We start from the raw sequence: 72,089 nt of genomic DNA, 5'->3' as shown, positions 1-72,089 counted from the left end.
TAGAAACAATAAAAAGCATACCCTCCCATCCTCATATTAATTTTTTATTCTCATAGAATAATGTTTAAATGTTCTTTCTTGATCTAGCCATATTTTTTCCTTTTATAATAAATAACTATCTGTACAGCATTCCATTAGTTTAAAGAAAATTTCCTTTAACCATGCAGTTCAGCACTTATGTAACTACCTTACTTGGGGTCATACCACATCTATCACCCAAAAAGCACAGGAGAAGTTTTCCTTTTAGCGGACCTCCACTCACTGGAAAAAAAAAAAAAGAAAAAAAAAAAAAGAAGAATGTGTCAGGAAATTATCAGTCTTTTGATTATAAGCTTTCCTTCACCCGTGCAGAAGAGAGCTGATAAAATGTTCTGCTGTGCTATTCTGACTCCCATTTTTTGCCGTTTACTGCAGTTGTGTTCTGCATATGGACATATTTCATTTTGTTCCAAGCTGTGCAGAAGGGAAACTTGTCATGGCATCCCTTTCAAACCTGATGAGAGCTATGCAAATGCTGGCCTTCATTCAAGGCTGCATCTGATGCTCCTGGCTGCAAGTGGAGCAAATAACACACATGGAGGAAGCAGGGAGGAGCACGAGGGAAGGCTGGCTTCTGAGACATCACAGCATTGGGGAAAAACTCAGTTTAGAAGCCTCCCATGTAACAGAAATAATAATAATAATAAAGGAAATTTGTTTGGATCTTTGTTTTCAGAAACTGGTGCTGTTAGGGGAACGAGACTGGCCCAACTCCAGTTCCTAGCAGGACCGACTGCCAGAAGAGATTTGAGAAGGCTCAGTTCTGTGCAGCAGATACTCCTCTTCTATCAATGACCAAGAATAAAAAAGTCAGTTGAAAACAGCTCACCTGAAAAAACAAAACCCCTTTTCTGCAAGGAAGCTGAACTGGCAGCACATTAACATGCTCACTGGTCTCCATAATGCCAAGGAATAAGGTTTGGCACTCAAATGCAAAATACGCAGTTTTGCATGCCTTCTATTTGAGGCAGAAAGACAGTTTAGAGGGGGAAGGAAAAAAAAAAAGGAAAAAAAGCTTCCTAAAAGGCAAGATCCATTTGACTGTGGAATAGTTTTCAAAGGGAAATGAAAATGTCATCACCTGACATTTCTGAAGCTGAGCTTTCAACTCCTGAGACAGTGTGCAGGCAGGAGTGTTAAATAGAAGAGCTGGTCACAGACCAGTACACTCTCCATATGTTTCCCTGGGGCAATTAGCGTCACTTCCCCTTATCAAGGGGCTCACTGTGCTTACCAGTGAATATGTCAAGTCTGGTTGCTCGTGAGCCTCTGAAAATAAACAGTAAAAAGTCACTGACAGGACCTTTAGGTTGAAAAATGAATCCTTCTAACTCATACAGTCTCAAAAAAGAAACTTTAATCGAACAGTCCTTTGAAAGAGAGGGCTCGGCGCTCCCATGTGACATCCCCAGGGAAGCAGAACACGTTCAACCAAACCCGTTTCCAGCCAGCTTTTGGGCTGCTTTAAGCTCATTTTTCCCTGCCCTCCTTTCCTGTTGCACTGCTGGATTCACATGGCAGGGGCAGAAGCTTTCCCCTTCCTCCAAACAGGTGGCACTACGCTGCAGGGGAGCCCCTGAGGAACCTGGACCACCACCCCAGTGCCGGGATGCCCTGAGCCAGCAGGATGCCGGGAGCATGCCCTGTCCTCCCCACAGCCCCCAGCACAACCGGGGACCACGGCAGGCTGCCTGGAGGCGCCTTTAGCTAGCACAGCACTGCACAAACATGCTGCTATATGGCCTCAAAGGTCTTCACATTCTCAGCAATCCGCTGAGCTATTTTAAATTATTTTTATTTAGGAATCCCTCTGTGACCAATGAAAAGCATCACCTCTGAGGGGCTGTGTAGACAGCAACACTAAAAAAACCTGTTAGCAAGGGGAGTCAGAGCTGAAGGCATCTCCCACACACAAGCAATCACAACCACCTCCTCCTTCCCCTTCCATCCCTCCTCCCGAGATGCAAATGGCGGGGAAAAGAAAGCAACTTCTTGCCTTAAAGCCTGATACTGATGGTCAGGTAACTCCCCTTTGAGGAAGAGGGAAGCAGCAGCAAGGCCAAGCCAGGCTTCCTTCCACGCGCATCATCCTGGACCTGCCCTTGGCAAAATTTGCTTATACAAAGTGAGGACCAGCCAAGTTTTGTCTGGGGGCGATGACGGGGGAAGCAGTCTGAGCCTCAGCACGCACATGGCTCTCTGGCACATCAAACCACCCAGGGAGGTGGTGCTGGCCCTGCAGCACGGGGCTGCCAGCATCTGGGGGCCACTGTCCAGGGCCACCGATGCCACACTGCCCTGTAGCTGGATTCTTGCAGCGGGGAAGGGATTCCTGAATAAAAGTCTTGGTTAAAAGAAAAAAAGTAAAAAACAAACAAACAAACTCCAAACCAGAATATAACAAAAAGGCAAAAAGCTTTAGTTTTCACTTTAGCAATTTATCTGCAGGAACAGAATACAACCACTCTGTGGAAGAGATACAATTTACACTTCAAAGCCATTTGTACCCATCTGTGGCAAGCTCAGTGATGCTGACCACTCCACAGCAAATGGGACTGACCATGAGCAGCGAGCCTCGTGTCCTTCACGAGCTTTATAGAATTAAGTTGTCTTTCAGGCAACAGTTTGCTAGGCTTTTTTTTTTTTTTTTTTTTACCCCTTTTTTTTATTCTTTTAACTCTGGGTAGCGAGGTCTTAATGCAATATCTGTTTACTACAATTCTCCAAGAGGCAAGATGTTCCTTGGCTTTTATCCAAACCATTTAGTTCACATACATATTGGAAAAAGCTGTCGTGTCAGCAGCTAAGGTTGATATCAAGAGAGACAATAAGAGGATTAAGAGGTGGAAAGCTTTAGAAGGCAAGCTACTGAATATTTCACAAGAAATGAAGCTGAGAGTGCTACTGATGCAAGGGGAAGGTCAGAAAGCTTAAACTCCTCAGGGACAGTTAAGCAATAATAAAATAGCCATTAGGCATTCCAGATGTTGATCTGCAGCTTTTAGAATCCCAAGATTTCAATCTGAGTTTTGTACCAAGGCGAGCGCTTGGGTGAATGTGCATCAGTTACATACAGCACTTGCCCAGGGAGAGTGCAGGGACGCATCTGCAGCACCACAGGAGCATCTGACATTTGAGAGTGCCTCCAAGGGCTCGTACTTTGTCATTTTATTGCTCATTTTTATTAACACCTGAATGCTACTGATGTGGATGGAGTTCTACATCTCCAGCTGTGAGGGTCTGGTGAGATCCAAACGGGTGAGAAATCTCACAAAGACCAACTCCTTGTCACAGTTACCCCTTCCTACCTGGTCCTCTGATGATGGGGTTAAACAGACCTTCTCCGTTACATCTCACATCCATCAAGACCACATAGTCTGGGGGGAAAAGCGGACAGTAGAAGAATTTCACAAGGCATTACAAGTATTTGGCAGCAAAGGGACCAGGTGGAGGTAAGCCCAGGGGTTTTCTGTAGCCTTGCCAATGACGAGAGACAAGGCACAGCAGGAATCTGTGCTGTTGCTTCATTCTACACTACAATAATCTCACCTATAAACTTCAAGACACAGCCTGCCAGTGGGCAACCCAAAGGACATTACTTTCTTGCAAAGCGGAGAGGGGCTTAAGTTTTAAATTACCTTACATTACCCTCTATCTCACAAGTACATCTGAAACAGCCCTTCCTTCCCTTCTCTGTCTCCAGGCTACCAGGAAGGCATTAACAAACTCAGATAATGTATTTTATATCTTTACATCTTTGAGCTCATGGAGCACACCAATGAATTAACACCTTGTCAATATACCATTTCTGTTATACCCTGGTTTTGTGGCACGTTTTACTTAATGACTTTCTGGAAATCCTCAGTAATAAGAAATGTCTCTCCCACCTCCTTTTTAAGTACAGCTATTCTACTGCAAATGTTGAGAAATGCTCACCATTTCCTTTTATCGTGACATACTATTTCAGCGTTGCATCCAAGCCCTTTGCACTTTAAAAATGCTTGAATTATAAATAGTAACTTTCTAGCCCTGTGACTTTACAAAACATTGTTTTATTTCTTAGAAAAGGTAACTTGGCTTTTGATTAAAAAGGAAATTCCTAGAATTAAATTGGGAACTACTTTTTGTTGTTTTTTTTACTTACATTAAAAATTGTTACATGCAAAAATCTTTTCCCCATGTACTACTACTGAGCTATTGTGTTTTCACTCCGACTAGCAACTTGCCCACTGTATGATTTCTCTTTTATTCTTAGTAAGTAGTTATTTTAAAGTATTTGTCCCATTAAAGAAGAAACTGGAGGAAAAGCTGCATGCACAATAAAGGGGTTTTAGAGGTGTATACTGTCTGGTCATGGGAGGTGGTAAATGCAGTCAGCCACAACTGCTGCTTTGAGGTTGTGCTAAAAGGACAAGTCAAGTAGCAACTAAAAACTGAATCTTCTCTACACTAGCAGAAATGACTGGTGGGAATTTTTTTAGTGAAATAGTTAATTGCAACAGATTAAAGGATGCTTTTTTCCCCAGAGAAACATGCCAGTTTCAACCCAAGGTTTTGCACGTAGAGGTGTTGACTCTAGACTAGATAACATGGTACATTACTTAACGAGACAGAGAAACCTTAACTCCCTACACCTGCAATAAACAGGAACGTGGACATCGAGACCTATGGCTCCATTGTGCCAATGCAGGATTAGATAGCTTACCTGATTTAGCTTGGATAAGTACTGTGATTTTTTTCAAGCAATCAGACAAACCCTTGTAACATCGTCGCAGTTGCTTTTCCAAGCTGTTTTCCTATGAGATACAGTGAATGTCTCCAGTATTTTCTTGAGATGGAGTAGCCCCAGACACCAGTCACTGTTGCAACAGCCCATGCATACCCATTAGCAAACAATGAAAAATTAAAAATTAAAAAAGCTCCAACCCCCAAAACATTTGATTAGCATTACTTCATGCAGATCACATCATTTACCATTTTCTGTACCACTTTGTACAGCACGGTTTATTTTGTTAAAGCTTCTACTAACCAGCTGACAGAGAACATCTTCATCAGGCAGCCACTCTAGATTCCACAATAAAAAAGTATTTCGTCCTTAAAAACACAATATTTGCTAGGCATTATCAAACATCTCTGCAGTCACTCTGAAAAGGAAGCAACGAATGGAGCTAGAAGAAATTTCAATGTTTTAGAGAATTAGAAGTAATCAGCAGTAATAAATCAAATAACTGTGTTGTGCTAATGATCAGGAGCGGTGATCTGGTGATTGAAATGTATAATTGCAAAGGATTCTGTTAAGGATTTCTAAACAGCAAAATGCTGACCAAGACATGCAACCCGCTTTCTCAAACTGTGTTTTAATCTTTTTTTAATATTGTATTCTGCACATTCATTTACAACATTTTAAGTGGTGATGCAATTACCAGCGTTGTTCTCTACCGAGCTGTAAGGCTAATATGTATTTTTTTGAATCCAATACAAAAAAAATCCCCTTTCATGACAGTGTGATGGATGACCTAGGAAGAGCTAGAGCTATACAGACATGTATTTCTGTAGTCAGAAAGATCAAACCAGGTTCCATACCTGTGTAGCTCCATTCCTAGTGGATCTATTCCTGTTTTACCACAGTAATGAGATTTAAAACCAGGCCTTATCTTCCAAGTGCACAGAAGGATCAGTTCATCCCACATTCAGCAGCAGCAGGTGACAGGGGGATCGAAGCCAGATTAACAGACGGACTTCACAGAACAGGGATTTAACTTGACTGTGTTAAATACACCTGTGGCAGAAGTCACACCAATAGCAGTTAATTCCCACTGCAGCCCGTGATAGCCCTGAAAACGCTCCTCATGTTGCTCTAGTTATAGAATTTTTCATATTTCTCATCGGGACACTAATTTTCCCAGTTTTATGACAGGACTACGAGAATGCAGGCTGTGGTTTGATGCGCAGTTCTATACGTCAAAGTCAATTCTTTTGGCTGTATATTATTCAGCTTTTAAGAACCAGTAATAAAAATTGACTTTACAACAAGCTGAAACATTTGTTTGTTTATAGATGTTAGAAACTGCTTCACTACGTAAATAGAAAGGGGGTGACAGCACAAGATGCTGCCAACAGCTTTGTTGTTTTAGCTGAGAAATGGCACCCACATGCCCTCCCTCCAAGGGCTGATGTTAGAGGGAGCAGGATCACCAGGTCCTGTCCTGGATGGATCAGTCTGACCGCATAAACACTGCCCCAGGTCTGTGCAGGGGCAGCAATACATATTAATTTCCAGATGAGAGGGGATTTAACATTAATTCTGCATTTAAAATTGCTTCAAGTTGCACCTTCCATTGTTCCTACATCACTGCTGGCAGAAAGGCAAGGAAAACATGTGGAAGATTCTGGATGTGGCCTTATACTACATCAAGAGAAACATGGTGCATGGGTTTTTTATTCTCTGCAAGCCACTGTTGCTCTGTTGTGGATCAGGATTGATGGATTAGAATCGCTCCAAGAGCTGTCAGCTAATATCTAAACCACAGCAAGATCAGACAGCAGCAACCTGTCTGGAATGCTGTGACAATTTCTGGCTGCCACCATGAGAACTGCAGGTCATGCTACCATAGGGTATCTTAAAGTAGAAACCTGAAGTTAAAAAAAAAAAAAAAGAAAAAAGTAGTCATGGAGACTGCATAATCCAAAGAATAGGAAGTAAGCTTTCAGAAGAGAGTACTGACAGTCTCTTGAAGATTTTTCACGTTGCTCCAGCTTCTTGTGCAGTCTGATGCCACCGTATTTTCTCATTATACTGGGGCAGCTGCGTTCTATGACCAGCATCATAGTTATCAGTGGGGCCACTCAGTTACATCCTTGGACCTGCACTTGAGTTCAATGATTAAAAAAAAATAATTAAAGAAATATCTAGACAATCTAGATGCTTGTATCTCCCCTAACTCCTATGTGCATTGAAGACACCCATTATCCCATGAAATAAGACACTTAATAGGTACAAAATCAGAATTAACATTAAGGATAACGAAGTCAAGGAAAATGTAGGAAGACACTGTACACACCGCAGTAAATGCTCTGCAAAGGATGCCAGAAGTTCAGTCATTACGATCTCAGCAACAAGAGATGTATTTCTCAGACGTTACAGTCATCTAAGAAGGTCATGACTTTGCAAACAAGATGATCGTTCAAAGCAACGATTACTTAACTTTCTAGGCCACTTACCTGAATGTTGGCATCCTTTCTTACACTTTGTGCTGATCAGACAGAAGGAAACCACAGTCACTGGTTGTGTTGTTCATTTCTTAACACCAAGTGTTAAGAAAAGGGCTACGAGGTTTGAGCCTGTGGGTGATGCTTGCAGGGGACTTGATGAGAATGGCTGGGGACATGGAAGGAACAAACCTGCTGACTGCTGTCTACACACCAGAAACCCAGCCAGAAGGAAGGCAAACCAGCGTGGTGACTCTGCTGGAGACACGGCCATGCTGCCCACATAGCAGGACACAGACGCCCACCCTTGTGGCATCCCAGTGCAGGTACAACAACTCCAGTGCATGGCGAGGTGCCACGGCCAACCAAAGGGAGGTGGATGCCACCAGATGCTCCCAGACCCTGGACTTGAGTCACTCACAAATTGAGAGGCTTACACAGGTGGCTCCTGTCCCTGCTCCTGGCTGTTCCTCTTGCCCTGCAGGAGCTTCCCTGGAGCAGCCCCTGCCGCAGACAGCAGCCTGGGGGTGCTGAGGTGTGAGCTGAGGACCACGTCTAGTGCCCACTCCTGGAACTGGAAAACCGAGGAGTATGTGCCATCAAAAGGGGAGAGGTTTATACAGTGCAGTTCCGGGAAAACATGGCAAGTTGAAGTTTTCATGCCTTCTCCCCCCATGGAGAGAGAGAGACTTACTCGTGCCCTTGGGACTTACAAAGCTGAAAAGAACAAAAGTGCTTAAGCACAAGAGCAGCAGGATGGGACTGGTGAGGCCGGTTGGCACAGGCGAAAGTGGACTTATCAAGGGCTGTAGCTGGTTGGAATAAAAAACTGAGCTAAAACACACCTCCAAGCCAGAAGGTGTAAAATGCACAATCCTTCTGTGCTAAATACCTCCTTGTGTGCCAGCTTCAGGCTTACTTCAAGACACACTAAGCATTTGAGGTGGCAGCCAGTAAAAGACCTGTTAACTTGCTCACATTAGAACTCCCAGTAGGTCTCAGCTCAGTTCCAGTGCACACAGATTTATACAAACTGCCTTTACACCGCCACCTTGGAAACGTAGGGGACAATGAATTCCTAAAAGGAGGAAAATTTTATGAAGGCAGGTTGGTCAACAGAACGCACTTACTTACCCATCCTAGGGCATTGGTGGTGACTCTGGGGAGCCATCCTCCCCGGCACTGCTTGGAGTGGCTGGAACCAGAGCGCTGCCCCTACGTCAGGTGTGGATGCACATCCTCAGTGCCAGACTGATGGCCACAGTCTTCCAAGACTTGCAGCACTCTGAAGCAGAATATAGAAATCGATAACTGGAATCAGTGACTGACCCAAATCACCAAAAATACCCCAGTACTTTCCAAAAACACCTGCAGGGATTGTCTTTTCTATTGAACTGCAGCAGCACCCACACTGCAAACAGTCCTGACGTTAGCCTTGCTGCCCTTCCACCAGGCCAGAAACGGCATGCCAAATTATCTAGTCGGGCTCTCCCTGTGAGACAAAAGTAACAGAAAAAATTTTGCCCAAACAACTGTCAGGTGCAGGGTTCAACACAGCACCTATCACAGCCATGGATTTCAAAATCAATTACAAAATGAAGGTAATGAGAATCTATAAACACTGAACACTGCGCTACTGCCTCTGACTTCCAAGTCCTCACCCACAAGGTGCTGGTGGCACAGGAGGTAAGCTGGTGCAAACAGTGGTCGCTGTTTTCTTAGCTCCCTCCCTTAGACCTCAGCTGTTGGCCACAGTCAGGCATGGGTTGCCAGGCTTCCAGTTTAACCCAGTACAACATGTCTCGTGCTGAGCTCCTAAGGTGTAGCTGCTGGAAGAGGTCTGCTTTGCGTAACTGGCTCGAGTCTCCCCTTCCACCGCCTCCTTGCTCACTTTACCTAGACTTAAACCAGGCAAAGAACACCAAACATAACAAAACAAGTAAAAGAAGGTAAAAGAAGAACTTTATGCTGCTAATACACACCCTATTTTGAGTCCTTAGAGTAGGTTGTTCCCCATGTACAACTTTTGGGACATGTTTCCTCTGTTTAGAGAGAGGTTTTTCACGTCCTGCATATGTTTTATGTTCCTTTAAATATTACCTTGCACTTGCCTCACCTCTACTCCAAAAAGATACCACAGCAACACAACAGGCATTTTCAGGTCCTTAAAAAATAAAGTTCAACGCTGGTGTAGGCACATCCACTTAAGTCAAAGATGTCTTAGAGATGAACAAACAGAACTGGTAAATGTTAGACAAGCTTGAAACAAATGAGGAATTTGATATTAAATACACCAGAAGAAGATGACATTTTCAACAGTTACATAGCGGTTTACAAAGTCTGAGAGATCAGCATTACACTTAGGTAGCAAAATTGGAACAAAAGAATTAAGCTTTCTGCTGCGAGACACATGTGCAGGTGTGAAGCAGGTGCCAAGGAAGAAGAAAGTGGATTTTCCAGCTCAAATTGTTCAATTTTATCTTCCTTTTTGTTCCTTAACCCAAGATATGTATATGATTTCCCACCTGTTTGCTCCTTCCCAATAACTTCATATTACCTGATTTCAACAAACTTGAAGCAACAAGTGATCTTAAGGATATTCAGCTCCCCTGTCTCTCAGATATTTTACAAATTAGCCGTTTTATAAGTGCTTCACTAGTGAAAAATACATTGAAAAAGTATTCAAGGAGACAAGCCAAGGGTCATCATCTTCCTCAGGATGTTTTTAAGATGAGCCCAAACTCTTTCCTTCCTTAAACTGTTTCAACTATAATCAGCTACAGGTTAGGGGGTTTTACTTTTTCCTGAAAGAAAAAAAACGTACCTAACTAGTTTCCCTAGACTAGTAGGGAAAAAATATAGATCTTTCCCCTGAAATAGTGACTTACTGTCTAAGTTTATGACGCGCAAAAGGAAGAATGTTCTGATCTTTCCCTAACTTACGAGTTGTGCTGCTTGCAGCCTACCTTACACCTTATCGATAAGGCTGGTACCATTGAAGATTGGCTGAAACATCCATTCATATAATCCTACTTTCACTTCCCTATAACTCAGCTAAACTTTTATCATTTGGTCTGATTTTTTAATTTTTTTTTTTCAAATATGTCAGGTGGCTGCCTCAGACTGAAATTTTTTTTGGAAGAATTTCAGCCAATATCTTAGCTATTTCTGCAAATAAGACAAGGATGTGCAGAGGAGGGGGAAGTTTAACTTGCATTGAGTATTCTGATGACAACTCCTTTGAATAAGCTTTCTGTGATTTAAAGTAGGGAATAGAAAATTGACATGAGAGGGAGGGCATCATATGAAAATGATACGATGATTCATTCCTCCATATGAAAATTTGAGCCATTGGGCCAAGTTCTCAAATCTTCCAGAAAATTGCAGCCTGTCTCTCTGTTAGTGATTAACAGCTAAAATTCTACATTCAATGAACACATTCATGCTTTTCATGGGTTTTTAGTGGTATCCAGATTGCATATATAATGCCCACAAAGAACAGCTAAGAACACATCTGTCTCCTTAAAGTTTTTGTATGTGAGCCAGCTGGGCATATGCAACCCCCAGGCTAAATATACATCCCAGGGCTTCAGGAAGAGCAGCGGCTGCTGTGAGCAGAGGTGAGCCTGGGCAAGAGCAGGACTGGGGCAGGAGGTGGGAGAGAGCGAACCTGACGGCTCCACACCGCGTGGAGGTAGGTAGCAGGACATGTATGAGAGGAGGAAAGAGAAATCACACTGGAAAGCCACTCTCCTTATAAAAGACTTCTAAATTTTTCAATCTAAAGAAGCTGGGTTTTACAGACATAGCATCTTTTTATGTGAAATTGCAGAGTGTGCAATGAGAGGCAAGACGAGTCTCGGGGGAAGAAGGCAGAGCTGGGCAGGCTAGGCAGGAAAGAGCCGGGGCCAGGAGCAAGACCAAAATCAGACAAGGAATCGAGGGAGGCAGGATAGGGGATGAAGCAAAGAAAAGCAGGATGAGTGCTCAGGGGTAGTGGATCTGCATGTCCAAGAGGACGTGCTGCCTGCAGTTTTGCTGCTCCCCAGATCTCACATCGCCACCCAAGCTAGCTGACCACTGTCCCATCCACAGCAGAGTCAACCATACATTCTTCTGAGCCCAGAGCCTAAGTCCAGGTGTTGCAACATTCCCACTGTGTTTCATAACCCCACCAGAAGAATTTCTGTGCCTCTCAGCGAAGACTTTCCCTATAACAGAGACAAAGTTTTATCAGTAAAGGATATAAAGACGACATATTCTCCAGCATGTGACAAGTTTTATTTGCAAGTTGCAAGAGCAAGGATGAGTTTTCAGGTTTTGTGGGCCTGGACTTAGGATACTCAGGGTCAGCCGGGATCTGTGGCCTCTGTCTGCCTAATTTTTTCCAACTCCTGTTCCTAAGAAAAACTTTCTTGTCTTGTTCTTTTGCTTCCTGAGATGCGATAGGAGGAGTGGGTGTTGATCTGTGTTGCCAGTGCAGCTCCCTGTGAGCTGCTCCCAGGCAGCAGTGAAGTCTTACTAGCCACTATCAACTCCTTTGGCCCAGGCCACATCACTAACATTCTGCTTTATGACTAGACTGTACGTTAAAGAAGAGATAACCACAATAAATATAAAATGACACGCCAACATGTTCTTCCATGCATTATACTAGGAACTAGGAGGGGAAAACCCTTGGGAGGGAAACTGCAATATAAAGGCAGGTCCATGTAAGGGTGAAGTGTGGAAGAGGGTGGAGAAGATGGCCCCAGAAAACTTGTTAAGAGATAAAGATAACGGGTATTCTTTCCTGGAACTTATTTCTGAGGGATCCACAGTTCTTGAGAGCTTGTCTGTCACAGCTGTCTAGGTCACCCATTGGAAAATGTTCCCATCCTCACACCTTTTACACTAATGCATAAAAATGCTGACATCTAACACTTAATTTAGTAGCTCAGAGATGGAGAAAGCCAATCCTAAGTTTAGATAATTAATACTTGTTGTTAACACGGCACCAAAGTGCAGAGCTCCTGTCTCCGTACACAATTTGCTAGGTGGAGTTGATTTATTTTTTTTTTAGAACAATGCTAAAATAATAATAAGGTTGTGAAGCAACCTAGTGCTTAAGGATCCCGCTGTTAGACCTCCTGTTCAATAGTCTCCCCTCCTGCTCACCAACATGTAACGACAAAAACTGTAAGGCTCTGAATGACATGACTAAACGCTCTTTTATTTCCCAAGAAACCTTTGCTCCATCCACTGTCCAGACTGCATGGTTCTCATTGTGAATGTAAGGGTGAAGTACTACAGCTCATCAGCGTGGAGTCTGGTCCCTGACCAGTAACGTCAGCCAGGTCTAATTCCCTGCCAGAAAGACCTTTGGGTAGATGCACACCTGTGCTACTGAACTGCAGATCAACTCGCCTCAAGCGTGATGAAGCTCAGCTTCCCCGTGGTCCCTCGCCATGGGCGGAGGCGAGCTTGGGAAGATAAAATGCTCTGCAGCAAGACAACTGTTACCGACCGTGAGTTTAGACAGAAAGGCAACATCTAATTGGAGAGGTAGGAGAGGTAAGACAGCACAAACACCACAGTGTCCCCACTACAGAGTCCTGACACTAGCAGAAGGCAATGAGAGATGCTGTGACCTGTGCCCAGTTTAGGGCAGGAGCCCACCTCCCTCTCTCCTTCCATGCCCTCGGGCTTTCTCAGCCGCTTTTATCATAGGTTTATTTTCCTCAACCCAAACATTACACCGCTACAACATACTGTATACTTAGGCACTGCTCTCAGAGCAGGTGGGTTCAAACACCGTTTCCCACCATTCGTATCCATATAAATTCATATAAACCGCTCATGCCCGTTACCACAGCGAGAGGAAAACCATCATGCAGAAGACTGACTCGCCGCCACTTGCCCATACAGCGCCCACAGAACCAGCCCAATGTGCTATTTTGCATTCTAAAGCTTATGAAAAAGTTGATGCATCCCCACGATAATGAGCCATTATTGCTCATTAGAGGCTCAGTTTGCAGAGTCCAAAGTGTACAAACAGAGGTGTACAGGACAAATCTGAGCTAAGCACTGTACCCTGCCCTCTGCCCGCACCAACGATTTACAGGTATCTGGTAAATGATTTATAAACCTGAAGATAACAAAGTATAAAACCGTATGACTGCCTGCACTTTACAAAGGAAATACTTTCTGGATAATCTGCCAGAGCTCTGAAAATGTTTCAAATTTTAGCGTCTGCTCTGCTGTTTACAGGTAAGTGCCTGGCACCCTGTCTCATGTCATTCCCTTCTGGCTTGTTAAATAGTCAGCTGGCAAGAAACCCCGTGTTGCCACCAGAACAGCACTGATGGAGCAGAATTAACTGGAAATTGCTGCAACAGGGACATATGGGAGAGTGGGCGAGCACAAGACTGCATAGCAAATTCTGTGAAATACAGTCTTGATTCTGCTCCTCGTGACTACTTTTGAACTTCTTACTGCTCAAGCCCTCAGGTACGAGCAGCAAGGATACATTCCTGACTGAAAGGGATTCTTACAGGATGATATCCTGAACTGTTAAAATTGTAGAAAAAGCTTAATGCCGTTTTTCTGGACTCTTCCCTAAACATTATTCTGATTTCAATGTCTATTGTTTGTAAGAAACAATTTCACATGCATTTATAAGACCCATGATGATCTATTTCTGGGAGGTCTGATTTGAATTGCTTATGGAGACTGATTTTTTTTTAAAGCTCTCTGGCTGTGTGATCCCTGAACCTTCACAGCAGCCTGCAACCAAGGCACCTAAAATCCAGACTCACCCTGTAAAACCTGGACCAGAGTGAAAATGGATGGGGCAGGGCTGCAGCATCACCAAGGCTGGAAAAATGTTCTTTCCAATGCAGCACAGACTGGTACAGTCGATGATCAGTGAAGCACAGGCTGTGAGATTAATTTATTCGTCACTAAATTAGAACAAACCAGGCAGGCAGTAAGCAACTGGTGACTTCTCAGGTGATTGCCTGCATCATGGAAAGATGCTCCATCCACATGCATGCATTAAAGGCATTTCTTAGATCTGAGCGCTCCAGCGCACGTGTAGCAAATACCTGATGTGAAGAGCTAAGGCAAAATGAGGTAGACAGAATTATCCAATGCTTAATCATGAATTAATAAAAAAAGATGCTTTATAAATTGGGACCACAGTCAGGTGTACTCGCTCTTGTGGGACAAATTCTCTTCCTGGTCATACAAGCCTAAGTTTCAGCTGCAGTGAGGCTCTGCAGGGAGGGGTGGAGGTGGAAAGGGCCCTTTTTTCTCTTCTGCAAGTTAGGGCTTACCTAGAAACCTTCCTTTCCCCTTCATTTGCACTCACTGAACTGCAGCTGTTCCTGGATCCTTGTCTGCCTTCCTGAGCCTCACCTTCTTCCCATTTCCCATCACAACACAAGCAGCATCACTTGAAGCCAAGCTGGGAGCACAGCAGCCTGCTGTCCCTCCTTTTGGAAGGCTTATCTTTGCTTTCACCACCCTTACATCTGTCTTTCCTAACAGATTCGTTTACCCTCTTTCCCTGGCTCCTTTCTTCAAAAGGCAGGAAGGAATTAATTACTGATTATTAAGGAGCTCTTGAAAAAAGTTTCATTGGTCACAAACAGTTCTGTTTTTCATTAATTGTGAATCCTTTCAGCAATGACCAAGGTGGTGGTGAATTAAAATGGAGACTGTAAGGCTCACTAATGAAACCCTGACTCTTCATCACACCTTCAACTCAGCTGCTATAAATCCCTCCCCATAGCAAACCATCCGCACATGTCCGGGAATAGACTTCCCGGGCTCTTGGCTGGCTGGTTAGCCTCTGCAGGGCGCAGCAGCGAGGGATGGACTACAAGAGCATGGTGGCCTGGCATTGGGCTCATTACTGAAGTCTCTCAGATGTCTGATATGGTGTCTTGCCCATTCACTCAAGGTTAAACTGATGGCCACATACAGATTTAGGAAGGAAATTTTGCCAGGACCCACTGAGCAGAACCAATGGAGCAATGCTTTTTTTTTTTTTTTATTTTTTTTATTTAATACTTTGCTGCAGGGGAAGTAGTTCCTTCCCTAGGATTATCTAGGATTTTTGCCAAATTGCCTTGCTATTTACCCACACCTGACAACTTTCCTGACCCCTGGCATCACACCAGCAATATGTTCAATAGCTAATTCTGCATTAAGTGTCTGTAACTTGTCTGCCTCTGCCGATGAGGGAGGGAGGCTGATGCTATAGCCCTAATGATTGCTAATGACTGAGCTCTCATCTCTTGAACCAGAGAGCTCTTGTGTCCTGTGCTGTAAAATTAAGAACTGCCAAAGAATAGACACTACCGTATTTCAAGCTTTAAAAATAAACAGAGAAGGCCAAAATTTCAGAGACTGGGTGGTACAAGCAGTGTAGAAGCACTTAATCAGTGACTTTAAATTTTGCTGTTGACAAGTGTTAGCAAATCTAACTGATCTAATTTTATTTTAAGATCTGTTACCATCCAAACACTTCGGGATACATGGCCAATGTGCATATGCACATTTCTTTTTCACCATTTGAAAAAGCAATATGCAGGTGTTTAATGTAATTGTACTTGTCAACTGAGAAAAGGTGACGTGGCCCAGAGGTGGCCTGCGGGATCCAACAGTCTGTCCCTGCTGCCACCCAACCATGTAAGCAAAGTGCTGATAACCACATCCTGATTTCCATGGTGTGCCACGTAACCTAGAGAAATACTTTAGCGAAGAGAAAACCAGCTTCTACACTTTTCTTCCAGCACTTGCACTGTTGCGCTGTGGTATTCTGCATCCTCAGACCGAGTCCTGGGGCGTGGCTTTGGGAATCTTTTCTGGATTTAGAAATGTAGAGAGCTGAAGCATTGAGGGGTGGGGGTGTGAGTCCATTCTGTCTCATTTCCAACCTTAAGAAACACACCTGACCTGCAACATTTGATTTACTTTTTCAAAGTTCCCAACACGTCAGCACCAGCCACCTCAGCAGGGTTAAAGTGTCCAAGGTTGAAGTTTAGCTCTGTCCAAGTTTAGCCTCTGTCCAAGATCTGTCCTTAAAGTGCTGATAAGAGCCGCAGCCTTACTCCTGTGAGCTGACATTTTGACCAGACAATCACCAAAGCCGATAATAAGAAGAGTTATTAGACAAAAAAGGAAAGGAGCCAGAGCAATTGCCAACTTTTGACATTTAAATTCCATTGATATAAATACCTTCAGCAAAAGGTTTTCAGGCTGTCAGAAACTTGCAATAGTCTTCAGAAACTAGGGGGAAGAACAAATAGCTCCAGTTTATATGACAACGTGCATAGAGAGTGCCTGAAGTGCTGCTAAGTAATTGTCAAATTTTTTGTAAATATCGCAGCAAATCAGAGGTGAACCACTTTTCCCTGGGGTAGATGCACACCAGGGATAATTTTTTGTCCCAAGCCTTGAGAATGCTCCTCACCACTTACACAATACTGCTGATTGAGGTAAATAAGGCTCCTGGGGCTGCAAGGGGGCAGCTTCGATGCATAACTTATACTAAAGCAAGTTTAAAGGTTTGACTTGTCATTTAACTCTGCCAATTACACATGCAAATGGTGGTTTGGCTGCTCTCCCCAAAGACTGCTAAACACACAATGGCTCATACTTAGCTTTTAAAAGAGAAAAAAAGTATATCAATTAAATGGGTGCCTAAGCAGGCTAAGGTGTCAAAATTTAATCCCATACTCACTTTTTCAACCGTGTGATGAAGTGGGTCATTGCATGTTCAGCCGACAGGAAAAGATGTCTTCCTGGGAAGATTCTGCGGTTGCACCCAGCTAAATATCTTGCTTTCTAGAAATCTGTCCTTGCACAACAGAGCTCAGCTTCCATTCGAGTCTAGTATGAAAAGATTTTAATGCACAATAACTTAAGAACTACACAGGTTGATTTTATATTTTAAGTGCATTTTGCTTGCTATACTGTAATACGTTTTTATTATTACCTTGACATGACAAGCTCTTTGATATGCCTTTTTCATAATCAGGATTGGGTGGTTTTTTTTATAGCTAATGCTGGTGTAAGTACACAAAGATGACAAGGTTCTATGACCATCTCCCCTCTGTGAAGTTATATACCAGCATATTTATTCTTATTCCAGTTCACACTAATCTAAAATGAGGTGCTCAGAAGACATGATAGCAGTAACGATTTCTAATAGTTTTCCCTCTGGACAATCTGTTTGGGTGTACAGGATAGACAAAACTACCTGCTGAAGGCAATAATTACATGAGCTAAATATCTGCTTGCTAAAACCAGCCCATTTTTTTCTGTAATTTGCTTTTCATGTGAGAACACTGAGTGAATCTTCAAGAGATGATGAAAGGAAACACAAACTGGTAGCAACTGATACAGCCCTTGCAATAGTCACTACCCACACACATTCCTCCTATTTTCCCTTTGGGTCATTAATTCCTAAATGTGCTTTTCAAATAACATATTTATATAAGAGGGAAAATGGTATCAAATAAAAAACCTTAATGTACAGTATGTCTGACCGCTCTTTACAGTGACTTAACTTTGTTTCACTACAATTTGAAATTCTTCCATCTTTCTTCAGCTCAACTTTATGCACTGTGAGCCATTTCATTAACATTACCCACCTGCTCTTAATTCCCTCTTGCCTGATACCCAGGTGCTCTGAAACCCCATTCTCCTGGCTTCTGTGCTAGTCTTCTGCAAGATGGAGGGCTGCAGTCCTCCAGGAACAGGCTGTGTTTATAAAGCACCTACCTGAGCAACAAACTCTTCCACAATCTTTTACTAAGCTGTTCAAAAGATGGGGGGAATTGACACCCGGTCTGAGAAACTGAAATTGAAGCAAGATGTAGGTTACTTGCGGCAGACAATACACCGTGTTCACGGGGGCTACTCAGATGGAGACATCTGGTCTGATGCCCCCAGGTCTACGTTAGAGCTTTAAGACATTGCTTTCCCTGAGCTCTGCCAGAGCACGAGCAGACACACAACCCTGCTTGTCTGTGTAGTCCCTGTGAAAGACCAACAGGAGTATTTCTAGTTTCTCTAGAAATGGTCTCAGCGGAGTTCTTCTGGAGGAGAATGGAGTTTGCCCTGTTCGGAGACATGTAACGATCTTTACAGTAAGATGAAGGGAGAATGAACTGAGCCTGAAGGATCAGCTTGAACATAAAGGCACTTACTGATTTAGTCTGGAGAGGAGGAGGCTTGGAGGAGGACCTTATCACTCCTTACAGCCACCTGACAGGAGGCTATAGTGAGATGGGGGTCCGTCTCTTCTCCCAAGTAAGAAGCAACAGGACGAGAGGAATGGGCCTCAAGCTGTGCTGGGCGGGTGTAGATTGCTATCAGGAACAATTTGTTCATGGGAAGGGTGGTCAGGCACTGGCACAGGCTGCCCAGGGAGGCGGTGGAATCACCATCCCTGGAGGTGTTTAAAACCCATGTAGATGTGGTGCTTAGGGATGTGGTTTGGTGGTGGGCTTGGCTGTCCTGGGTTAACAGTTGGACTTGATCTCAAAGGTCTTCTCCAACCTATACGTTTTTATGATTCTATTCTTCTGCTACTTACACATCTTTGGAGTGCCCCAGCAGTTAGGGAAAAGCCCTGCAGAGATGGTTCCCAGATGCTAAAGGTGAGAGGCAGAAAGGTTTGAGATACCACCTAGAAAAGAACAAGAGCTGGGTGTCAACGATGACAAAAGCAGCCAAAAGCAGAGCTGACCTCCCTGCCTCTCCTTGGAGCAGGCAAATGCACTTTAAACAAAGTGAATATTCTGTATTCTTAGGGATGGCATCTCTCACTGGATACAGGTGCAGCTGGAGCAGACCAGATATTAAAAATTGAAAGTTAATAACCTTAAGATGCAGCACTCTACACCACAGCAGCCAAGACAACATCTCACCGTCCCACCAAGCAGAGCAGCAAGCTCTTGTTATGAAGATGCTGGCAGCAGGGAAAGGAAACACAAAAACCCAGAGCTACTTAGTAGTATTTTTTTCTAGCTTACTGCCAAACGAGAAGGCCAGAGCACATATTGGTGATAAAAATCTAATGTTTAATGGCCCTTACTAACTATATGTACATCTAAACAAAAGCGAAGCCCATTCCTGAGACAATTACTGAACCCAGTTCAGTTATCCCCATCCAGAAATGTAATCATGAACTTACAAAATATTCAAGACAAAGAACCCCACCCACAACAAAGCAAAACTCACTGAAGATAAGTTACCAGGTCATAGATTTTCTATCTATGGGATAGAAATAGCAAATTGCCAGATAAATAATGAAATTTGGCACGAGCTTAGTGTATCTTGTACAACTCCAAACCAGAAGTGTAGCAGCTTAACAGACAAATGCAAGAAATATATTTTTTTCTTACCCAGGCCAAAATCTTACTTGTTTTGTGAAGCACAGAAGCAGCTATTCCTCCGTTCTGTAAGGGGGAAGAGCAGTTCACACAACAAGAGTCTTCACACCAAGTGTCTGAATTTCAGTTTTTCCATGGATTTGTTAACATTTTTAAAGATGGCATTCCTTGAAAACTCCCTACTCCAGAATTTCTTCCTCCAGTTTCTGATTATAGTAACTTGGAATCTAAAGAAACTGCGGTAGGAGAGAACTACAGGGACTGTCATTGCTTGCTAAGTAAATTTTCTAAAGTAGTATTTCATGTCTTTGTTAAAAGCGAAGATGACAACTAACTCCACTCCTTTTTTTAGTTCATTACTGCATAGTCAAGCATTTTGTCACACTCTTTTCAAACGTTTTTTGGCTTCAAAAAGAAGCAAAGTGAAAAGGAACAGCAAATACTTTAGCTTATATATCTGCGACATATATGCATTCAGCGTATGTTTTCTTCTATTTAAAAAACTCGAGTGACCACATTGCGGGCGATCAGCAAAGCTAGCAATAATAGTAAGCGAACTGGATTCAGCTGAGCACTGCACATGAAAGCAAACGTTTGACATTCTCAGTTAGATTTCCCCCCCTAGAAATTCAGAAATAAGGGCACTGGAGAGCTGTCGGTGAGGCCGGAGCTTGCCCTGCTGAGCTCCCGTTATAAGACAAAACAGGGAGGGGTTCAAGTTCTTGGCCCATCTATACCAAGAGTGTGCAGGTCACCCTCAGGTGTCCATCTAAACCCACTTCATTAAATTGGAGCACAGCTGTTTACAGACACTGGCCTCAGCTTTGTTGATGTAGCTGAGCTTGAACTTAATCATTGGTTCATTAAAAAATCATATGATTCGTACTGACATGTTGTTTCAGACCAGTTTAGCACCAAATGAATTTGTGTCTCAAAGACTGGAGACTAAAAAGAAAAGACTTTTCCCGTACCAGAAACTTTCATATGAAGTTAATGAGGAATTCAGCCCTTTTTCTTAGGTAGAATGGTTATTTCAAGATGATCTACAAGAAGTGCTTTGGCACCTGGGGTGACCTCAGAAGCTGTCTAAAGCAATGCAATAACAAGGTTAGAAGTGCAATATATTTTGCTTACAGAGGAATTTCCATGCATGCAATTTCTATGCTGCTACTAATCAGAATAAACCAGGAGGTTTAGAAGGCATATTTAAATTCATAGATAGGTTTAGGGTTTTTTAAAACTCTTGAGGCTTCTCAGCACACCTGAGACTAGCATAACTCCATTCTAAGGGGGTTTTTTTGGTCATAAAACCTTGTATTAAAAATAAATGAGTGCCTTAATTTGATTGTGACTTTACTTTGGATTCAACAGCAAAATAATGATTTATAGCAGCTGTTGTATTAACTTCAGGCTTAAAAACACCAAAAGTCTTTCTGAAGATCTAAGGCAGGACCATCTTTGATTTCTGCTAAATGAACTACACATCCAAAGACATGCTCCTGGGGTATAAATAAGTTTTTTGAAGTGCGCTTTCTAAAATATTTTTCTGATATTACAAATGTTTCTCAGCTTCCATGTCAGGTGTCCTTGGAGCACCTTTTCTGACAGAAGAATCAGCAAATCAATTTATGCGACTTAAACGACAGATACCATACTCTCAGAACTACTGGGACCCAAGCAGCAGCCAGAATGCATGGGGATACATTGTGGCTGAACAGGTATTTTCTTCCATCATCTTGCAACACCTATTTAAAATAAAAAAAAAAAAAAAAAAAGCAGCACATACAGGTCCAGGATTGACATGTAACAGTAACTCTTTGGGGCCAGGGAGGAAATCTGTCCAATTTATCAACGTAGGCGAGGTTGCTCAGTAGTCACACACTGGATTTATTCATTATCAAAGCTCAGAATATTCTTTTCTGTTTTGATCTGCTTCAGGTTAGTGAATCATGGACAGCTTTGAGAGACACAGCACAATACTACCTGGACTTGGGTTCTTATGCCTTTGATCCTTCAACCGCCACGTACGATGGGGTTTCTTAAGAGAGTGTTTCATAGAACGCATGCGTGTACCTAAGTAAGTAAAACTGACCGATATAAAAGTGCTGCCAATTGGGTCCCATTGGCATATCTTGGCACATTAACAAACCTGATGATAATAGACATCTTGGAAAATTAAAGTAGATTTGTTTTCACTGTCCAGGTTTTATAGTTATTTAAATGCGGTCATTTTATTGTGGCCTGTTCTTTTGTAAGTACACTTTGAAAGGATTCATTAAAAGCTTGAAGAATATACTTCTTCTTAAAAGTTCAGAGAACCTAAACTGCAACAATATGTCCTATATAGTTGGTTTAAAAAGCAGACAGAAAGCAATTCCTGAGGAAAAAAATTAAAGATAACCCCCCCATCTATTTCAGTAACAAAACTGTATTCAGTGTAGCATAAAACTTCAGTAGAACAAAACAGAGAATGGGACACAGCAGTTGGTAGAACCAGTATATATAGATTAGCACACAAGTGCATGAAAAGAAGTGTCTCAAATTGTCATAAAGAAATTGTTTAGGACTATGCTAAACTGTACACATTTTTGGGACATCATTTTGTCAAATGTAGGAAACAATTGCTAAATGGTTCCGTTTGACAAGCACAATGCAGAATAAACACATTATTCCTGTGAAACACTTTTCATACGGAGATACTACAGTCCTTTGGAATGAACAGGAGTGAGCAGAACTAAACTTATACAACTTCAAGTTTCAGCACTTAAAATAGTTACCAAGACATGGCAATCTGATCAGCCTGACTGTAATCACCAATAGGAAAATGGGCAGACGTCTCCTCGTAATATACTTTAAATTCAATATGCTTTGAATTTTATTGACTTAAAAGTAGCTTTCCTTTCAAAAACAAGTTTCATTTTGAAATGTGGCTTTTTGAAAAGGCCTTGTTTTTTATAAGATAAGAATTCAATTTGAAGAGTCTCAGATTGAGCTTGCTAGGGCTGCTCCACCTGAAAGTGATGCCAGTTTCACTCACTCTGAGCTGAAGCAAAGCGGAATAGTTAGAAGTCATGATCTCCCTGCCCTCCTGCCAAGCCTTCAGCTGATGCCCTTGGACCACTGGAGGGAAGCAGCAGGGCATCCATCCTCTCGCAATTTCTAACACTGATATGGGCAGCAGGTTTCTTGGCTAGCAGCAGTCACCTCTGCCTTAGGACAAACCTGAAGTTACCTGAATACACTTCACTCAGTTTTCTGGAAAGAAAACCCACCCTGTCTTTTCCATCAGCAAAGTTCAGATAGAAGATGCCTAACTGGCCTGGTGAGGCCACATCTGGGGTGCTAGGTCCAGTGCCGGGCTCCCCAGTTCAGGGGAGACAGGGAACTACTGGGGAGGGTCCAACAAGGGGCTGCAAAGATGATGAGGGGCTGGAGCGTCTCCCTGATGGGGACAGGCTGAGGGAGCTGGGGCTGCTCAGCCTGGAGAGGAGAAGGCTGAGAGGGGACCTTACCAGCGTCTACAGACACCTTAAGGGCGGGTGCCAAGAGGACGGGGCCGGGCTCCTTTCTGCGGTGCCCAGGGACAGGACACGGGGCGATGGGCACACACTGCAGCACAGGGGGTTCCTTCTGAATATGAGGAAGAACTTCTTTACCTTGAGGGTGACGGAGCCCTGGCACAGGCTGCCCAGGGAGGCTGTGGGGTCTCCTTCTCTGGAGACATTCAAACCCACCTGGATGTGATCCCGTGCAACCTGCTCTGGGAGACCCTGCTCTAGCAGGGGTTGGACTGGGTGGTCTCCAGAGGTCCCTTGAACCTCAACCGGTCTGGGATTCTGTGGTTAGTTGTCCAATACACATGTCTGAAGGCTGTGATCCTGGCAGCCACCAGGAGTACTACAAGATGAGCTGTGCCTCCAGAATGGCAATCCTTATGATTGTCATATGACAGGATTAAAGCCAGTTTACAGAAAGACATTTGCAGGCACTCCCACTGAAGCATGTTTATGATTTCAGAACAAGGCTGGTTAACTCCCAGACTGAAGTTAACTTCCCAATGCTAATATGACAGAAATTAACATCCAGAGTTTTTAATGAAGGCATGTAGTAGAAAAGACATCAAGCCAGAAGTTACAACAAACATTATGGATCAAGACAGACAATGATTTTCAATCTTATTGATCATGATTAGTGGTATTTCTGAGATGGCCAAGAAAAGCAAGCCTATATAGCATATGCAGGAAATCTGGTTCAGGCGCTGTACTTCCAAAAGAAAATATTTGCAAAAGCTTACAAATCTGAAGACTGGAGCTGCCAGCAGGATCTTTAAATTAATTTTGCAACATTTTTCTAAAAGCAATTTATTCCATCTTTTCTAGTGACTACATCAGACCTTGCACAGACACGCTACAGCAGTCTGGGACTCGCCTCCAAGCAATAGACAAGGATGAGCTATTAAACCCTCCACGTCTCCCATCTGGCCATGTTAGGGTATGGCATGTTACGTATTTGACATTATGTATTTGATCAGATGACTTCATATCATCCCACTGTCTAAACCCCAAATTAACACACTAATTCTCTCATTGTAAATTGAATAAGGAGTTGAAGACAAGACAAACATTAACTTTTAGCAGATTAGGTTTAAAAAACCCTGTGTTTTCAAGTAAAACTTTTTTCTTTGGCTAAACAATTGTTTTTAAATGTACATTTCTGCTTCTGTGACTGAAAACCACAGTTTTATTTGTCAGTATTTTACTTTAGCTACATTTTTGAGATGCAAGGGGTCACTTTGGGTGGGTAAGAGAAGTAGAGCACATTTGCTCCGGCTTTGGCTAGCAAGAAGAGTACCCTTCTGTGCTGCAAGTGCATTTCCATTTGTTCAAGTACTGGGGTCAAATTATTAAGTATTTTAGTATAAATCCATATGTATACGCAAGTGTATGCTTTATTCTCCACATTTAAACTTCTGTACTTGGTCTTGAATGATGAAACCAACTGAAGGCACAGCTGCTATGGTGACTGGCTTTTTCCTACTCCGTGGAAGTAGGAGCCGGTGGAAACATTCATGGCTCCTTTTCCAATAAAAGCGGTGACAAAAAAAATGTGCTTTATGCCAAGTTCTTGAGTGTGGAAGTCTCCCCATTCCTATCCTTTAATCTACCTTATTTTGGGACATCTTTGAAGAAAGGACTGGGCTTCCACGTTTCTTCTGTGTGTTTATTAGTATATGGCTAGCAATTAAGAGCTTTCAGCTGTGGTCAAAATTTCTGCACAAAAAGGACCTGTTGGGGAAACTGAAATGGGTTATTACCTGCAGGGCAGGGTAGGAGAAGGCAGGCAATTTTTGTTTAGTTTTTATCCCAAAAAAGCAGGTTCTGTGCATTGTACATTCAGGGTTTTTTTGTGAATATGAACTGTATACTGATATTGAAGATAATGTTGGATCTCCTGAAAAAAAAAAAAGTGTATTCTTGTATTTTGGCAATCTCTACCATGCTCCTAAGTACAAAACTATCCATAGGCCATTAAAAATTTCTCTGCATAGAACAATGGGCCTGAAATTGCCGTTATTCATTAGCTGAAGCTGAAAATTCATTAAACACTTGAAAGAGATAAATGAGGTGCAAGTTCAGTATTTGCCATGTAGAATTTCACATCTTCAGTCACGCTACTTAATTATGAACAGTTCATTCAAAGATAAGGGGTGACAAGTGATGTATAGACTAAAAGACCTCACTAGTTACACAGTCATTGCCTGTCCCTTCTGTCCCCCGTCTCTGTGCTGCTTGACCTTGGAGAAGCGAGTGCTCCAGGTCCTAAACCTTCTGCTATTTTCCTTAGTAGCAGCACAGGCATGACAGCATTACTGAAACTCTTCAATTACAGCAAGAAGCAGGACTGTAAGGATAAGCATTGCCTTTTATTTCAAATGTAATTAAAGTAAAAATCAAAAGGTCCTCCTCCTCCCGCGTGCACCTTGCTGGTCCCAGAGATGTTGCCGTGTTGCAGGCAGCGATGCCCAAGCCACTTGTGCGTTAGTTCCTGAAGCGCTGCCATCTACAGCCCTGCCTCTCTAGTGGATGTCGTTGCTGCCAAGGTGTCGGTTTGGGATCTGTTTGAAAACCAGCGGTTGTTTTCACACCTGCATGGTAAGTTAAACCAAAACGGGAGTTACTTCAGGAGCTGATTTGAAAGCGGACAGCGGGTGTCCCTGGAGTGTGGGTGACAAAGTCCAGCAATGAGGTGGAAGGTAAAACAAAACACGTCTTACCTCACCTGCTATCAGCTGGGGAGGCAACTGCCCAGCCTTTCTGAGTTATTTTATGGTTGTCAGAGCCACGACATTAGAATAATCACTGCCTTAAGTCTATTGCGTAAGGCTGGCTTTGCAACCAAAACGTCAGACAGGGGATGCAATTTGACAGTTCTGTTGTACTTAGACATGACTAATTCCTTTAAAGAAGTTGTTCTGAAAGCCAGAGCCTCAATCTGCAAAGCTGTAGCTCCAAGCTAATGTCACTAATTCAGATAATTAGTCTTGCTGAATTAAATGGGAAGAATTGTGCACGCATGAGTAGTGGTGGAAGATGAGGTGCTTATTTCATGTTATCAAAATACATGCCACTCATGACAATGAGCAAATGTCTTTCACAAGCATTTGAATATTAAACTCTTTCTTCTGCATTTATTAATAACCAGGAAAAATGTTTACCTTGTGAATTTGCTCCTCTTCTTTAGTTTCACATACAGTTTCATCCCTAAGGCAAATAACTTTGCACCTGTGTTTACTGCCTTTTCCCACACATCCTCACGTTGCCACCTACAGATTTTATCTCCTTGCCTTTTTTTTTTTTTCTTTTTCCTTACACAGCACAGATACACATGCAGTACTTTATTGATGACATATCCAGGGAACAGGGCTAAACTAAAGAGAATTACAAGTACAGCTCTGCTGGTCATGAAGATGGAAATATAGGCCTCTGGGCACAGGACCTTTGCTTCTTGTGCAATGCAAAGCAGTTCCTCTAACTAGTTTCTGAGCACTGCAATTTTTTTTTTTTTTTTGAAAAAACACCCTAAAGCACACCAAAACCAAAGCTCCCTGAAGCCAGATGCAGCAGAGGTCTTGGGGGAAGAGGGGGAATCAGCAGAGAAGAGAGGACACAGAAAGCTGAAATCAGGTTTGTCTCCACTTAGACATTAACTGGACAGATGCAGGAGAACATCTGACTGGCAGAAAAGTTGGAGCCGTGGGACTAAGTGGTGTGAACGTCTAAAATCAGCAGAATGACAGAAATCAGGATGCCCAGGTATCTCACAGCTGATTACTGGCTCCAGCAGGAGCTCTTCCCCAGGCAAGGCACCTAAGCCCTGGAGTCCCCCAGTGCCAGGTCAGCTCCGAGTCACACTGCAACCCCTTCCTCTGTCAGAAACCCTTGCCTATTCCTTCAGCTTCTTGAATCCCTGATTTTGCAAATCTTAGTTGCCATCTCTGCTACTCTCTCAAGTTGGACTGAAAACAGCCCACAGGTTAAAAAAAAAAAAAACATTGCGGCTAGACATAGGGGATAAACTACACATGCCCCTGCAGACAGCACAACTGTAGGAGCCTTGCTTTGGTAGAGAACCAGATCAAAGATGCAAGAGTAGTCTGACATGAAAGGAGAAGGCAGAAAACCCATCTTTCAAAAAATAATTGAAGAAAAAGATTAATACTCCATGAGCTTCCTTTTAGTGAGAAAAGACAAGCCATTCTGAACAGAGCAAGGAGGGGAAGCTGCAGAACCCCCGTAACCTGTATATAACCCACATTACAAATGCTGGATGTGGGATAAGTACTGAGACACACTGTTTCCTATAAGCTCAGGAGAACAGGTGAGTGTATAGAAGTAATGAGAAAGAACCATTTATTTTATGAGCTGAAATGTTTTTTACAAACAGAGCAGCGGCACCTGGTTTTCGATGGAAGATCTATACACTACTTCATCGCTATGGTAATTCGTATGATTGAACCTGGTCTCATACAATTTTAATACATAAACCTTTTGAGCTTGCATCACACTATTCTCATGCACTTGCTTTACACTTGATCTTCTGTTGTCTTAATTTAAACCAAAATAGCTGAGACAAAATATTCATCTAATCTGTACCTGCTTCTGTAATCCTCAATGCCAGCACAACTAAGCTGTGTTCAAAGCAATTTTATGTTGCCTGATTAAATATACAAACCACCCACCTGAGGCAGGTGCATTGCTGTAACCACTCAGTGTAGAGTGGAAAAGAAAAGAAATTATTAGTGTTTTGTAACATCCATAGGAAGCAATGAGACCAGTAGTTAGAATGCAAAGACAGAAAATTATCCAAAATTGAAAACTTCAGTCAGCAACAGAAATAAGATAATAATCACATCCAAAGAACGCATAAGTAAAATAAATAAGTGTCAATAATTACTGTTCTGCCCCCAAAAAACTGTTGGAGAGAGATGTATTTCAAGCAATATAACATCAAACCTGCAGAATCTACTTTCTGCTAGCTGGAAAGAGTAACCTTTTTTTTTTTTTTATTTTGGAGGTGAGTGGTATCAAGCTGGATATATGTAAAGGTGATTGACATGGGGTGACACAGCAAATGTCTGTCCCCTATGGGCAAAGACTGAAATCACGTCCCACCACTGCACTAGGCAGGCTCAGCGCTGTGGCTGGCTGTCTCAAGATGAAACAAATACTCACTGAGGCCCGTAATGAGAATTTAACAGACATCCCCCCCCTCCCCAAGGAGCCAGTGTCAGTCCAGGCAGGGGTAAGGGGAGGAAGAAGGGGCTACTGGTGCACTTCAGCCTTCTAGGATCAACCCAAAAAAGCTTCTTTCTCTACAAGATTTTACAAGATGGTCAGCTGGGAGCAACACTTATTCAGCTACTTACTCCTGGTCATACATTGGGCATTCTCATGCCAGTCACTGCCTCCTTAGCAGGACTGAAAAAACACGTGAGATCCTGTTGGAATAATTCAGCTACATCCTGGTTGTGAAAGCTGCTGTGAAGCAGAGAGCTAGTTCAGGGAAAGCTTAGAAAACATCCTTAAAATTGCTGTCAATACTATTATCATAAACCTGAGCCCTGGTTGTGCCAGGTACCATGTGAAAGCACTTAGTATGGCATCTTCAAAAACACAGGTAGAACTCTAAGGGCAAGAAAACAACTGCAAGAAGAAAGCGGCTGAAAGGACAGCCTTGGTGGTGGCTGCTCAGCACTGCAAAATAACTGATTAAGTTATTTAGAAGAATGAGTTCAAAAGTGTCTTGTCTTTCAAATGTGCTTTGGATGAACCTTGCATGGACAACGATAAAGTGCTGCTTCCTCTCCGTGTCTGTGCTCCGGTAGCTATGGCGTTACCTTTGCTGCAGCGTTCAGGTAAGAGGCTTAGTGCTGAGAGAGCTACCACAAGCTTTCTGGTGGAACGTGACCCGTACCTCCCCACGCTACACCACAGGCAGGAATGCAGTCTGGTTTTGCTATAGTACCTCAGAAGACAGCTACCATTACGTTATACCAATGCTACATGTACTGACTTTTTGGTTTTAATTTAGAAGTGCTTACTGAGCTAATGAAGAGTCTATTTGTAAAAATCTACCACAGTGAACCTAAGGGCGGGGCGGGGGGGTGGGAACCCCTACATCATTTTGTGACAATTACCTTTTGCGAAGCGTACAGACAATTCAGTCAGAGCCATGGACTAAAGAAATAATTTTCCTACAAGTAAGAACATAACCAGGGTTACACAGTTCCCTACTTCTTTCTCATTCTTTCTGCTCCAGGCTAAGGTCTATTTCCATTCCTTCAATAATTGCCAAAGGATTAGATCTAGCCAAAGTACATCCATGGATATTGTTTATGGCAGATTTTTCGGTACCTCACTGACATGTTCGAGCTGCCTTGATCTATCAGGTCAGCTATGTCAGGAACAGCATACATTGCAGCAATCACAAAATAAACAAATTACCAAAAAAAAAAGTCTCTTTGAAACGTCAGACTTTGTCATTAAGACATGCTAGTCTGAAACCAGGAATGGAAGCTGAAGGATTTTTCAGAGAATTGGTTGTCTGCCAGCTCCTGCTTTCCCACAGTGAAAGCTTTGAAGCTACATTACCAGTGAGAGCAGTGAAAAAGGAGGACAGGGAATTATTTGAGGTGGGCAAAACCTTTATTTCCAGCTCTAAATTAACACTTAAAATTGCATGCCTGGAAACAAAGGGGCAGCCAGCACACATACTGAAAACATTAGGCACACCCTCCTATAAAATCAGCTTCTTTAAAAGAACATTTAATGAGTAAGCAGAGATTAACACACAAAAATGCTGCATCATCTGCATCGCAGCCGGTTGATTAGACGAAACATGTCCCAGGAGAACGAGGAATAGAAAACTGCATTTCTCTCGGAAGCTCTGTGGGTAGCCTAGGCCAGCCAAGTTTTCTCTGAATCTTTTTCCAAGTTAAATTAATCTGCCCTAAAATCTGCTAGTTCGAAACTGCTGCTACTATTAGCCTGGAAAAGGAACTCTGAGAGAAACACTTTGAAATTGTCAGGTTTGGTCCTGAGCAAAGACTGAAGTAGCTCATCCACATCAATGAGTTGGCTGGCAGAGGACTGGATGTGTCCTTCGCATTTGACCCTGATACAAATGATATGTTTTCTTTTACAAGTCCTGCAGCATCAGGACTCAATCAAGTTAAAGAGCTGATTTTTACCATCCTCTAAAATTGGACATTCTGTATGTTTATACAGAAAATGGCTCACAGTACTGGAGAGCACGGACATGAATTCATTATCTTTCTAGTACAAGATCATATGATGTGTAACAGCACTACCAATCATCGTGTCCAATGAAAATAATGATTATAAGTGTTTCCATCTTATTAACTTCTAACTATACAACAGTTTTATAAAAAGACTTCTTGAGGACAAGCTATATATACACCCGAGTCATTTTCCTTTTTATACCATTGCTTAGACTGTATAGCAAGCAATTGTCCTAGATAGAAGGGACCATTCAGCAACTGCCAAGCCTTGGACTTTACAGTTCTCCAAGCCTGCTTTAACACAAGTGAATATATAACAGATATTTTTTTTTTGAACCCAGAAAAGTTGGCTGTTAAGATGGGGTAACAGTCAACAGGGAGACCGCCGTTTTCCAGAAAAGGTTTGGAAAGTGTCATCAAATTACAAGGTGGTAATGAGATTTGAGGGTTGTTTTTTTTTTTCAACATGTACAGGTGTCCTGCTAATCTGATATGCCAGTGCCAGACTGTGCCTCCAGAAATAATTAACAATAGCAGTGGCACAGGTACTCCATCAGTAGAAGCACTGGAGAGTAGTGAATCCATGCAAAGATTGTACAGGTAGAAGAGAAAGATCATTACAACAGATACACTAATAGGCTAGCAGTGTATTAGTGTGTGAAGTTCAGTTTTGCAGTTTCATCTCTTTCCTGGGCTTCATGTCAGCAAAGGAGGTTTGAATAATTTCAAGGAAATCAGTTATGATTTTTGACAGCTGTTTTTATTTAATTTTAAAATTTTATTTTAAAGGTCTTATTATTTTCTTTAAGTTACAACCTTTGGAAACTACAGAAACTTATTTTACTGTAGAGCACCTAGCTGCATTTTTTCCCTGACAATCATATTGTGTTGTCTTTGTTTCTAAGTGGAATGAGCACAGCTTCTACTGGCTATTCACTTCATTGACCAGCAGAAAAACAATTAAAATTCTCAGCCCACAGATATTCATGCATGGACACTCATGCCGCTTGAACTCCAGCTGAAAGTTAAAAATGAAGACAGGCTACTTGAATTTTTACTTATGCATGCATAAATACCCACCTGAATTTCCTGAAATCCCTCCCATGTTCTCACAGAGTCACCTTTTAGCAATAGTCCACAGCACTGTGGCCCACTTCCACAGTAAATACTTTCTCTGAGCACTTTTAAAGGAGATCAAGTTAGTCAAAAGGCTATGAAATCAAATTTATATTTGCAAAATGACTTAATGGAACAGCCATGTGAAAAGGCCAGCCACCACCAGTGGTTCTCTAGGCTACAACAGCTTCCAGGCAGAGTTTCATTTTGTCCTATAGGGCTCCAGCTTGCTTGAATTAATTGCACAACTGAATTTTTCTTCCTCTGCATAGTATTATCTTAGTCGTGAGAGAGAAAGATCCTTCCAGAAGAGCCTCAATTTTTAAAAGCTACACAGAAAGATTCAAGAGTTTCTTCTTGCAAGACATCATCAGTCATGGAAGTCATTCTTCTACATGTCATCTGATAAAATGCGAGTCTCAATCCTAACACCTGCTGTAAAGCCCAGGACCACCCCTCAAAAGTAAGTATCAGCCAACAGTCAGCCTAAATCGGTTTATTATCATCATGCCTAGTCTCAAGCATTAGTAATCAGTTATGTGTATTTTTCTGATTTAGGGGTTTGGACAAGTGTTGCAGTCAATTTTTGAACTGGCATCCAGTTGGAAATTCAGCAGATAGAGACCAAATCCTGGGCTGCATCCAAAGCAGCATAGCCAGCAGGTCGAGGGAGGGGCTGTGCCCCTCTGCTCTGCTCTCATGAGACCTCCCTGCAGTGATGTCTTCAGCTTTTCAACACAAGGACACGGACCTATTAGAGCGAGTCCAGAGGAGGCCACGAAGATGCTCAGAGGGCTGAAGCCTCTCTCCTATGGAGACAGGATGAAACAGCTGGGATTGCTCAGCCTGGGAAAGAGAAGCCTCCACAGGGATGTCATAGCAGCTTTCCCATACTGAATGGGGCCCGACAAGAAAGCTGGAGAAGGACCTTACAGGGCCATGTAGTGATAGGACAACAAGGAATGGTGGTAAACTGACAGAAGGTAGATTTGGATTAGATATTAGGTAGAAATTCCTTACTGCGAGTGTGACAGGACACTGGCAAAGGCTGCCCAGAGCAGCTGTGGGTGCCCCATCCCTGGCAGTGCTCAAGGCCATGTTGGTTGGGGCTTGGAGAAACCTGGGGTGGGTGAAGGTGTCCCTGCCCATGGCAGGGGGCTGGAACTAGGTGATCTTATAAGCTCCCTTCCAACCTAACCCATTGCACGGGAAGACATACAAGGCTTTGTGTGGGAAGACTGTGGAGGAAAATGGAGGTGTTATTCCTTCATAACTCCAGAAATAGGTTAAATACTGGATATGGGACATAATGTGCTGCAGGAATACTCCCCAAGCTTCTCCTCCAGAAAGGAAAGTGAGTCTTTATTTAGTGGGAACACATCCTCAGGAAATATGGTTTGGGAAGGTAAAAACTGAATCAAGAAATAAGCCCGTGTCTCCTTCTAGGAGAGCAGATCATCCATGGGAGTGAGTGGGTTTGGCTGGGAAAAGCTCATCTCTGCAGAGGCAGCCTGGAGCCCAGAGCACATATGAGCACAGAACCATTGAGGAGGGAAAGCATCTGTAAGTCCCAGCTGGAAATGGGAAAGTGAAGCTGACCTTTTAGATTAAGTTTCAATAGATTTGCAGCAATTTCCTTGCATTTCCTTAGAACCAACTTTTATAAACGTTTGTGCCAGCATTCTCCCTTTTGGATGCTGCCATTAACCCTTTCATTCAGGGTTCACTTGAACCTGGTTTGCGCCGACAGTGATTGCTAGATAGCAGGCAAGCATCCCGGCATCTCATGCAAAAGCATGCAGTGAGCAGGAGGGCAAGGAGGAGGAAAGATGAAATGTAGCATGTGCAGGAGGAGGGGAATAGGGGTCACAGGAAAGACCGTGATTCTGACCCTGTTTTCTGGGATTTGGAAACTCATGCAGCCCCAAGATGGACAACTCAGGAAAGGAAAGAACCTTTCCACAGCTGGGAAAGGCTCAACCACCACACAGGAGCAAAGGAGAGGGTGACTGATAGGGCTGCTGAGGAAGGCCTTAAAAAAATAAAATAAAATAGCTGTTTAAGGTGCAATAGTGGCTGTAAGGTATTAAAAGCTGGAAAGCTACCGCTGAAGTGGTGAATGATCTTACTAGCTGCTATTCAGGGACGAGCAGTAATAAAAAACCAGAAGTCCTGCCTACTGTGAGGCTATAGGTCTGATAACGTGCCTGGCATTTAGGCTCAAGGCTGAGCAGAATGAACTTCTAAATGCAGAATTCTTGGTTTCCATGACACAGATTCACATACCTACATAGGTCTGCTTGTTTCTACTCGCCTCTGTCTTTACCCCAATAAAAATGAGATGAACAGCATTTGCTGCTGAGCTACCAGCTGCACCAAGTTCAGGTGTTACAGCATCAACCATGCAGGGCAACATCTGACCCCCAGTGTCTGCCTGCCTGGGATGGCACTACAGAGTAAATTAAATGAACACCTTTCCACTTTGCAACAATGGGAGAGTAGTGAATTGCCAAAGCTAAGTCCTTCCCAGGGTGTAAATCCAGCTGAAGTCCAAGAACCTAAAGACAGATGCTCTTCTTCAACTCCCTGCTTTAATTGCAAAGTAAATGGAAGACAGATCCAGGTTAACTCTGCTTCTATCTTTATAGACCAACACTTAGCTAGCATGGCTTGCAAAATAAATATAAAACCAAACAAAGTAATCACACACATCCCCAGTGTACCTGGGGATTACAGGCAAAACTGCCCTAGAAATCTATTATTGTACTGTCATTTGATGATGACCAAAAAGAAGAAACTAAACAGGAAAGATGACCAAATCAAAAAGCTTGGAAAAACTTTCTCAAAAAATGGCTGGATTTTTGACTAAATCCTTTTTCACCCCAACAGTTTCATAAATACCAGGCTTTCTTGCATTCAAATTCCCCCTACCACCACTTTTTTTTTCCCGGGTAGTGAAACAGCCTTGGCCTTTGGCTTTTAATTTCACACCAGCTCAAGGCAAGAGTCAAAGTTTCCACTGACTGCGGCCCATCGGCAGCCTGCCACAGTTCAACAGCTCCTCGACAGGAGGGTTGTGACCGTGCCCTTTAAAACCTTCACAGTTTAGAGATCTTTCACATAGAGCACTCTTTTCCAGGAGACTGGTTTGCATGCTGCCCCTCCAAAAATGTTCTTTCCTCCTGCCTCTTGTGACTTGCATTAGTCTAATTTTTTCATAATTTTTTCAGCTCAAGGCTGACATGGGGAAGGCTGGGCAATTTAGTCACCCAGCAGAGTGCTTACAGTTACACAAATGATGATAAGAGCGTGTTGCTGCACTGCTTTCTACCTTAAGTAGGATTAATGGAAGAAGGCAAGCCTGCTGAAAAGAGAGCATTGAGGACACTCCAGCCTTGGTCCAAAAAGAGTTTGGGGCAGGTTCTGGGATTATGCACCTGACCGTGGCTGCCCCTGTACGTACCTGCCTTCCTGGCGGAGGTGGCAAGAAGAAATGGGAAGTGGCTATGCCCCACACTAAGGCTTTACCTGCTGACGGAGCCGGGCAGGGCTGCTGGGTTTTGCTCACTTGCAGGCATGAAATGGAGTGGGAAAAGGCTTCGGGTAAGCTTGGCTGGAGGAGACTTGGGTAGGGTCAAATTGGGGCACGTGTTTATTAAACAAGGGGCAGCACGTTTGTGATCGTGACCAGCAGCCAGGGGAGGGGAGGGAGAAGGCAGGCAGGGCACTGGTGAGGCAGCACAGCCTGCAGCTGGGGCACCTGCGAGGTCAGGTGAAGCAGAGACTGCCCACCCTTGGTTTGAACACACATGATTTATGCGGAGTCTTGTTTCCAAAGAAACCTGGCTCACAGGGCTTTTAGGTGTCATCATGGAGGAGAAATCTGTGCTGGGGGCATTACTCCTGTCTGCTCCAAACTCCCCTGCTCTTTCCCACCCAAAGGGCTCCAAGGACCCATGCACAAGTTGGGAAATCCCCCTTGAAGGCATTAGAGGTGCTGGACTTGGGTCCCAGGAGGCTGGAGTTTGGTGGGAAAGGGGTCGTACCCAGCATATAAGTCTGTTCACATCAGGCTATTGCACAGGGAGTAAAAATAATACAAAATGGTCTCTTTACAAAAATAAGCCTTGCAATTCCCTCCTTTGGAGGTCTCTGACAACCCCCATCCCTTAGCTCTCAGAAAGCAACTCCACCTCAAAAATCACTTCTTGAAAGAATTGTTACAGCAAAGAACAAACTCCCTATTTCTTACACCTCCCACACAGAAATGTCAGAAAGGTACTGCCAAAACATTTTCCACGATGACTGGCAACTTGCTTGCATGCCAAGAGAAAGGAACTTGTAAGAACATGCAAAAGTGTAATCTTGCCATTCCCTGCATTTAAAAAGTTTTTAAAAGATGCTAACTATTTTTAATTGAGTTTGAAGAAGAAAGCTACACTATATTGGTTCTTTTTTATTTTAATTTTGTGCAACTCACCCATGTCTAGTCTTGTACCAAGAACAAGAGTTAGAGTACACCCTGCACAGGTAAAATTTAATTAGCTAACACTTGCTTATTATCCTAGACTGCCATTTGCATTCCCCGTGCCCTGTTTAGGAAGTGATGGTGTATGTTCTGCAGTTCAAGTGTTATTTATGTACCCTCCCATCATCACTTTGTCAAAAACAAATGTCTGAGGTGAAGAAAGAAGCCTGCACTGCACTAATTGCTCATTGATACCCTGGTCGGGCTTACCAGCCTTTTTTAAAAACAGTGTTAAAAGACACCATAGACCAGTATCTCTATCCTGCAAGAGCCAAATTATTTCCGCCTGTTGATAAGCATGTTTCTCACAGACAGAAAAGAAAGCAGCTGATATCCAAGCCTTATTTTTTTTTAAAAATATATATTTATATTCGAGGGCACAACTGTATTTCCTTAAATCATGTCAGTAGTAGGAAAGGTCTATGATTTAGGAGTGATGGCAAAGTCAATGAGTCTTATGTCAACATCCTTTGTCCAAATCTAATTTGATAGTGATGAAAAGGTGTCACTTAGTGATCCCTCTACTTGAGATAAATTTATGGTAAGACACTTGATAGGCAGGTGCTTAAAATAGAAAAGCTTTTCTTATACCTGTGGCAGCATCAGCTGCACTTTTTCTATAGATAAATAGAATACCAATGACATCAGTTCAGGCAAATAAATCAGCCCATACTGTTTTGAAGGGATCAATTGATCAAATGGAAAAAACCCCAAAAAAACAAAACACCAACAAACAAACTGAAAAAACTTCTTCCCCCCAGCCTGCCTCTTTGCTATCACAGCAGAAACTTCTGAGGACACAACTCTTCCAACAAACCTCATTTCCCCCCCAGAGGAACAGCAAGCCTTCTTCACAACACCTCACAGAAGGATGGTTTCAAGCAAGAGGAACATACAGAAAACTAACCTCAAATTACTTACTTGCCAGACTAATTCATGGTGCTTGCTTTCTTCCAAACAGTCACTCCACTCTTGGCCTCCCCTCCAGCCCTTACAACCTCTCTCCAGCTCCAAGGCTCTTTGCAGAAGCAGAGAGAAGCCCACTGCTGTTGGTTAGAGGCCCTTCACCAACCCACAGCCTACCAGGGCTGTGACCCCAACAACATGTGCTCAGACACACCTGTATAATAAAGCTACAGGTGAAGGAAGTGAAGCAATTACCATTATTGATGCAGGCTTACCCTTGGCTTTGGAGAAGTGAGGAAGATGCTTTGGCACAAGTGTAGAGGATGAGAGAAAAGCGGCAGTGGAGATGTATCATCACCTGGCCTTGGTTTGTGGTCCCTCCAACCTTGCCTAATTCTCCTGCAAGGGACACATTGGAGTGTATGAAAACAGAATTAACCCTGTGAGTAGCATTCTTCACCCTGCTCTAAGGAAATACTCTAGAGTTACAGACAGCAGTGGAACTGAGATCAGCTTGAAATGGAGGTATACTGAAGCTACTGGTGTTGTACTGATAGCTTAAAAAATCCAAACAAGAAAAAAAAAAAAGCTCATTTTAAGCTGCTGGACCCAAGCATGGTCTTCACAACCCTTTTATCTTTTCTAGTTGGGGAATGTTCTTTTTTAAGCTGAGTAGTAATTGATATTGAAGGAAGAGCTCCAGGGCATTAACTAGTCCATACTACCTCTCAGTGTTGGGGAGTTAAAAACGGGGAGCGTTCTTCCACACACAGCTAGCTGTGCTCATGGTATGTAGCTCGTCTTTCTGGTCCCTTACACTGATGCCTGTTGGAAAGCAGATGCGTAGAGGGCTGAAACCCTCACTGAAGCCACAGAAAACTGCGAGTGGTCAAGTATATGAATGCCAGGCAAACTATTTGCTCTGACAGTGGCTGCTTTTCCTTCATTTTTGTCTTCCCTACAGGATTCACTTTTTAAATGGTTTATTTACGGGTTTGGCTTGTATATCTAACTGCACCCAGAGAATTCCAGCTCAAAAATTTACGTGTGCTTAGTAATTTTAAGCTCCACACATGAGGCAACGTGTGCAGACAGAGAGAAAGGGGGGAAAAAATGATTCCAAGTATGTTGCCTCTCTGAAGAGCTGCTTTGAGATTGATAGTTTTACTGTGCAGATCCACACCCCATTACCCCTCATAGCAGTAGGCTGCCATTAGGAATTTTGCCCTTCTTTTTTTCCTGGGTTGCCAATGAACTGAGGCCACGTTGCAGAGGGAAGGATGCTGATGCTGCTTGCCCACCCGTGGCCCTGAGGAAACATCAGGAAGAGGTCAGTCCCACTCAAACCCCACTGCCAACTGTGTTTGTACAGGTCTCACCGATTAGGGCAGAATTTGGCTTGCAGAAAAAGCTGAGCCCTACATGCTGGGGAAAACCGATGGGTTGGCTTGGGGATCTCATGAGGACGTTTGTAAGGCTGGCTGCAGGTGGGGTCAAGGGCAATTGGCTGTTTATATATATATATATATATATTTTTTTTTTTTTTTGGTGAACTGAACATCCCTGGTGTGTGTTCTGGGTCTAGCTGGGATGGAGTTAATTTTCCTCCTAGCAGCCCATATAGCGCTGTGGTTTGAATACCTCTTTTTCAGGGTTGTGCTTCACCCTTTGCCCCTGCCACATCTCCTTTCCCAGAAGCTGCCCATCACAGACCTGTCTCTCACATCCATCCTACCTGCGTGAGGGCTTCTCTGCAGCATTTCAGGAAATGGATGAGTGCATCAACTTATTTGTGGCAACTTTTTGTAAACAGTGAGGAATGTGCGGCCATATGGAGCTGTGCACTGAGCTAACAGGCTGGTGTGAATCCTCTTCTGGGAAGCTGGTCTCTCTGTCAAGGAAAAGCAAAACAAAAGAGCTCAGCAAATGTGCACCCAGGATTCTCCAGATGATAAAAGCTCAGAATAAGGGGCACTACCTCGCATATGCTGTGTGTAAGCACAAGGACAGTTACTTCAGCATAACTTACACAGAATAACCTGAAGCCTGACAACCCACCACACTGCAGTTTGCTGTCAGTAACTGCTCCCATTGCAAAGGAGGATTTCGGCTATGGAGGGATTTGTCTGAGGTTTTGATGGGAAACCGGAGCTCTCAACCATGGGCAGCCCTGCTCATTTCAAGGAGTGATACCTCATGTGCCATTGACAATACTTTAGATAGTCTTTTAAGTCTTTCCCCTTTTCTAGTACTTATCAAAGGACTAAAAGATGGCTGCAAAGATCTACAGGGGCACTTGATTAACAGGGGAGAGGAAGACAAAGGATGCATAAATCAAGGAGAAAAAGTCTTTAAAGACAGAGTGAGACTGTAAAGTAACTTGCTCACACAAAAGGAGATGCCAGTAGTTAAAATTTCATGAAGGGGCTCTGGCTTTCAAAGTTTGGAGGGCAATGTGGAGAGTGTTTCTGATACTTCAAAACCAGCTACTACAATTTAACAAAATAATACTAAAAAACACACTGAAAAAAGAGAATGTTTGGTAAAGACACTCTTACCAGCAACTATCCAGCCTATTTGAGTTATACCTCATGGCAAACCATCTGACACCACAAAAATCTGCAACTTCCATTTGCTATCCTTTTTTTTCTTTCCCCCTTAACTATGCCATTTCTACATTGGCCTGCAAATTATTTCTGTGACCCCCAGACTGTGACCAGAAAGAGCTGTGCAAATGCTTTAAAAAAATAAATACTTGAGAAAACTGCTTATCATATTAATTATTTCTGGTAAATGCTAAATTATCCTCATATTATTTTGTGAAGAAATTGTACAACAATTAGCAAGTAATGGCATCTTCAGTTGCATAAATCCAATTTTCCAGCATTCTATTGGCTGCCATACAATGGTCCATACAAATCCTAACTTCTCCCTCTGGTAAAGCACTTCCCTATATTCACCAGACAAAAGTAAATCTTACAAGGTTTGATAGAAAAGCTACAATCTATTTTACTTTTAAAATTAGAAGTATTTCTTGGATTTTTTTTTCAAGTGTCTGAATAGGATTTAAGACTCATAGTTCAAAGAAAAAAAGTTCAACCTAGTATTCTCTCACTTTTGTAAAAGCACCCCAAAAGATTGTTCCTTCCTCACAGCCCACAGCTGCAGCTTCTTGAGGTCAAAAACTTGACTATCATATAAATTATATATTTTAATGCCTGGAGAACACAAGTGGATGTCCTTACTAACAATTCTACACTTACGGGTAGGAGTTACCTCCATGTATCAGGGCGCAAATCTATCAGCTTCCAAAATCAGGACCCTCATCTTCATGCTGTGCGGCTCTTTGCCTGTAGCCTAATAAAACTTTATCCAGGCCAGGCGAACAACAGAAAAATATAATTTAAGGAACAATACTGCCTTGACCCGCAAAGAAGAGGGAGTGAGATGGATCTTAATCACCCTCTTCTGCATCTGAGTTCAAGTGCTATGAAGTTATAATGCAAACATTGAACAGTCCTGAATTGAATGAAGTAAAGATAATTCAAGGACAAAAAGTTGTTTGCAGCCAATATAGATATTTGAAATCTTCTCAGTAGTTCTTTAAAAATCTCATTACAAGCTGAAATGGGTATTATTTCTTGTGGTGCTCTTACAATCCCTGAGTTTCTTCATTGTTTCATTATGTGTGTTCTGAATACAGAGATGGGAACTCCCAGAGATAAACTACAGAACCCTGTAGGATACAAGATATCCATAAATAATTATTTGGTTATTTTATTCTCTAAAAAAATGACTCTTGCCTGAAATATTTAAATCTAGATGCACTCCAAACCAGGAACAGTAAAAGGGCTTTGGTGAGTGCTGTAGCATTACAAGAAGGCAGTCACTACTTCTAATTCAAATCTAGTGTTAGTACTTGACATTTTAATTTTTTTGAAGATGATAGGTAAGCTAGAATATATGGTATGTGAACTCTTTCTTTTTTCTTTATCCCTTATTATGGCTACAAATATCCCAGTAAGAAACAAAGTATCAAAGCTGCATTTTGAAATAAATTGCTGGGATTCACTCATGTATCGGAAGCAAACAAACCAAGCAAAACAAACAAGGAAAAAAAACCAGCCCAGAAAACTATCTGGTAAGTATATGAAAGCATAGTTTTGCATTACAAAATAATCTTGTATTCTATAAAACAGCAGGATTGCTTTAAAGCAAAAAGGGTGACTAATTTTCTGTCTACCATGGATGCATTCACAGCTTGTTACTGGTGTACTCAGGTGCACTGGGTCTGCGGGAAGGTGTTAGTGCCGGGGGGCTACGGGGCGGCTCTGCCAGAAGGTGCCGGAAGCTTCCCCCGTGCCCGATGTCACCGGTGCCAGCCCAGCCGGCCCCAGCGCTGGCCAGGGCCGAGCCCAGCAGCCGCGGTGGCAGCGCCTCGGGGGCGGCGGGTGCGAGGGGGGAAATAAAATCCCCCTGCCCCGGCCGGAGCGCGGGGGGAGGCCGTGCGAGAGCCCCAGCCCCCGGGCACCAGGCGGGGCAGGGGGAGGCCGGGGGGCTCCAGGCGCGGAGCAGAGCCCCCCCGGCAGCCCTGGGGAGCCCCCGGCCAGGCGGGCTGGGGCAGGGGGCGAGGAGCCCCCCATGGGGGGCAGGGGCGGCAGGGACAGCTGTGAGGGACTGACCCCGGCCCCGCGCCGCTGTGGGCAGGGGGAGAGGCGCCGGGGGTGAGGGTGGGCCTGGGGAGACGGGAGGGTGGGGGGAAGGGGTTTTACTGGTAATAAATTAAACTCCCCAGGTTGAGTCTGTTTGCCCGTGCCGGTAACCACCGAGTGACCTCCCTGCCCCCATCCCCACCCACGAGCTGTTCCGTACCCCTTCCCTCGCCCGCCCAGCTGAGGAGGGCAGTGATGGAGCAGCTGGGTGGGCACCTGGGGTCCGGCCAGGGCCAACCCACCACATCACGGAGAGATGTTATGTTTCCTTTGGCCGTACTGCTGAAGGGAAGGCTGTGGTTCGGGAGCCCAAGGGAAGAGAACGGGGAACCTTCTGCCCTGCAGAAGACGGGCTTTGGCATATCAGCTTCACCTAAGCTCTTAACTGGGACAGGATATTCTGTATCAATCATTGCAAATTGTATGACACTATTAATACAAATGTTCTGCAAAGATAATGGCCAGTCCTGCTTATCTGCCATAGTAATTAAAAAGCTCTAATAAAATAATATTGAGATAAATTTCAATGCTTTGTATGGTGGAGCTCCTCACAGAAAAGTAATTTTTTTACAGCTTTAGCTTCAACTTGTTACCCATTTTTGAAAGCTAATGCCATGGTAGATTTTAATAATATGACTAGTGCACATATCTATGCTGCATTAATTATAGATTTACAACTCCACAGAAGACACCCACAAAGAGGGCAAATACAAGAAATATCATCGGAAAGGGAAGTGCCTATCACAACAGCAGCATTTTCATTAGGTTTAACTATTCTTGTCCAGCATTTGTACACATTAAATTATCACCATGATTCCTTAGCTCTCCTCCTTCCCTAGAGAGCTCCATGGATCTAGCTGACACTCTTGTAGGACTTACTGCTTCTACAGAATACTAAACAAAGATCTAAATAATTTCTTTACTCTGGCATCCTAATTAGGACCATATGAAGTTCCATGCTCTCAAGTCATAAAGTCTAAAGTCAATGGAGAACCAGAATGGAGTTTGCTACATTCACATGAGCAGTTACTTGCTTTTTTTTTTTTTTTTTTTTTTTTTTAATATGGCTTTCTCATTCTGTGTCAGATTTAGTGTAAATCCCTGCCAAACCCAAATTTTTGCAAAAGACTCCATAATCAGATGGGAAGATTTTTGATGGTACCACAAGACTCTTCTGACACACAGTCACCTTTGCCTAGGAGACTCCTGCTGCTAGAAAGCCTGGAAGCTTTAATTTTGCTTGGCTGGTTCATGAGCAGAGCTGTGGCGGGGAACAGAAAGAGGCATTAGGATACACAGGGAGGGGGGGGAGAAAACATAATCTCGATGCCAGCAAGAACAAACTGCTGATATGACTGATCTTAAATCTTCTTCCTAGGTGGGAGACTATAACAGAAAACAGCTGAGATTTTCACCTTGGAAAATACTAGTGAACTGGAAAGGGTATTAGAAAAAATTAAAAACACTAGAAAAATGAATGCAGATTGTACTTTGCTGATACAGAAATATGAAACAGCAAAAATTAATGTGTGTCTCTACTGAAGTTGCTGATTTCTTTTCTCACTTGCATTATACTACCTAACCAAAGATATCACAGTTAAGGAGAGAAAGGACATTTTAAAGAAAATGGTATTTGGCCAGGGACCAGCGACAAGATAGGCTACTACCCTAATTCCTGGTGTGAACCTAAACACACATCTGGTTTGTCATCCTGGGGTTCAATTTGGAAATAAATGCCAACACAACTCTGTTCTCTGTGAATCAGATCTGTTCTTTGGGTTAGGTTGAAAATACAGAAAGTGGAATGAAAAACTCAAATGTTTCTATGAAACTTAGTTATCTTACAGTGAGCTCTATTCATAAGAGACACTAGAAAAGTTCAAAACTTTGAGAACACAACACTTAAATTTTGTGCATGTGTTTTTGAAGGCATACAGTAAGCTAGTTCCACAGTACCAAAGTTGGGGTATATTAAGGACCATGACACTAGAAAAATGACTCAATTCATAAACAAGTTTTTAATTTAAAATGATGTTGCAATGACATGCTGTAAGCAGTGGTAGGGTTTTAGGTCAGGAAAGAGCAGCTGAAGTTTTCTTCCCAACAAGATTTCTTTTCATCCTCAAATGTTTTTTGAGGGCTTTTAATTCATATGAACCTAAGACTTTGCAAAGCTTTCCAGTTTGATGGGGGGCGTTAAAAGGGATGAGCATTACGTGTAGCCACAGCTCAGAGTACTCTCTATGCAGGTACCTGGGCCAGTCACCAGCAATAAGTAGAACAGAGTGAAGCCTCTCTATCAAAATCTGCCAATTTCCCAGGCTATGTCTGCTGTTGTGCCTGTCTCTTTTTTCAAGTGAAAATTCTGTTATGGACTGATAATTATCTACAAAGAGCATTAATACTGGACTATTTCAGGAAAAAAAAATGCAATGAAGTTTTAAAAACAACTCTTACCAGCAATTTATAAGAAGGAAAAATTTAGGAAGTTTCTGGCTAGCCCTAGCTGTAGTGACAGTTTGCAAATACAAGAAGTATCCTCTGGGAAACAGAAGACGTGAAGATCAGTCTGCATATGCAGATAGTGGATTAGAGTGTTGTTTTTTTTTTTTTACTCATATGGACCTCCTGGATCATGAAACCCAGTTCCCAGACATGCACATGAAAGCACCGACACCCTAATGAGGTTCAGCGTGTACATCTGAAGCCCATTCACAACAGTGAACAGAAGGCTGTACATTCCACCACCAGACCCTTCACAGGAAAATGGGCAAGAACTCAAAACTCAGGTAAAACACAAAATCTCACTTCGGTGTTAAGTAGCAGGTATAACAGCTCTTAACTGACTTCATTTTCATAGGCTGCAGGTTTTTGGTGGTGCAGACAGGCCTACATTGCGTTACAAGATAAATACAGTCTTGAATTTCTACCATCATTCACTCCTTATAACTCTGATTACTGCCTGAAACGTACATTTGCAAAATCTAATTGGTGTAAACTTTCTCACATTCCTTCTCCTCACACTATATCTCCACACAATCTCACTGTGATTCTTCCCCAAGGTAAATTCATACTATACATGCACAAAACCACAATCTACAACTGAAGCAACCACTGATTTTTTATGGTTTTTGTATTTCGGACTAGCCTTGCACTCTTTATGTGTTTGCCCAGAGGTGTATTTCACCTGCTGTGTTCTTCCCTGCACCTCTAGCATTAGAAGACTAATCACATTAGACACAATGGATGCACGGTCCTCTGCTTTGTCATTATTTTGCCGGCAGAAAACAGTGACCGACAGCTGAGAGATCCTTAAAGGCTTCCATTAAGCACTGATCAAATGCTGGCCTCATTTTTCACATAGGTGAGTCTATTTGTGGAAAATAAGAAATAGAAGTAGCACAAATCAAATACAGATAAGCTGGAAATATTCCCTGATATGATCAAACCCAGCTGTATTTAAAAGGAAATGATGCAGGTCTTATCGGCTGCGATTTTGAGACGGATAAGCGGTATTAATCCCTGTATCTTCCTAAGTTCATTAACCGTTCTGTAGGGTTATGCACACAAGTCCCCGTGCTCAGACTTGAAAGGGCATGGATAACCAACCTTTTAAAATATATACACTAATGTGTACGCAATGAAATATGTATGCATCAGTTGCCATCCTGGCTGTGTTGTTGCTATCCTCTTTGAAAGCCATCACGGCGTACCTCACAGGCGGTGCCTGGCTTCAGCCTGCTGGACTGTGCTTGTTTTTACGTGGGTTCCTCCTGCTCCAGGACTTCGGGAGCTTTGGAGAATAAGATTTGGAGAATAAGAATAACAGACTGTCCCTCATCATACATACAGGGACTTTAAGGGCAAGCAGTACCTTTAGGCACCAAGGGAACCAGGTTTACTGATAGTCTGTTTAAAGGACTGACAAATTGCTCGCAGGGTTTACAAAGCAAAACCAAGAGGAAAATAAAAGTGAGTATAGCAGATGAAACACGGATTATTTTCAGACTGTTGAACTTCACAAAATAAAATACATGGGTCCTGACTGCTCTGCATTTGGAACTCAAGATAAGTGTATTTAAAAAGTAAAGGGGCAATGACACGGAACAAAATTGCCCTTTTGAGCTCCCATTGTGCAAAACGGTCCCAGTGCTCCAATTGCACTGGAAAGGCTCAGAGCTTTCCTTTCCTCCAGAACATCTGGGATGGGCTCATTGTTTTAAGAAACACGTCATTATTGCCAGTTTCAGTTGAAATACATTTTGCTTCCAATCCCCATTAGTAAGAGGAAGGAGGAAGGAGGAAGGATCACAGAAAACAGGCTTGTGATGGAAAATTAAAAGGAAATAATTTTGAAGGGGCAGCAAAGAGGAAGACAATTCATGAAGAATACTCCAGGAATAGCTCCACACAAGGCGCCCTCTTGAAATTAATGAAATTGTTGTACATGCCCGTAATTATTTCCATTCACATGGAACAGGTCCAGCTGCTTTCAGCATCATCAAATGAGAAGCAGAAGGAAGCAGAAGAGAAAACAACCATATTTTGTTATGTCCAACAGTTAAAATCACTGGATAGCAAATAAATTATGCTAAGCACAATTAAACACAGAATTAACAGTAATCATTGGTAACATAACACAACAAGACAGCTGAGATAAATGAGAAAGGGCTTGCGTTGCGTCGTATTGAGAAACTGAATGATACGTTGCCAAGATACATGTTTGCAGAAATATGAACCTGAGGTCAAATAACTGATTGGCTTCTAGCGGTATGTGTATTCATCTACGCCTTGTTTGTGGCTGTTTCTAATCCCTTCCCCTGGTTTTGTGTGTGCTGGAAAAACTCCTACTCTTGTAATAACTACTATTTTAGCATGACTGGGGACAGGAATGCTAGTGCAAATCTGGGCTCAGGGGGCTGATATTTAATTATTACTGAGTGGGTTAGACTTCCCCTGCGCCAGGTGAGAGATGGCACGGTGACAAACAGAAGCTGCCACTCTGCTTGAAATCCCTCTGAACCTTGGAGGGCTGCTAATGACAGCAAAACAAGAGGGAAATATATCCCCAAAGCAAATTCAGTCAGGGCATGCCTGCACTGTACCTCATGAGCAGATGCAAGCTTGGTCCATACATGCTCCAGAGCGTTGTGCAAACAACTCTAATCCAAGAGCCGCACACGCCGATTAAAACAGTCAAAGGGCTGGGCTGGTAGGTGTTTGGCTCCTCAACAGGTCTTAAAAGCTTGGACCTGCGAAAACAGTAATATAGACATTCAGCTTTGGTCAGTTTGAAGTGCAAGCACAGCAAATGCATGTAAGTCCGAAAAGTACCATTTAGACTTTCTCACAGTTACAGCTACATTAGCTTTCTAAGGTTCAGGTGCTTGCACTTGTTAAAAAAACCCAACCACCTTCTTCATCTGTTGCTATAACAACTCTCTTGCCTTTCTACTCAGCAACAGTATTGGCCCAGGCTTTAGTCTTGCTATTTCTTTTATTGCATTCTGTGCTGTCTTTCAAAGACATTTTAACTTGCCATGGTGAAAAAGCAAACTATCCCCTCTCACTGGACAACCTCGTGTCAGCTATGGAAGATGATCAGAGCACATCCCAGCTCCCCTGGGGGAGCTGTGCCCAGGTTTCCATGGCATGGCAGGGTTGATCACCCAAAATGCTACAGAGCTGGGTTACTGCCGTAGCATGCATGCAGGTCTGGAAGTTGGGGATTACTCCTGGGAGCTACAATAAGTAGGCACAGCGTCTGTGCACTTAACATGCCAAAAAGATGATATGGATAACCTCTAACATCACCGTGTTTACAAGCTAGCTGGCATGATGCTTCGGCTTTGCCTTCTTCAGTTGCAGTCTTTCCTGTTCAATGCAAGAAAAAAGGCTCCAGCTTTCCAGGACAAAGCTCTTGAATGTGATCGTGCCACAGGCAATCCTTGAGGATGTAATCGAGCATCTCTGGGTTAGGAGTGGATGGGGAATCAGAGACCAATTATGTCCACAACCAGGCCCACTGCTGGAGCCTGTGGGATTTTCCTCTGAGGGTGAAACAACACGGAGAGGAACCGCAGTCCAGCTTTACTGCTTCGTTAAGTCTCCACCAAGGAGCTGTTGTTCTCATAGGAAATAGAAGCACCCTTGAGGCTCCGACCTTCAGCAGCATTTTATTTTCTGTGTCAGACATGGAAGTTCATTCTCTGTTTCAAAAGAGACCTATGCCATGGGCTTTCCATAATCTTTGAAGGATAGGCCAGATTTAAAAACTGATTTCTGGCTCCTGATACCAAAAGACAGGCAGAAGATTTCCATAATAGATGAGAGGATGGAAGAGCAGGTCTGAAGGAGAGTAGATAAGCAGGGTCACGGTGTAACTGTTTCCTTGAGGATGCCCATTTGGCCCTCGCCTATAGATTTCACTTAAAACGAGGAAGCCTAAATCTATTTGGTTTCTGCCTGCTCTCTTTTCTTCTAAAGAGTAGCTGACAGGTGGAGACCAAGCCAAGAGAACACAGTCCGTACACTAACCATTAATGGAGACAAATGCCAGGTGTAGATGTCAACTGCATTTTTCATTCCCTGCTGATAGCAGAAGGTTCCACAGAGCAATGCCAAAATGTTAGGGTAGAAAATGCACTCATGGCTTCCCTAGTCCTTTTGTGACTTTTTAAAAAGCTTTTTGTTTCCAAAAAGTGATTGCTTTCTGGTACTTCCATTACTCCATGTGGCTTTGTCACAGTTGATCTTCATTAAAGCTGAAGACACTATGAAAGAAGTCACAATTTTATAGTAAAGGTAATTGTTGTGTAGTCTGATCCAGAGCAAGTGCCAGCATGCAAAATAACGGCATGCACTCACACATGCTGTGTAGCGTTAGACAGTGACACACACAGCAGTGTATTTCCCAGTTTGTTTTGATTTAGGAATTACGGTGAAATCATCTTCTGATAGAGGCATTTTTCTACAAAACAGACACGAGCAGTGTCACAGCCAGAACAGAGACTTCAATTCACACAGAGGAGAGCCTGGAAACCTTTCAGGGTTTAGCATGGATAAGACCGAAGTTTTACTTTGCTGACTTCTTCAAGAGCATGCTTTGCTGGAACCATCTTTTTATTTTTATTCATGTTTTTGTGATTCAATACAGTTCTGCTTTTGTGGAGTGAAGGGGACCCTGGAATCGCAGACGTTTCTGCTTCCGCTGTCAAATGGGGCTTTGCGCTGACAGTCCCTACAACCGTGTATATCTGACAAGGTTGCTGCCATACTCCAATACTGTACGTTGATCAACCTCCTAACGAAGGGAAGAGAGAGCGATTTAAGTCCACCAAAGTTCTCTCGACAGTTGTCTTTGGGCATTACTGCTCCGTCTGCATGAAAGCCTCAGCTATGGTTTCCCTCAGCAGTAAGATTGCCTGAAACCCACTGACTGTCATCCCAAATGGCTGATTAACAGAGTATCTGTTCTAAATCAGCAGCCGCTAATGGAAGGCATGTGCTCATTTAATGGGTATTGTTTGCCTGGAGTATATCTGTCCATTTAGTCGCTGATAATAAAACGCAATGTTCAATGGTCTGAGACATTTCACAGTGAAATGTGCTTGCTGAGAGGCTGGGAGAGCAGGGGAGCCAGGGGAAGGTGTTATGTCCTTAATGAGTTTAAGAGTCAGTCACTTTTAGGAGACAGCACCTGATCTGTCAAAACTTATATTAGGCTTTCCAAAGGGGGTAGATGTTCCGTAATCATTTCCTGGGGGAAAGAAGGGCTAGATCCTTCCTTTACTAGCTTAGTGTATGCTTAATGGCTAAGGAAAGGAGAGGCAGATTTGAATGTAAGTGGAAACCCAAGAGACTCCAAGGAACTAGATACAAAGTCTAATTCAATTGGCTTGGAAGGTCCTGCATCCACTGGTATTCATGAGCACACAGGAAAATAATACGTTCCTGAGCATTTGAGCCAAAAAGCAGTACAAACAGGTTGGCTAATATAGAAGGGGGTATTTTTGATTGGTTTTAGCATGAACTTATTAAACAGAACAGCTTCCTTTTTACTCCATATGCATCTTTTGCCAATATTTTAAATGATGCTGTCTATTCTGGGCTTCGTAAACAAACTTCTATTTGCATCCATCTGAACTCAACCTGAGTTAAGGGTGACTCCTGGGTACTTGGTTGACAGCAAGGCACTCCTCAGAGCATCGTGATGATCCTTCAACAGTAGCAAGCAAACAGCTTCTTGAGGGGCTCTGAGGAGTAACAAACTGTGCCTCCCCTGAACTTGTGCAGGCTGCACTTTGCACAGATATTACCATATTCCTGTTGACAGTAGAGAGAAGGACAAATAATGAGTATTCTAGTAGAGCTCTACTAAAGGTTATTATTAACAAGTCATGCACGATGACTGTGGAGAAAGAATGTCAGGGAAATGATGTTGATTCTTCATCCAGCTTTGCTTTTAGTAAATTCACCAGGTCTGCAACATAACAAGTTAACTCTTTCAGCTCTACTGTGGAAAACTTTGGTCAGATAAGGTATAATACTATAGCTGTGGATGCTATAGGCAACATTAAGATAAAAATAACGTGAGTTTGGCAGAAAATTTGTCACAGATGTGTACCAAGCAGAAATGACACAAATGTTGTTAGTAAACAGCATTATCTCAGCTTCTGAGAAGCAGTTACACCCACACACATATCTGTTTTTAAAGCCCATAGTCATTTAGAATGATCTGCTTATAATCCTTGAGTCAAAGAAGTAAGTACATGTGAGAAAGAGGAAGGAAAAGACAGTTGTTCTGGTGAGAGATAAGCTTGGGTTATGACATCATAGGAGTGAAAAAGGACTAAGACCTTTAATACCATTGTCTTCATTTTGTAAAAAATAAATACTTATAAAACTAATTAAGCAATGAGATAGATCAGGATTTAATGATGGCATCTTGCCCTTGACTAAAACAATTTCAATTTATCTCAAATTGTAAGTGCCTATGTGAAAAGTCATTAATTTAGGTCTAGCATTGATGTAGCAGTTGAGCAGACCAAATTAAATTCACACTTGAAAGTCATAGTTACCTATGTGTGTTTGGTTAGCGAGGACAGCTTAGTAACCAGCCTGAATAATAATAATTGCACCTTGCCTGCAGTCAGCTCAGTGTCTCCAAAGAATTGCAGATTTAAAATTTTCTGCTTTGTTAATCAGAATTCAGAATGGTTACCAAGTACCCACCCAAGAGTTACCGATACAGTCCATAAATGACAGGTCAATTAAGAAGGCAGCATGAATTCCTAGAAATGCTGGAGAACAAGGGGTGGATAGAATATATTACAAAGCAATTGTGAGAATTACTTAATTTTTGAAACAGAAAATCAGAACGGAGGACAAAGAGGTAGGGCAGCACAGAAAAATAAAGATCAGCCTATACTGCCTGTATTAAATTCTTACCTCCTACTGGAGCTAAAAACCTGTCAAATTCAATGGTGGGGTGGGGATGGGGGGAGAAATTCAAAGGTAGGAGAAAATGTGTGAGTTGGTAACAGCATCTAAAAGCATCACCTGGTTTTGTGTAGCCAGAGAGGATTTATTTAAGTTGGGATGATGGGACCATAAGAAAACAGAAAGCACAGGGCGAACAGCCTGAAAGATACAGTACAGATGGATCTAGAGATCACTGGCATCCAGATGACAGCTTCAGAAAAAGGTGGTACATTGGCTGCAGATATCAGCCGTTGTCCTCCCATCGCAGAGGTACATGTTATTACTGCCACCTTCTCCATCACTGGTACCAAAAGAGGCAAAGTGGGATCGGACTGGGCCAAACAAAAAGATTATCCAGACTCATGCAATGTGAGCTGAGTGAAGTATTTCTGGCAAATAAAACCTTCCAAAATATGAAGTTTTGAGCAGACCAAAGCACTGCATGAATTTAACTAAATTCCAAATATATTCCAAACAGGGTAAGTGGGGGGAGAAAAATATACCCCTCCCCACACACACCCCCAGTTTAAAAATCATTGTGTTCAACGAAGTGCTGTGATAGGTAATTTTGTGTTTAGAAATAAGAATTTTCAATTTTGTTACTGAGATCAAATAATATTTTGGAAAAGAAAATAAACAACACAAACCTTAGAACTGTAAGACAGAGCAAAACACTGTTTCTAGTCAAACAATATGTTTGGACTTGTTTTGATAATTGAGCCTCACTTTTTTTTTTTTTTACTTTTTTTTTTTTTTACTTTGCATTCCCAAACTAAATTTAGATATCAAATACTGTGATTTAAGAAAATTGAAAGAAAATACACTGGAATGAGCTTCAGAGTCATAGCCCTCGTGCAGCTGCAAGTCTGAGTGAGGAAAGGCAGACTGCAGAGTTCCAGCAGCCCTTGGGAGAACTCTGCAAGCAGAATTAAGGATACTGCCTATGTACTGCTCCGAAACCGAGGTAGAGGGATAACCCTTGGTGTGTAGCAGTGCTCCCCGCACCTTCATCACCCCAGGAGGGAACCAGTGCCTTCCGAGCTGGTGAAGTTCTGCCACTGCCTTGAACAGCAAGCAAGCAACTTACCTGATACACACGGTGAGGAACCTTCTGTGCTCATCCAACGCTAAGTAGGGTTAAGTAAAACATAAATCTGTTTCAACCTGTTTCTCCTGTAGCAGTCCAAAGCCACAGATCAAGACTGGTAGATCTAGTTAAGAATCTGCAGGCAGGGGCTGGATGACTGCAGAAATAAAGGTTTGTCATTTTTCACTTTTCAGCCTATAAAATGGAAACAAAACCACTTGAGTTTTATCAAAATAACATGCAGTCTTGATTTTAAGGCACTCAAAGGCACTACAGTAACCACAGGCACTGTAATAACCATATAAATACCAAGACATGAGTAAATATAAAGGTATCAAGTTGGCCAGAGTGTGCCTTTTCTCTACATGACAGAACAGAAATTCTTTTAACATGGACGTAATTAATGAACTGTTGAATTATTAACCGGTATGAATGTTCCAAAGTGATTAGTTCATTATTAAGGTTTCCATCCTTGCAAAATTATATAAAATACCTCAATAAAATAATTTTGTATTTTCAACTGAACTTATTAAAGAATAGGTTATAACAGTAGTTGCGTAGTAATGGAAGAATAATCAGGTATGCTCACAAAAATTCTAGAATAAAGGAACAAGAAATGTTTCAAGTGCGGCACTATTACCACAGACTCAGTTTCTCAGTAAAAGCCTGACTGAAAATGTTTGCAAATCCAGCATGGAAGTATCTCTACCAGCCTCAGTTATCCCGTCTATACACGGTAAATACTGTCCAATTAAAGTATCACAGTCTCTTATTTAGGAATATAAATTTTGACTAAATGATAATATTTCTGTCAAAAGGTAGACCATGAGTAGTACACTTTTGCAACAAATAAAAACAACAACAAAACAAAAACATCCAAAACAACTCAACACCTTTGAGATGGTTTAATTAAACTGGGACCCAACTGCAATTAATTTGTTCTCTGTCATCAGCTCAGGTAGGAGCTCTAAAGAAAGACAATATGTCAGATCTAATTGTGCCTTATTTAATGTGAAAATAGCAATAGACTCTCTAGGGGGTCACCAGAGCAGTAAAACGACCTTTTATTACTTCAGCAGTCTCATTCCACCACTGCTTGGGGAAATGCCCTGCCTCTGCTCCTTGGCTCTTGTCTCAGCTTAACACCTGTCCTGTGCAGCAGGCACAGAACCACGCTGAAATATCTACCCGCAGAGTTTTAAGCATCCCTCTGACACCCTCCCCCGCACTGGTTGCTGTCAGAGAGAAGATGTTAGCTTAAGTGAGCACACCTTCTTGAATAATAATACTGGCCAAGAAGGTTCCTAGGGAGAGGAAAAGAAGAAATAAGAGAAATATCATCCCACCTCCCCAGCAGCTCACCTCCTGAAGGAGTGCTGGTGAGGAAAAGGTACCCAGATCTTCCACTAGCTGTCACCCAACCATGATGTCATAAGATTAAGGTCATCATCTGACATCACAGGCATAGGATGCTGTGCCTCGGTTTCTTTCGTTCCATGTATAGGGCCAGAAAAGGTGCGGTGACAATAGAGCTGTCATCATAGCAAAGGGGCTTCTGGAAGGGAGAAGAGCCCAGGACTTACCTGAGCAGCAAGAAGGTCCAATTTATTGGCATTTCTCCAGGAGTCAAGATGAGTGGAAGGCATGGGAGATGGACGCAAGCAGAGCAGGGAGCCTAGCAGAACGAGAGAACACCAGGTTTGTCACTTATGGCTGCAACTGCAAGATGATTTCAGGAGGATGAAAAGTTCTTATTCTTATCAAACCGTGAATTCCCAAGCAGGGAGAGCATTCCAGGGCATCTCACGCGTGGGGCAGTGGTGTACGCTATAGGACTCTCCCACCCATGTGTGATATACTGTCACATGACAGTGAAATCGACTCAGGTTTTAGGAAGGACGTCTGGGAATTTCAGAGACGAGTCAATAAAAGCGAAGCATGCACTGCAGTATGTGGGCACACCGGCGGCAGCACTCGGGTACAGCTATGTGCAGATGAAAGGGAGACGTCAACAGACTTAGCAAGAGAAAATCTCATCTCACAAGATCCATCACACTACCTGCTGTTGCGCAGACAAAAGCAAATACACATTTGACCTAAAATATCCTTCCCAATCTCCAGAGTTCATCCTCCAGGACCCAGCACAGCACCCTCAAAGGACTAGGGCTGCTGAATTATATCTTTCTGAGAACCAGCTCTGCGATAGGCTCTTGACCCACATGTTATACCCCCATCTTACACAAAGAGCACTTTTCACAACCGTGCCACCTCTGATCTCTCGGTCCTGATCTCTAAGGAAGATCTCCAAAATACCTTCCAAAGGCAAGCCTGGAGCTAACATCTTAAACTCTGCTAGTCACTAAAAACCAGGGATTCAATAGAGATACTGATTTCATGGCACAATATAATTTCCTTTCCCCTCCACTAACCTTTCCACATTCCACAGGCTATAAATTATTTTTTCTTTCTTTCCCTTAGAGAGATAACTGCCTTACCAGCTTTCCCTACTAGCTACCTTTTGTTTCAGAGGTGGTTTACCTGGGACATACCTGAGCAATTGCTTTTCATTTTGCGTTTGTTTAGCTCTGAAGTCTGCTAATTCTCTTTCAGGCCTGAGGAAGGCTGGTGTGCCTGAAAAGTGTCTGCCTTTCCCAGTTGCGCCAGCTGATTAAACAAAAGGTGATATCCCAATGTGCACATCTGGTTTTACCTCGACTTTAGAATACTGTTGCTAAAACAACACAACCACATCTCCTTTATAAATATTTCTGAAGTTGGCAGGTTCAGTGAAAGAGGTAAGTAAAGCACACCAAGTTAAATAAAATATGAGACTTGATAAGACCCTATTCGACTAAACAGCAAAGCGGATCAACATGTAGCAGCGGAATCATAAGTAATCATTATGAAGAGTGCTCACCAGGGACTATGGCTAAACATACATTTTTTTTCTTTTTTTTTCTTTCTTTTTTCTTCTTTCTTGTTCTTTTTTTTTTTTTCTATTTTTCTTTTTTCTTCCTTTCTTTTTCTCTTTCTTTTTTGTTATTTCTTGTTCTTTTTTTTCTTTTTTTCTTTTTTCTTTTTTTTTTTTTTTTCTTTTTCTCCCCACCCCCACCGCCCCCCAGCCCCTGAATGTACCAGAAGATTTTGGTAACTATTTGCTGTCTCTGGGCAGCTTCATACTGGAGTACAAAGGTGACAGCCCTGTTGTCCTAGAGAGCACTATCCAACAGACTGCACTTAGAGGGAAAGGGGACCTTTCTTCTAGACATAGTGCATAGACACTGTACCCCGTGGCCGCTCCACCTGCTGATTCAGGAAAGCAAGGGTCTTCTCTAGACTCTGTCACATCAGCCAATGTCTTGTGATTGTCTCAGAAGACTTGTGGCAGCCTAAAAGGTCCTCGATGTTAAGGAAACCCTGTTTAACCTAACAAACACCTGTGTGAGGAAGAACTTCAGGCTCCCCCTTGGCTGGGCTCAGCACAAAAGCCAAAGCCTCTCTCACATACCCTAAGTCAGTGCTAGCTGAGGACAAGGTGCCCAAGGTACGGAGCACAAGGTGAGAACATCGCTCCTCCCCAGTGCCGAAGACAGCCACGCTGGGGAGGGGACCGTGACCACCTACGTTGTCAGTTGTCAGTAGGATTAGCTTGTTAGGCTGGACCGTCTCCTTTTCACTGACCTAACGGGAGCACGGATGAGGAAAACAGGTAAGATATTACAAATGAATTCAGAAAAAATAGCAGCTTGCAAGCTCTGCATTTCTTTCAGAACACTGGTACTTATTTTTCCTCTTAGTACTTTTTTCAGCTAACCAGTAGTAAAAAAATTATATTCTATATAACATCGCTAACAGCTTCACTACAGCCCTCATGAACTTTCCCTGTATTTTTGATCCTTCAAAACATTTATCAATAAAACACAAACAGAAAATAAGAGAATAATGTATAACAAGTCCATAATATATTTTTTTTTTCCGGACAGTATCCTTTCAGACATAGGACAATTCCAATTTACTACATGAAAAATAACACAAGTATCTCAAAACACATTGTGATGTAGCTGTGACAAAATCAAATTTTGAGCCAGCCCTGATAATATTTCCAGAATTCAATACTTTCTATTTTCTAATTAAATTCTAAATCAAATTTTTAATTCAAAAGAATTAGAGATACCAGTGGGAGACACTTCCCCATTTAAATTTGTTAGATGCTCTAAGTCCATCCTTTGCTGCAGGTATTATTTTTGCTGTGTCATTTTTTTTTTTTTTTTGTATTCTTCAGGGATTATTCACAGAAAGTGAGCACCAGAAGCAAGAGCTGTGTTAAATTAAATCTTGTTAATACAGGAAGCAAGATTTAATATTACCTGGCCAGCACAGACAAATTGGAAACTTAAAAATGTTTAGCGCTGTGTTTTGCTATCAGGCAAATATTTATTTTTATGGACAGCAGTTACTGATGGACATTATTTACTGTATTTTTTTTAAAAGAATATTCCTTTGAAATCCATAAACTTCAGTAAAATTTTATATCCTGTGACTAAAGCTATTATTGCATTCTTCTTCAGGTCAGGAAATAAAAGAGATCCTGCATATAAAGTGATTTTTTAAAATTGTATTTCCATGCTTTTTAATATTATTTTATATATCCCTCAAGAGGTTCGTTGGAGGGACTAATTGCCAGAGCTGTTGACCATCCTATCAGAGAACAATTTAAGAGAACAAGAAAATGGAAGAGGAGATTTCACACTGGCCAGGATCAATCTGCTAGTGCTTTGAGAAGGTGCCATTTACAACCAACCAAATAAATAGTGCTTGGCTAAACCACGGCTATGAATCCATATCACAGGACCTCATGGGCTCAGGGACTACACAAGGGAAAAACAAAAAAAAATGTTACTTTTCCTTCCCACCACTCATGGTGTAAATAAAAGGCCAAGTGCTTTGTTAATGTGAGTGCAACATTAATTTATAGTTAAGCCTCTGCGGTTGCCTCGGTGTTGCAGCCAGAGACTGAGCAGCTGGTTTGCATGATGCTTACCTGTCCTCTCTGCTACCTAAGAGCAGTTCCCCACAAGCCAAGGCAGTGCTTGGGGGTTTAGGAGTTACCTATGAATATTAGAATTCATAAGGTCTTGTTCCTTGAAAAAAATAAATATGCAAAATTTAGTTTTAAAGCTTATTAAGAAACTTTATCCAAGGATTTTGGGGCTCTGAAAAGATCCTACAACCCTAGGAACATCTGGGAAACCAGTGGGACGTACAACTTACTGAAGCATCAAGGTACAATCAGAAATAACTGCAAGTCTGCACACCAACATGTGCCTACTTCCCCGTGTCAGGGAAATCCACTTCAAAATCACAAAGTTTGTAACTTATTTGTTATCTGTCACACATTTTACCTTACTCATTCATTTGCTTATCATTCATTACATGAAGGAAGCAAACTGAGGGGAATGATCTCTACTTAGCATACCAGATGTCAGCTGGAAAAAAAAACCAACCACCTTGTCTGTCCATCCATTAGAGAGTAGGAGTGAGATGGATAATTGATCTGACTTTTTATGTTGTTGAAAAATAGAAAATAACAAACCATTCAACTTCTCAGACTTAAATGACAGACACTGCTGCAGCTCTTGTCTTTCTCGTGCATGATGGCCTAAAACGAACCCAAATTTTAAAGCAAAACAAGAGTCAAAATCACAGGGTAGCGCAGCTAGAAATGTTGGTCGTGCCCGTGCAGACCAAGATGCACAATTTTGGCACAACTCCACCAAGAACGACAGATAATTGAGACTACAAGCCTACTGCCTGTGAACTGAATGTAACACTCTTGCTTTCTGCTGACAGCTCTGAGAAAAAAATACTCCCTCAGCGGTGAGTGATCACACTCAGCTGAATGTATTGCATTACTCTGCTCTCTCACAAGAAAATCAGCTCCTCCTCCATCTCCTGGCTTGGTGGGTGACCATGGAGGGCACGTGCAGGGGAGAGGAACAGCTCTGGGAAGCGACCCATCGCCCGTACACCAGCGGCTCTGTTACTCAGCACCAGGCAAACGTGGTGGCTGATCAGATTTCAGTGCCCAGCGTTTTGCTTTCCCCCTTGCTGGTGTTCACCGTCTCCCTCGCACGGACAGACAGCAGGAGCCTGTCCCTGCCCAAGCCTGGAGAGAAAAGTGATTGCACAGGCACACAGGTGGGGTTTGATGCCAAGCTGCCACAACATCACCCCCGACACCCAGCTTCACTGTCCTAGAAGTGATGCAGTGAATGTCAGGAGATGCTGTTAGCCCTTTCAGAAAACCCTTCCTAGTATCACTCACCCTCGATAAAAGATCGGTGCGCTTCCAGAACAGGGAGCAATATAAAACCTAAAACAATTATTGAGGTCTTACGAGGCTGCAAGGGTAGGACCTCAGATCATCTCTGTAAAAGCACTAAAAACCTGAGGTTTGCTTCTCCTAACCTCTCTGACCCTCTTTTTCTCCCCAACCTCTATCATTTTGCCCAGGGATGAAGCTTCCAGCAACAGGAATCTATGTGGCTTTTTTCATGGTCACAGCCGCATGTTGATATTTAAATACAGGTACCTAAGTCAGGACTCTGCTTCCGAGAGCTTCTTCCCAAGTTGGACTTGCCCGTCTGCAGCTTCAGTACAAGAGCTAAGTTTTGTTCCACCACAGAGTGAGCCAGATACCCTAAAAAAAGGCAAAATGCTTCGATCTGTGCACAGAAATCCCAAGGTTGCAGCAGGTGGTACCTCTCATCTACAGCAATAGAAGAGAGGAGCAATAGAACATTGAGTGAGAAAAATGAAATAACTGAACAAAACAGTGATGATAAATAAGACTACCTTTTTTAAAATGTCCCACCCCCCACCGGGTCAATAAACAGAGCTCTTCTTTAATTAGTGAATTGTGTATGGTTACTCAGTTTAATGTGTTGCCTTCTGCATGATTTACATCCAAAACTAATCCAAAGGGCTGTGTTTGTGATCCAGGAGCAGAAGCTTCCATACAGAGATCATTGTGTGTTCTCAGAGGCAGATGATCTCTAGCACTGGCTTTTAAACCTCTTTTACCTCCCCAAGAGCTTTTCTAGGACTGGGAAAGCAATCAAAGGATATTCATATGTCCTTTGCTTACTGTGCTTTTGTTTCAACCTTTTTTTTTGACCCTGAAAGTGTAAAAATCTTGGACAAATAGTGCTACCCTTTCCTGCATGATGCAGGGCAAAACGACCTGGTGTACACCTTGACACCTCAGAAGGCTGCGAGGATCCGAATGCAATAAGGAGAAGGAAAGCAGAATTTGTGCCCACTTCCACCACAGTTTCTAAGCATTTGTCTAACACATAAGAACAACTGACACAGATTTGGGGAGGTCGTGAAGAGGCTGGGCTGGTTTGGCGACTATAAAGGACAGAGGGCTCTCTAGTCCCAGAAGCAACAGTTTGACTTTATCCACAAAGGAAAAGATGAAGATACAGCAGCACCAGCCCGACTGCACAAAACATATGTCAGACCCACAATATTACTTGTGCAGTAACTTTAAGCACAAAGGAACATATTTTTCTAATATGTTTAAGCATACACATATATGTAAATGTCTGTATATAATACATACTTTTAAATATTCTTTTATATATATATGCACACACATATGTACATGTAGGCTTGAGGCCAGACAATAAGCAAAAGGGGCTAGCAGTGTTCCCATACGAGCAAAAAAAACCTGATTAGAGTTAACCAAAAGTTGCTGGAATGATGGGAAGACAAAAATGAATGGCTCAGGCTGCAGAATGATAGGGAAGAGTCTTGGTCTTTTACCTGGTGCAGCACCATTACTTTTAACTCCCTGCCACAAGGAGGAGGGTTTTTTTTGCAGTCACCGTGCTCTGTTGTGCACCAGGGAATGAGCTATGCAACCTCCCCCCTCACTGTCCTGCATGCCATGCTAGGAGTCTTCCCCTGGTTCTTGGAACGCACCGAGGAAACACATTCCAGCTTCTGGGATGCCCAGATTCATCTGGGACCACTGACACCCTGATGGGTTTGTTTGCAACCCTAATTTATTTGGATCTATTGTTCTGAAGAAAATAGGGGGCCCTTGTGCCTGTTAGGCTTCATGCTGACATGCTTAAAAATGCAAAGCAAATGAATCTCAGCAAAGCAAAAGGGTTAGGCTGGAAATTATGCACACACACAAAAAGGCAGAGAAGTACTAAGTACCAGGCTGTCCTTACCTTCTGCCTGCCACCAAGCATAGAGAGCCGTGGCAGGCTGAGGGCAGCCCGGACTGGTGCCGCAGAAGCATCGTGAGCTACGGACCTACCGTGAGTGTCAGACCGGGGTCGGGCTAAAGGGACCTTTTCTCCAGCAACATCAGAGTACGACCAGAACATCAACACAGAAATTAATTTTCAAGCCCATGTCGCTTACTTTTTTCCATTATTTAATTTTAGGGGAATATAATATCAATTGTGGTGAGGCTCATCGGTGAATATGCAAAAAGAAACCCCATCTTGGGGTGCCACAAAGACTTGACATACTGATTTCTCACGCTGCGGCAGAGAGAGAAGCAAGCCGGGATTTGCCTGACTTCCCATGTCTCACGCACCATGACTTTTGTTGTTGCATTTTTCATAGCTTGATTACAATTTATAAATATGTCAGAGAAACCATTATCATTAAGATGCTGTGTTTCCACAGAGACCACACACTTAAAAATCAACCAACAATACATATTACTAAGTTGGCACATGGTATCTCCATTTTCCAACACATCTTTGCAAGCTGGAGCCCACCATACTTAGCACTTATCTGCTTAATTTGGATCAGATTAATAAATCTAAAATGTTCAAGCATTAAAGTTGCAGCTGATTAAAATAAAATTAAGAGGTGGGTGAGCTTTATTCCAGATGAGAATGTCCCCCTGGAAAATGAAACAAACCCTTCCTTAAACTTCCAATTGCAACGTGCAGAATGAACAAGCCATTTTGTGGCTGCACTTTTCAAAAAGCTAGAATCCAGGGTTTGACTTTGAAAAAAGAAAAAGAAAAAAAAAAGGAACAGACAAATTTCTTACTAAAAGGACCTTTTTGTTTAATGTAAAATGACTCAGAACTGAATTTCATCTTAACACACAAAGCAGAAGTAAAAGTTAACTAAAATTGGTCTTCACCCATGAAAGAAAATCACACTCAGCATACATCTACACTGCACACCCAGAATGCAAAATCAACCCAGGGAAAAATGTAAAAAGCCATTTTACCCTCAACTTAGAATGGTTGCAACCAGAACTACTGAAAAATGTCAAGTGGTATAAACTTGGAATTACTTACACACTACTGGAAACCTTCAAAACCCACCATTTTGTATATAAGGGGAGAAAAACCAAAAGTGCTGGCAGCAAAAAAAAAAAAGATCCTACTGAAAGGGAGACCTAGTTATAAGAATATAGAGGAAATAAATATTTAAAAAAAAGAAAATTTGAAGAAGTATGTAATAGGAGCGAGCAACTTGTGTAGCAATTTAAAAACTCAGTGAAATCTCAACAGGTGGCATAATTAAGGACAATGAGATGAAGCTTTTAATAAGAATGAGAAGTGTCTAACTAAGGATTAAATATATTTCAGCATACAGACAGAAATCATAAATAGCACCAGAGAAAAGTTAAAATGTTTAGCAGATATTTACATTTTATAATGAGAATTATAAAATGAGAATGCATCTACTCTATACGATATGAAACATTGCAAAAAAGTTTTAAAAGGCCACATCTGCCAAGATTAAACTTGGGCATAAATAATCAACAAGTTTAGTTAACATACCCACACCCCCTCAAAACCTGAAATTGCTTAGCTGAAGGGTTCTCCAATTCATTAATGTTTATAAATTATTTTTATTATAATAAATCATGGAAAAGTGGAACAATTCCAAGGGATGGGAGTACTGCCAAGAAAAAGAAAATCCTGGGGCTGGAAAAGAAAACCCTGCCGCATGCAGCTTCAAAAACTCATATCATCTCAATTTATTGAAGATCAACTCAAAAAAATGTTGATGGCTGTGCAAAAATGATCTGACAGCAGACAGATTTTTATTCTGTAGCAGTCTCTAGCAGGAAGATAAATGCTGGCAGAGCTAACTCGACGGGCTGAAGGATGTTCCCAGCATGAACTTTCCTAGATGGTATTTTTTTCTAAACCTTGTTCCTTACTGCAGCTTCTCCAGCTGGGAATCTTTGCAGCGAAATCCTGCAGCTAGGTGGTGGGTCCCCCTGACCTCAGATTTCATGGAAAGGGCCCCTAGCGTCTTCAAAAGCCTTGGATGCTGCTGTGCCGATGGGCACAAGGATGCAGTCATCACACAAACAAACCGTCACCACAGTCACCAGGAGGATGAAAGCAGGATTCAGCCCGTGATTAGTTGAGTGTTTGCAGATTCTTGTGATATCTCTCAGAACGAATGGAAAATCTGAAAATTAATTAAAAACACAGCTTCACAGCTGAGACCTTAAACATGGCATTTCATCTGGAGCTAATGTTTATGAGAAGTTACACTCTCTCCACTTTGGAAAAAAGCTATAAATCTGCAACTAATAATTGTGCTGTTATTAATCTTTGAATGAAGTAGAACATAGTCATTAAATGGACAAAGCCACCTAAAAGTAAATACATCCGGCTGCATACAGAATCCTTTCAGGGGACAAAATGGGAAAAGTGGCAAGAAATGTTTTTGAAGGCTTGTTACTAAAAGGCTCCTATTCTGGTGACAAAGAAACTCTTGAGGCTCCCCCAAATGAAGCCTCTTACACTCAGCGAAGCCTGCTCCTGCTCCATCCTTCTGGAACCGTGTCCACTTTTGAGTTCTAGCAGATCAGAGGTCACTGTCCTGATTTCAGTTGTCCCCATCAGCAGCTCAAGCCCAATCCTCTGGCATTTCCCCAAGAAGGTCTACAGCATGTTCCCATTGCCACTTGTTGATGCTCAGGGTAGAGATATCGCGGCAGTAGCATGTGTAGTCTGGAGCTAAATCCAGCACAACAGCCCACCTGGGGTCTTAGATCTTCCCTTACACTGCTCTTGGTCCCCCGTTGAGGCAGCCCCAAGGCAGGGTGAAGGACCATTAGCGAAACAGGCTCCGTTCCCACCACCAAGGTGCACAGTGAAGATCAGTTTCCCGGAGACACACTACCTACATTTTCTCCTTCCTCTGTATTTTCCTATTGTCTGCCACCACCAAAACCAAGAAGGCACGAAGCCCTCACCCAAAACTTGCTCTGGAAGTCCTTGCAACAGCTAGGGGCTCACGCCGGTGTCTGCCCAAGAAACTCTTTTTCTTGTTTTTAAAGTAAGCCTCCTGAATATCACCTTCATGGAACGTCCTTCAGAGTTGTAACAGGCTAGGAAAAGGGAATTTTCTGCTTTTGTGTCAATTCTAACTAAAACCTCCATGATCCTCAAACCTCCCCAAAGCCTCCTGAGTTAATTTTACAGGCCCTGTTAGAACCAAGTTCCTTGTTCAGTGTGAAAAAGAAGCAATTTTACCTGCTTTTTATCCTCACTGCTGCATGGTGTGGGGAAACCACACTGACTTCTTCAAACAAAATGTAAGTGAGAAATTAAAACTGACAAGTAGTCAGGTTTAGCCCTCCATAAGCCTTCAATCTGGCTACATATTTAGAAATGTGCCAGTAAAGTAAGAGCCTAATCAGGTTCCACAGTCCTACACAACCTAATGGGGAGCAACCAGGTGCAAGTGAGTTCATTAAGCGGCGCAATGGGAAGTGAAGCTGAAAATATGTATGAATAACTTTCTTGAAGATCACAGAGTAATGGAAAGCTTCCATGAGTTTAATAGGCATTTATTTTCAAAAGACAATTTATTACCTAGGAATGTGTGCTTTTACTGAAGAGAACATTTTTGCTCTTTAATGACTTCAGCATTAGATTCAGAATTTTGACATGAGTATAATTATGACACTGCCAAAGGTAGCATCTCCACGTTCATGGAGCATCAAAAGTGTCCATGTTTCAGAGCCTAGAACAGTTCTAATACTCCCTGATAGTACCAGGAAAAAGTTTTTAACATCATCTGTGAAATGTTTTAGTCATTCCCCAGTGACCATCACAAGTTATCCAAGAAATATCTAACAGAGGGAACGAGTGAGCAACCTACATCAAGACCATTAGAACATGAAATTTTAGTTTTGGTTAATTTGTTTGGCTAATACAAGTGAGCCTTTTACTCACGATAGGAATGTTTTACTGATTCCACTCACTCTTGGGGCAGCTTGACGGGATTTAGACCAATGTAACTGTGGCTATCCCTCTCTTCAGAGGAAGCCTATGTCTTTGTGTTCATGCTATATTCATGTTGCCTGGTCTGTAATAATTTCTCACTCCTGTGGTAAATTATAACAGAGTAGGTAAAGACTAAGATATGCCTCTACGGAGGATACAATTAAGTCATCCTTCTCAATCGTTCTTCGGAAAGATTATAACACTCAACGAACTGATTTTCCACGCCTTCACATAAGGGCTTTTTTCCTCCTGTTTCAAAAGTCTTGTCAGCTGAAACAAGTGCGTTCTGCTTCCACACTCCTTCTTTCACATGCATTTGTAGGCAGTTAATAGTTATTAGGCTGAGTTAATAGTTATTAGGCTGCATCATGCAATTTAGAACTTCAAATTGACAACTGCACAGTGCTAATACAAGAGTAAGGCTGTTTTATTTCTCACCTCGTTTGTTAAAATATCATAGAAGATTATTATGAAGATTGATGGAGGTGATCCCCAGCTTAATCATCATAACCAAATGCTCATCTCACACTGATGCATAAAATACAGGGTGTACCAAGTCAGAAAGTATGCACAGATTTTACAAGGCCAGAGAAAATCATATTAACTGTGGAGAAGCAATTGATTATTTTCACTGACTAGCCTTTTCATAAGACTCAGCTTTCAGTTATGTACTGCCACAGAATGACCAGAAATTTTAAAATTCCTATCCTGACTGGACTCCCTTGGCCAAAGTAGTAAATGGAAGACAAAGACAAGGGAAAAAGGTAGTTAGAAACAACAGAAAGCTGGTCAGTAAATCATAAACCAGGTCCCTGAGGATAACTGGGCAAACAATTAATTTCTAATGTATACTACTGACAATTTTAAGTACAGTAGCCCAGTGGGAGAGGACATACAGAGGGAAACAGCTGGCACTAAGGGCTCGAAATTCACATTATACACATTTTGGTGAGATTTTAATTGTCTGTAGCTTGGTCCTGTGGACTAACCACCCACAAGCTGCTGGAGTGCATCTTCCAGTCAAGTTCCAGCTGACAGGAGCTCAGCTCAGGTGCTCTCATGCCACTTGGCAAGGGGAAGCAAAGCCAGGTAGGCAGGGACCGTAAAGCCATTCACCTTAAAGCGAGCTCCTGATCCAAACCAAAATGCTAATGTGGATGTTCCCAGTGTTTTAATTTACACAAACAGACAGTGTGGCGAAACGATGATAATGCTGCACTTACAGTCATCCACGTGCTGCACTGCCGTGATCGCTGCAGCGGTGGTGTCAGTCATGTCTGTCATGCATGTTTTAGCTTTGCTTCCATTTCACTAGCACTCGGGCGTTATCCGTGCGCTGCCTTTCTCTTCCAGGTGAAGGGAAGAGCGAGTCCTCATGATGCACCGAGTTCTTCTCACTTTTCCTTTCCACCTCTCTGCCAAGCTCTCACCAGTAAAGCACGCCAGCTCTGTGCTGGCATGGCACAGCTGCGGCTCGAGAGAGCCAGCAGAGCTCCCAAAGGGAACCCTCACCTGCGAGGAAGTCCCATACTTAAAGGGCACAAGAAAGAAGATTATCCAGCTTCCACCTCACATGAAAGGGAGCAGACAGATCCTTTTTCTTCCTGCTGACAAGTTCTCTTCCCCACCCCAGGCAGCCCAGCAAAACACCTGCCAGAACAACACCCAGGTGGTCCGGGCTCTGCAGTTGCACTCTCCATCACTAGGGGACAGTTAGTCTTCTCCAAGCAAGACTTAGCTCATTAGAAGAAAACAAAAGGACTTTGTTTCAATCGAGCAAGATGACTTTCTTACCTAGAGGAGGAACATTATTTCCTATGTGCTTATCATTTTTATCTAAGCCATGTGCTATAAACTGCCTACTGTAGCTAATATAGCTGCTTTCTGTAGTGCACTTTTCTGTAGAGCTTTAAGTAACTAGGAGCTAATTGTGAGAAAGAGGGAAGTAAAATTCAGTGCAGAATCCTTCAAAATTCACTATCAATCCTCCTTCATGTGCATACCTTCATCTGAGAAGGGAGTGAAAGGGGGGTTTAAAAGCCATTACAGATTAGTGATTAGTGTCTTTTTATTCCTACCCTCCTCTTTGAGCATTCCTCTTGCTCCTAACACACCACAGCCGTGGGTGGGAACTGCTACCCACGAGACCTGGCACATCACCACACAAGTCTTACCTGGCCTTCTTAGACAGTTCAGCCTGTATGGGTCCTCCTGGAGTAGTATCCCCTGGATTTACACCCTGCTGAACCAACCTCCTCCACCTTTTGGACTTTGTGAGTCTGGAGTGACTGAGGTGTCCTCCCTGTTTTTAGTTATAGCATCCTTCTTTCAGAAACGGAGGCCAAAGGAGTCAAGGAACAGCACTCTGTCAGGGCAGCCGGTGGACTCTGGGTTTCGGAAAAAAAAAAAAAAAATAAAAAAAATGGGTGCAGTACACAGAAAACAGCTCTCAAAAAAATACGTATCCTACATACCAGTGTTATACTTCCTGATTCAGGTAACACAGGTGATGATGTTTTCCAACAGTGGTACATCCTGCAAATAGCTAAACAGACTGGCAAATCTGGATCAAATTTCCATCAGAACCAAATGCCATCAAGTGTTCAGCTGAAAGAGTCACGTGGTTGAAAATGGCAGCTTTATGCAGCTACCCATAGCAAGCGGTCTCATACCAGGCACTGCAGCTAATGTTTGGGTTTTTTCATCATTTAAAAGGTACTAACTCACCAATTTACCACTGAAGTTTACAGTTCACTAAACTTGATGCAGATATAAAAGCTGCAGCTGATAGAATCATCTACTGAATAAAATTAATGAAATTACTTTCACACACAATCCAGCACTGCTTTAGCTTTAAAATTTAATGCGAAATCCCACACATGAACTCTTTTTACATTCATTTTATTGTTGTATATGATGAAAAAAAAATAAAAATCTCTGAAAGCTTTTGGAAAGGAGAATTTTCAGAATCCATTACAGTTCCCGTGAAAGGCTCTGCCATAACTGATCTGGAGCCTGAAAGTCCTTTTCCTACATTCCCTTCAAAAATGAGGTGCGGTGTGGGGGCACGAGAGCAGCAGCTCCTTGTGCACAGCTTTCACGATGCTTTTTCCTGATATCTCTGCCCACCAACTGGAGTACCACGTCGAGGCATGGGAAAATAGCTGGCTTCATCTCCATGCACATTCCTGCCCTCTTTGCTTGTAAAGCCAAAAAGGTTATAAATAGTGATGGGGAGTATGTGACATGGACACCTGTGGGGTTAAGACCTCAGATTATTTCACAGGTTGCTGAACAGCTGCTTAAAATATCCTTTCTGTCTCCCATTCCTTTTTCTCACTCACTCCCCCAGAAAATTACACAGAAGTGATGAGCTTAAGCCAGCAATCTAGAAGAGTTCTGAATTCTTAATAAGCAAGAAGCAGCACTGATTTTCCTTAAGTAGATCAATCCATGAAGATATGATTTCTCTCTCTGGTTGGGAAGGCATATGGAAAAGCTACTACATGTTGGTTAAGGGCTGAGGGAAAAGGATGCTTCACAAATAATATATTTAGCATATCACATTGGCGATGTTGCCAAGGGCAAAGAAGCGTTTGGTGACATCAGTACCTATGACAGCTGACACTGTCCATGGACTTGAAAGCTAAAAGACTCGCCCTTGCAAGAGGGTGTTTTGCAGCTGTATTCCATTGGTCTTCCCCAAAGCTCCTAAGAGCTCCCAATGGTCTCCATGTAGCAACCTGTTCTCAGCAGCCTCATTGATGTGTCCCACCACTGGCCCTACAGCACATCTGTTGGGCTTAGGCTGGGAGCAGCATGCAAAGTGGCAAGTAAGCTCTGTGAACTGGGCAAAACTGGGCACCGAACGGTGGGTTCCTCAGGGTCATGAAGCAGTTTGGTCTGTCTGAGGAGCTCTGCTGCAGAAAGCAGGTTTAAAAGGAGAGTCACACACAGATGGGGGGATGCAAGCAAAATATTTTTCTGACTGGAAAGCATCTGGCATACCATTTACCTACACTTAAATAACTAAAAGCTAAACAAAAGTTTTAAGTAGTGTATGATATGTGTCTTTTGGAAGGACCTGAAATGTGGCAGCTGAAGACAAGTTGCAGGATGTTTAACTACTGGAGATCTGAAGCTGTCCAAACAGATGCTTAAACCATAGCTAGAACCAGAGTAAAATAAAATAATAATAAAAAACAAAACAAAACAAAAAGAATCAAGCACAGAGCCTGTTCAAACCAAAATGATATGATGGAGAACTGGGCCTGCTCACGTAAAGACTGGAAAATGATTAATATATTGCAGACTACAGTGTTTAAAGGTGAGCAAGAAGGCTGACTAAGTGAGCTTTACTTCATTATATTTTACCAGCCTTTAAATTTTACCCATCTCTAAGACCAGATGCAACTCTGCTCATCCGCTATCAGATAATTTTGCCTCTGGGCACAGAAGTTGTGCAGAGGTTGGGTGATTAACTCAGAGTAACTAAGTCTGTGTCGTGGTTTAACCCCAGCCGGCAACCAAGTACCACGCAGCCGCTCGCTCCCTCCCTCCCAGCGGGATGGGGAAGAAAATCAAAAGGGTAAAAGTGTGAAAACTCGTGGGCTGGGATAAGGACAGTTCAACGGGCAAAGCCAAAGCGGCGTGCCCAAGCAGAGCCACCCGAGGAATCCCTTCCCCCTGCCACGGCAGGCAGGGGCTCAGCCCCCCCAGGGCAGCAGGGCTCAGCACGCGGGACGGGGCTGGGGAAGGCAAACGCCATCGCTCCCAGCGTGTCCCCCCTCCTGCTTGCCCAGCTTTATGTGCGGAGCGTGGTGTTACATGGTCTGGGATATCCCCTTGGGCAGCGGGGGGCAGCTGTCCCGGCCGTGCCCCCCAGCCCCTTGTGCCCCCCGGCCGGCTCGCTGCTGGGGGGAGGCAGAACAGCCCTTGGCTCCGTGCAGGCGCTGCCAGCAGCGATGGGAACATCCCTGACTTACCCACACCGGGTCACCGACCTAGAACACAGCCCCACGCAGCTGCTGTGAAGGAAATCAACTCCACCCCAGGCAAAACCAGCACAGCCTGCAGTTCCCTAAGTCTTTTAGCTAGATGAACTGATGTTTGTGCTGCTTTCTAGAAACAGAGAGGCAAAACAGCTTTTCTGCAGCTCTGTAGTCCTTAGCAATTCTACATCTCTCTCAGATCCTGAGGAATGAGTTTCTCTGAATTTCTTTTCTCATTTGTTACAAAAAAACCCCCTAACATCTTTATTTTATTCTAGCATCTTCCACATTTACTTTCATTAACTTGTAAAATACAGCCATAAAAGGAAGTGGACTGTGATCCTTTTCTATACACTACTGAATTAGGAGACATTTGTCTCAGAGGATGGTCAGTGTACTACGTAGCATCATAAGAAAGCCTGATACCAGTTCAATTAATGTTAAGAAAGAAACCCACCACACAGATTAGAATAATCTGTAACTATTTGTAGTTTTGCCCTTGAAAAAGATGTGCAGGTAGGGAGTTTCAGGACATTCCCAGAGGACTAAAAAGGTATTACCCTGTGCTTACATTATTTTAAACATAACACAATTCTTAAAACGAAGTTTTGGACAGGAAGAATCTTTGGCTTCGCCTGTATTTGTATTTCATTCATAGTAAACTGCCTAGCCCTAGCCCACTGTTGGCTAAAGACTATTGCCCCAAAACACAGCTGCTCTTAATTTGAAGATGTTCCATCATTGTCTTCGTTGATTTGATTCACTTCTCCCCGGTGGTTAATAACAGCTAAATAAATATAATAATAAAAAATGCCTGCCTGATACTGAATTTGAGCTTGTCTTGTTGAGTTTCCAGCCATTAGTTCTTGTTGTGTTTTTCTCTGCTAAATAAAGAAGCAATTTTATATCCATTTCTTCTTACCATGGAGCATTTATACACAAATCAAGTCACTTCTCAGTCTGCTCTAGTGTAAAGAACAACTTGATCTGCAAGTGTCTCATTATACAGCTTTTTCACTTCCCTTGAGTAATTAGTATTGCTTTCTTCCTCATACTCTACAAGTTTTAATACCCTTTTAGCAAAAACAATATAGAAATAAGTCTCAGGTTCTGACTGTTGTACTCGCACAGAAAATACCTTGCTGCTTCCATACATTCTTCTTCCCATACGTCCCAGATGCACACTAATCTTCCTGCCCTTGTAGGGACCCTCACGCTGCCCCCTCTAATCTCTTTTTTCAGAGTCACTGAAAGCCTTCCCCCCTACTCTGTTTATGTTCTATGTTTCTAGACATACTATTTGGATTCTTCGCATATTAAAGTGCATTTAATTTAAATGGACTCTGTTGTTTAGTGTTCTTGACCTCTCTGAAGGACTGCCTCTTCTTCAGCCTTTGGCAGAGCACCTCTCCAATACACTTGTAAATGTCAGGAACAGGAATTTTACATTCATTGCTCAGTATGTGAAATAGCAGTGAATCCTGTGTTGCCCTCTGCATAGCCTCCCCTCTAAGAGTATCTTCCTTCGCTAATTACTCCTCATTAAATTGTATTTTTTAAAATTTACTATTTAGTCAATATTTTACTTGTGTAACATGTTATCCATTAAAAATAAGGATATTCTCTGCTCCCATTCAAGACGGGCAGAAAAGATTTTAGCCATCTCTTTTTACCTTCCTTTAAAGCGTTTTGTATGATGCACTTACCAGGGACCATCCCGGCATCTTCAATCTAATGAAATCTCTTGTGTTGTGCTGAAGTGGGACGTGGCTGAAGCTCAGGGTAAGCCTTGCTCTCCTCCCATGCACCAGCATGGGCTTGTGACATCTCGCCAAGTGTCTAAGGTCCACCTGCCTCCAAGGGCAGGGACTCCATGGTCTGAGTGGTCCCACTTCAAGCCAGATTCCTATAAACTGTCCTTCCATAAATTTATCTACTTTGTATGGCCGAAGAGGAAAGGAGATGTATGAGAAGACCACACAGCCATCCCAGCTGTCAGAGGCAGAATTATGCTCTGGCTTTCAAGGACTGTGTTACACCCTAGCAGGGCAGAGCCACACCAGCACTAGCGTGGCTCAGTGTGTGCTGCCCCAGGAGCTGTACTACACAAGAAAACATCTGGAGACATTGTGCTCAGGTCCTGTGGATCCAGCTGCCTGAAAGTGCTTCCTAATCACAGCTGCACAGCTGTGAAAATAAACCTAATGGATTGTAACTTCATCTATGGGCAGAGCAACTGCAACTGGGCTCATCATCATCATCATCAACGACGATCCTTGTTGTCCACTAGGATCTTCGATAAGAGCAAGTGCAAACATGTTGACAAGCTCTCCTGAATTTTCCAAGCCAAATCTGAGTGATCCCATTCAGCCTGTCACCAGGAACGAGACAGACCTTGCCCACCAGCAGTCTCCTGCTCCTGCGTCACTCCCTGAGGGCTGTTTATGCCAGTGAAAATTAATGGAGTTAGCGTCACACCCATTTCATCGATCTTGGATATCACTAAGCTCTACCTAGGGATCC

At 42.7% G+C, this 72,089-nt stretch overlaps 1 protein-coding gene across 1 annotated transcript; it reads left to right on the top strand.

Annotated features, from left to right (window-relative positions):
* Positions 1-13,389: 13,389 nt before the first annotated feature.
* C2H3orf85 (chromosome 2 C3orf85 homolog) lies at positions 13,390-25,190 on the top strand. Its single transcript, XM_037378199.1, has 4 exons — positions 13,390-13,497; positions 21,207-21,355; positions 21,576-21,714; positions 24,017-25,190. The coding sequence occupies exons 1-3, from the start codon at positions 13,461-13,463 to the stop codon at positions 21,678-21,680; spliced, it is 291 nt and encodes a 96-aa protein (XP_037234096.1). The 5' UTR covers positions 13,390-13,460; the 3' UTR covers positions 21,681-21,714; positions 24,017-25,190.
* The last annotated feature ends 46,899 nt before the right edge of the window (positions 25,191-72,089 follow it).

This window comes from Falco rusticolus, chromosome 2 (assembly GCF_015220075.1).
Source record: "Falco rusticolus isolate bFalRus1 chromosome 2, bFalRus1.pri, whole genome shotgun sequence".
NCBI lineage: Eukaryota > Metazoa > Chordata > Aves > Falconiformes > Falconidae > Falco > Falco rusticolus.
The sequence above is the reverse complement of the archived record's forward strand: the minus strand, read 5'-3'. Positions and strand labels throughout refer to the sequence as shown.

Coding starts and splice junctions, on each gene's coding strand:
- C2H3orf85 (XM_037378199.1), top strand. CDS start 13,461: ATGTTTCAAATTTTAGCGTCTGCTCTGCTGTTTACAG. Junction 13,498..21,206: donor GTCTGCTCTGCTGTTTACAG/GTAAGTGCCTGG, acceptor AATGTTTCTCAG/CTTCCATGTCAGGTGTCCTT. Junction 21,356..21,575: donor GATACATTGTGGCTGAACAG/GTATTTTCTTCC, acceptor GATCTGCTTCAG/GTTAGTGAATCATGGACAGC.